Genomic DNA, 60948 nt, shown 5'->3' with positions numbered 1-60948 from the left:
TGATTGCATGGCCCCTGTATCTCGGAGAATGCAGATTTCTCTGCGATCCTCTTCCTTTCCAGATAACGAAACAAATCCTGACATAACGAAAGGTTTATAATTTGCGTCAAATACCTCGGTACAACACGATAGTTCAGATGGTGGTACAGTCTTTACTAATGCAACACTTTTCGGGTTCTTAGACTGCTGCTTACGTATAAGCACCGGGCAATCAGCAATCAAATGTCCGAGTTTATGGCAATAAAAACACTCCCTTAGCTCTTTTGACTTCGGCGTACCAGACTTTTCCCGAACTCCCTGAGTTTGAGACGAACTACCCGTCACGCTCTTTTCAGTGCGCGTCACAAAAAATACACCCTTATGAGTGAGCATAAACTCGTCTGCCAAAACAGCAGCTTGCGTCAACGAACTAACCTTCTGTTCATTCAAATAGACGACCACACGTTCGGATAAACATCCCTTGAACTCCTCAAGCAGAATTAATTCTCTTAAGGAATCAAAATCATCAGTCTTAGTTGCACTGCACCATCTATCAAAGAGAAGAGCCTTCTCTCTGGAAAACTCAACAAATGTTTGAGAATAATTCTTCTTATGCCCTCTAAATTTCTGTCTATATGCTTCTGGAACTAACTCGTAGGCACGTAGAATTGCTAGTTTTACAGCGTCATAATTCAAACTATCCTCTAAGGAAAGAGTAGAGAAAACCTCCAACGCTTTACCCATTAAACGACATTGCAATAACAAAGCCCAACACTCTTTTGGCCAACGAAAAGACATAGCAATGCGCTCAAAAGCACTAAAGTAGGAATCTACCTCGGTCTCACGAAAATGTGGCACTAGTGTAATGTTTTTTTACCAACATCGAATGACTCGGTTGCTACGGATGAAACAGACGCTGGGGCAACAGTAGGAGTAGGCACTACAATGGGAGAACGGTCAACAGTGGCAGCGGAAACAACTCGAGGGAGATCTGGTCGCGCAGCGGAACCCCCCACAATTCGCATTGCGTCAAGCTCCAGCTGTCGCATTTTTACCTGCCTCTCCGCCTCGATCTCAAGTTTACGAACTTGTAATTTCAAATCCATCTCCGCCTGCCGAGCCTGCACCTTCTCCTGCGATTCAAGTTGCAGACGGGCCAAACGGACCTTAAGTCCGCAACACGAGCACATTCAACTCCACTAGCCGATTATATACCACAGACTTAATGTCCTTTTTAAGAGACTGCTTGATTACTGAAAGCTCAAAATGACTTGCTATCATTACCAAATCATCCTTCCTACAACTATCTAATTGTTCTAGCGAGGGACTTTCCAGAAACCTTTCCAAAATAAACATTCTGACGCTGTACAAACGCGCATACGAATTCTCAACCCACCCAGTGATACAAGAGATGGTGTCATGAACTGTTTTTTTATTACTCAGGATCGTTAATTCATGTTTAGATATTAATTCACTTGAATCCCGGATGAGCCCCCATATGTTACGACCCTTCTCTGGCTCTTTACCGTCTAGGTACGTTAGAAGGGGAACATAAAACCAATTCAGTAACACCAATCATCATTGATCACTAAATGAAATGAGAACGAGAGAGACACAAAATGAAATAAAGATTGATTTAATTAAAGATAAAGTAATTAACATTTTACATTCAAAAGCAACAAAAACGGAAGGAGCAAAAAGGAAAAACAGGATTGTGCCAAACAAACAAAAATAATATAATCAAAAAGAAACTAGCTAAACCATTTACCTCTAATCCTAAACTAGAAAAAAAAGAAAGATCAAAGAAAAAGTCTTCGACGTCCGAGACGTCGTAACTAAACTGCTCTAACTAATAACAAAAATACAGCGGGTGGCACAAATCCCTAACCTAGTGTATCTATACAGAAATTTAGCTAAGTGTGTAAATGTATGTCACGTGACGGTCTTACCTATCCCCTCTCCTCCTTTCCGCTTAACCCAGCTTTGCAAAGCTGTTTAACTCTTTCATAGGTCACAAATAAAAAGTTTTTGGGGCAATCAAAAACAAGGCACAAGTTAGGCCTACATGACAATACATAAGCTACTTAACAAAACTAAATCAAGCAAACAGAAAACAAACACATCATAATACAAAACCAAACAAAAAGTCTCTCTCCTCGCTCGCAGTAGCATGTTCCTTAAGTAGGGCTTCTCCAGGTGTCAAGCATCAGAATGATGAGGATCCCGCCTCACATGGCACACCCACTCAACTCATTACAAATGACTGACAGGCAAAACAGCCAATCAGCGATGCCTAAGAAAGTGAAAGAGAGAGAGAGACAAGAGACCAAAAGGAGAAACACAAAAACACACCAAAAACACTATAAACGTCCCTAAGGACGTAACCATCCCTCGTCCCATCCCGTTCAAAGAGTAGCACTAGGGCTGGGCGATATATCGCATGAGATTGTTATGCGCATCTCGTCAATAAAGCCGGTTCCTTGATTAGTAGTAAATCGCCATTACCTGCTTTCAGATGGAGCGGCATTTACAACACAGTGCCGTAGTTAACTGACAAGCTGAGCCATATTGCATTAATTAGAGGACGTATCGCCTGCAATAATTAATGCGATATGGCTCAGCTTGTCAGTTAACTACGGCACTGTGTTGTAAATGCCGCTCCATCTGAAGGCAGGTGATGGCAATTTACTACTAATCAAGGAACCGGCTTTACTGACGAGATGCGCATAACAATCTCATGCGATATATCGCCCAGCCCTAAGTAGCACTGTGGTACTTTTTACTTAATTTCATGGACGCATACCAGATTGAATTTATCAAAGAGTAGTTAGTCACTTAATCAGCTTGTGTCAAATAAGGTCGCAGGTCCCCCCTGGAGAAACACACTTTAGACTAACTTTGTCATACTTCAAACTGGATTTAGCTACCTGTGATGCCAAAAGAATCTTTTTCCTTAAATCTAGTCAGCGGAGGGGTGTACAGTCATGTGAAAAAGAAAATACAACCTTTTAAATTCTGTGGTTTTACGTTTTATATTATATGGTTTTATCGGAACATAATAAAAAAATCATCTGGTCCTTGGGAGGTCTTATATTTAGGTAAATACAACCTTAGATGAACAACAACACGTGACTATTACACCATGTCATGGTTTATTTAACAAAAACTAGGCCAAAATGGAGAAGCCATGCGTGACAAACCAAGTACACCATTACTGCTTCCATAGGAGTTAAGAGGTTAGTAGCAGTCAGTCACTGCTAATCAACAGTCTGCTCTATAAAAAAAAGAACATGGCAGCATGCCTTAGGTTTGCAAAGTTGCATCTGAACAAACCACAAGACTTCTGGAACAATGTCCTTTTGACAGACGAGGCCAAAGTGGAGATGTTTGGCCATAATGCACAGTGCCACCTTTGGCGAAATTCAAACACAGCATATTAGCACAAACACCTAATTTCAGCTGTCAAGCACGGTGGTGGAGGGGTAAATTTGGGTCATGCAACAAGACAATGATTCCAAGCACCAGCAAATCTACAACAGAATGGCTAAAAAAGAAAATAATCAAGGTGTTGTACTGGCTCAGTCAAAGTCCAGACCATAACCCGATTGAAATGCTGTGGCAGGACTTTAAGAGAGCTGTGCATAAACAGATGCCCATTAATTAATTATCCATAAAGCATAATAATGCACCTTTAATTGCCTATATAAAATGCATAGCTTAATCAGCACTCAAATGCACACATAAAGCTTGCCACAGTGCACCGGCAAATATAATGATAATAATAACGTTAAAAAAAACAGGAGGAGACTGTCTAAACATTTAAATAATTTATGGGTAATGTTTTCTGTGATTTTGGCTGCAGATAGTAAGTCAACGATGCTGACTCGTCATCTCCGCAGTAGTGGACGTGCCTATATGCACATTTCATACGCATTACATAATCTGAAATTATTTACTTTCCAATTGAATCTGTTCATTCAAATGTAGACATTTCAAGCTCTCTATAGATATATTTCCCATATCTGTGAGGCAAGTTGCAGAATTTTGGTTCATTTATGTGATGCGCTCAAGTTCACTGAGACCGAATCGACAGATCTCCATTTTTTACAAAAGCACAACATTTATTGTTATTGTGAGTTAAAAAATAAATAAACGTAGATCATTTACAGTTTGCATTACTCTTATCGACTAACCAAAAATTACAGAGTATTTCATTTAAATGCAAGTGATTACTCCGACGCCTGTATGTCATGTCGGCCCAACACTTGAATATTCGCTAATAATAACGCACATTTGTCTAAGTTAACTTAAGAGCGAGCGGACTTGTAAAGTGCTGCTACCCATTGGTGTATACCCATTGGCAGTGACAACTGTCAAAACCAGCAAATTCAAATGAAATGCCAGAACCACTCACCCTCAGGTCACACTGGGCTGTCAGTGACAGCATTCCCTATGGTCAAAGCCCAAGCTATATGTTCCACAGGAAAACCTCCATAAAAATTGTTTAATGAAAGGCCTACCTGGGCCTGCTCAAGGGCCTTGGACAACAGCTTCAAATTTAGAAGGGGTCCCTTCCGGGGAATGTGGCTAGGGAACCCGAAGGAGCCCCAGCCAATCACTATTCAGGGGAACATACTCACCCGAAATGCCACCAGGAAGACCTCACCTGGCGTCACTTACATTGGACATTTCAGTCTGGCCAAATTCCTGTCTGTCCGAAGACAGAGCCTCTGGACACTTGCCTTTAGATAAGGCATCCAACCCGAGGGACTGCGAAGCTGACAGTGAACCACTCGGCCCGGATCTCAGGGACTGGGTATCCAGGAGAGCATGATTCAGCATAGCGCTTACAACCCTTGCCAGCGAGGGGAGTTTCTCTGCTCGATCCAAAGATCTACCCAGCGCTTGTGTTTCAAAGCACTGAGGAGGCCTGAAAAGGCCTAAGGACTGATCTAACTCACGAGAGGCCTACGACCGTCTGATCAGACTCATAGTGACCCTCAGTGAGGGGAGCACATGGCCTGCCTGGTAGGCAAACCAGGCTGTAGGCTAGATAAAAGAGGTTACGGGAGGGAACCAGTAGCAGAAAACAACCATTAGTCATGCTAGGGCTCAGGCTCACCTTCAGAAGCTGCCTGCAAAGGCCAGCCGAACTGATAGCAAGCAGCCACTAGCTGCCGGAACCCAGCGTCGCTGGGAGACCACTTACAAGGAGGCCTGGTGAGGCCTACTACCTGATAACCAGAGGGCTGGCTACCTTGTACCCGTATTTGGGAACTCGCCTTTAGGGAGGCCTAGCTGCACTACCTGGCAGCCAGTAAAGCTAGCTGTGCAGTTGCCCATCTTTGGGACTTCACCTTCAGAGAGGCCTGATGAGGCCTACTACCTGCCTTCAGGGAGGCCTGGAGAGGCCTACTACCTAATAGCTAGCTAAAAACTGGTTATTGCTATGAATCCTGATTCTGAGTGTCAGTCCCAGGGCGGCCTGTTAAGGCCTGCCAGTCTTTGGGCTTAGTCTCGGAGGGGCCTGTTAAAGCCGGTTGTCTGAAAGTTTTCTTTTGGTAAGAAACTGACTGCAATGGCCGTAAGGATGGGGACCGAGCTACATGGTGGCCTGATAAGGCCAACCACCTGACAGTGGTCAATCCTATTCGGCCAATCGGGGCTAGCTTCCAGAGAGGCCCACTGAAGCCAATTGTCTGATGGGGCTCAGGGTCAGGGAGGCCTTGCTAAGGTCAACGCCTGACCATCAACACCACTGTTTGTATACCCCGTCACTCAAGACTCACTTAGAAGATTGAGAGGCCTACTAGGCCTGAAGCAAGTTAGTGCTGTCAGCCAAATTCATACTGCCAGGGACTCGCCATCAGTGAGGCCTGGTTGGGCCTACTAGCTGATAGCCAGTCTATTCAGCTACACACATATACCGTTGGGAACCATACTACACCAACACAAATATTGAGGCCACCCACAGGAGGCCTAATAAGGCTAGCTACCTGGTCGCAGCTAAAATGTATGTCCCACAACATAAGGACTTCCGGGGAGGCCTGTTTAAGGCCTACTACCCATCAGCGAGTCTACTGCCCAAAATACTAAGGCCAACCACCTGAGGTAAGCTGGCCTACTGCGCCCTCTTGGGGGCTGCCCAGTGCCCAGTCAAGGAGGCCTGTAAAAATATTTTGCCATGAGTTATTGATCACATTTTTCCCGAGTGTAGTTCATTGTAATGACATTGTGTTTTCCTCTTTTGTGCACTTTTACATAATATACCAACACTTGAATCTGTTCCCAAGAAAGTGGTGGCTGAAATATGTGCAGTAAGTTGACATTTTCTAACTTTCCAAAGGAAAGAAAGTATAAGACTTTGTAATGTCCATTTGTTTCCATTGCACTGGACAGTGAATAAATCCTCTCAGATAACTGTCATATGGAGTAACTAGCCTACCAGCAAGTGCATAAATAACTTTACTTAATTTATACTTGTATGCTTTATGGCTGCAATATAAGTTGCAGGATTCCACATCTACAGAAAGGCCTACAGAAGAGTCTGCACAGACAGAGGAGACATAGGCCTACAGGTGGGCAGTGTATAGCCAACTTTTCCTTTTTATTTGTTGCATGAGGCATGTGTCTAATATCTCTTGTTGCAGGCACTTGACCACTGGCTTTTCTTTACAAAGAACAATTGAAATAAAACTCAAGGAACTAAGCATATTTGTCTTTTATTAAACATTTAATTAAAAGTGTTTTTTTTTTGGCAATGTTGTGTAATGGCACATGCAACGTCACAGGCCCTGTCAGGTGTGCAAACCTCAGACTTTTCAGACACTGAAATCTTCCCTTTAGTTAGCCAAAGTTCATTTCATTGTGTGCCCTTGGCAAGAGCTGCATTGTAACTGGTTTGGGTCAGGGAATAGGGTCATAAAACACCTGTCTGCAGGCAGGAACATGTCATAATCACCTATGAAAAAATGCAGTTCTGTTAGGATCAGCATAAGTGTATGTAATACAGTGAGCTTGATATTTAATTGTGGAACTTTCCTTACCACTTTCAAATAATGTGCATAAATGTGAATCTCTGAAAAGTCCGCGTGAACCGGAAGTTGCAAACAACTTTTCTCCAGTGTTGTGACGTATTTCCCAGTGAAAAGGAATATTGAACAGGGGGCAGGGTTTTACTCTAGCGCTCCTCCTCTCCATCTCTCACTCATAGCAGACTAACGGTTTGAGGGGATTGGTTAAGCGTTTCCCAACCCAAGCCGTCAAACCTACATCATCAGAGAAGGAACGCCATTCCAGACTGGAAGTAACTTTTCAGACTTTGATTAAAGTTTACGACGGCAAACAATTTTTTTCTGTGTATTAACTTGCACGGATTAATTTTTCACCACAAGACTAGTAATATGCGCTAACAAAGTAAATAGGGTCAATTTTGATTTCAGTTGGACTTTAAGTCATGCACAGATCCTGGCCATTTTGCTTTCACATTTGTGATATGGAAGATTTTAGTCAACTGCCTTTTTTTAAATTTCATATAATATTACTAATCTGGAATATTAAAGCTACACTGTGTAATATTTTTAGTTGATTCTTAGCAAAAAACACTTAGTTCTTTCAAAAATATATGTGCTCATTAATGTATATTTACTTTCAAGTAATAAAGTATTCTCGTAAGTTTATAATCTGCCATTGAAAGTACATACGGGTGAGGGGTTCGAACATAGATATCATATAAAGGCTAGATGTCTCGTCCGCGCTGCTGGCCAATGGAGCTCGACATCCGCACACGGCGGCCATCTTACGACAGGGTGCTCGCTCACTCATAACATGGTGCATGTACTTTTAAATAACCATAACTTGCTCAATTTTCTACCGATTTTCAAACGGTTTGGTTTGTTATAAACGTCAGAGATGTAGCTATTATACTGCATACATATGAATAATTATGTTCAAAATGTTTAAGCACTCAGAATTATAGCCACGTTAATAACGTTTGTAAGAAACCAAACCGTTTGTAAATCCGTCCAGATTTCAGCGAGATAAGAGGATTTGTGTGCGTGCTGCTCACTCACCTTAATTCACAGAGCCCTGTCCTAAGATGGCCGCCGGTGATGCCGGAAGTGACTCCGCCTTAAGACATCTAGCCTTTATATGATATCTATGGGTTCGAATGCCTGTCGCCATGTTGCCCCTCCATCTTGAAACTACATTAGCCAAAGAGGGACATACGTTACCTGTAAATTCAAGCTTCGCCTTTCGCGCTTTACACTCAGTGACACAGAGACGAATGCGAGGGGGAGATTACTCGCGACTGCCGGCAGATTTGAAAGATTGCTGATGGAGGATCACGCCTATTTTCGAGGACATGTAGCAGAGTCTCCAAGGAAGCGAAAGAGAGAATTAAAACGTCAACGCGACAGGCAAATCAGCAAGACCAAAGTCAATATTGGAGTAACTTTTCCCAGATGGAAAGAGCTCATGAGGAGCAAAGATTTTAAAACGGACGCCGAAGTTGCCTGCTTTCTTCTCGACAGGTAATTCAGCCTATTTGTGTAAATTCGAAGTTTTATAGTTGCTTGTCTAACCATAGCATGGTTGTGCATAACGCCAGAATGACCTCTAGTATAACTTGCGTTACTTTTCCTCACGTCAATGGTGAAATGTATTGTTTACCTTGTAACATAAATTTGTGCTGCGACGGATCACAGGTGATGAATAGTTTTAAAGGCGCAATTGGACGAAGTCGAACTGGAAGCCATGTTAATCTTGGAATAATACGGCCACCGTAGGAGTTAAAACACCCTCGAAATTGAAAGGAACAGAAACTAATATTCACTGGGTAGTCATATACAATTTCACCGCTAGATGGGGGAAATTATCACACAGTGTAGCTTTAAGAATCACAATAGTAACTGGGCTGCACATTTACATTGTGAACCCCCTTTCTGTTCACATAATCCCCTTCATTGAGGCCTTGATGGCAGTCTATGGTCTAGCCTATAGTCTATGGTACCAATCACGTTAGTGAAGCCTGAGTGACATATACTGTAATCGGCATGGTCATGATTGCATGATCTTCATAAAAAATTATGATAGCCTAAAAAAAAAAAAAAACTGCTTTAAAAAAAACCTAAAACTGTTTTTAAAACCTAAAAGTGCCAGGTAAACTCCGAATGACACGACAGACAGCACTTTCCATCAAGTTCTCCACATCTCCAATAGTGTAAAGGAAAGAGCCACTCGCAAATAATCTTAGGGCAATGCAAACAGTTTGTGCTGTAGTTAAAGCCCGACTCCGACAAGTCGAAAATAAATGTGCGTTTCCAACAAATTAATAATGTAAACGACAATCTCACGAGTCACAAGAAAAAATATATATCTCAGAAAGTGCACTATCGCTCTGCGCTGGACTTCCCGTATCAGCTCCGCTTATGAAGCAGGGATCTAATCCTGTTAACATGAAATAAGCCTGCTCCCGAGCAGGTTTAAGCTTGCGCACCTGTTGCTATGACAGCAAGTCCAGGATGAGCGTCGAAAAACCAAACAATCCAAGATCATGCCAAATTGCCAACAATCAAATCCAGCTAACTGAGTTAGCGACATACAAAGAACAGGCCCCTGATCTCACCATCATCGAGTCCGTCTGTGATTACATGAAGAAACAGAAAAAACTGAGACAAACTAAATCTAGAAGAACTGCGGTAACGTCTCCAAGATGCTTGAAGAAACCTTCCTGCAAAGCTACAGTACTGTGAAAAGTACTGGCACTTGTGTTAAAATGCTGTAAAGTGAAAATGCTTTCAAAAATAAAATCACAAATTGAATTTATTTATGATTGAACTTCTATTAACTAATTCAAATCAATATATGGTGTAACGACCCTTTGCGTTTAAAACGGCTTTTGTCCAGGTACACTTGGTACACGCCTCCACTAGGCAGAGGCAGCCTTTTAATACCATATTAGTAATAGCCTTACTATTGTTAGTGTTATTGTTACTATTATTATTATTATCATTATTCCTCTTCCTTGTCATCCGGCCTCCCCCTCATTCCTGATGAAAAGTCTAATTGCTGTTATTATTGCTACTACTATTATTGAATTATTATATAAGACTATATTATAATTTCTTCCTCATCGTCGTTATTATTTTTACTAATATTATCTTCATCAATATTACTGTCATAAATGTTTTTTATGACTTTATTAATTTTTATTACGTCTGTTGTACATCTGTAAAGTTACTTCCACTCCCACACCCAGTTACACTTCCACACATGCACACATGCACGCACACACACACTCACACACACCATGTTGGTTGTTATGTATACATATGTATTGTTTTTGTTGCATATTAATAAAAAAAAAACATTTTTTTTAGAAAAACAACGCCTCCACTATCCCTAGCTAGGCCAGCTACAGAGGCGGCCCTGGTGAGGGCCAGCCTGTAAGCATAGATCTACCTGAAGGCTCGGAGGAGCCACAGCCATGAGAAATTATATACATTTTATTTTCATACGAGGGGCTGCAGAATTGCTCAGCCCACTGAAAACCCAAACAGAGCTCAAGGGGGCGATGTACTCAGGACCAGAAGATGTCAGATGGTCCTGTGGGACGGACATAAGATATATCTGAAGCTCCAGCGTCAGTCTATACAGTCTCTTGAGAGAGAGAGACACGCTACTCTACCCTGAGGTGACTAATAGTAACAGTCTTCTTTCTAGAATAACGTTCTGCCACTTAACTCTCCGCTGATAACATATTTCATATGAGTGAGCAACGGCCTCAAATGCTCTCACCATGAGAGGAAGCCTAAGCTATAAACATAGTTTAACAACTAGAATGAGCAGTGGCACACCTCGCTTTACCTTACATATGACAACAAGGGACACAAAAGCAGCCCATACAACTGGTGCTTCTCTCTATCGTTCTAGCCACCTTTTCTTTTCTTTTTTTAAGCACAAGCGGGGCCAGACAAGAGCGGAGCGTTCTCAAAGAAAAATGCTCACAATTTGCACCTCTTCCTTTGTCACCCGGCGTCAAATATCTTGAGCACGGGTCTGCGCACTTATGAAAGCACTCAGCCTTCTCAGTGCATTTCATGATTACCTGATTTTCAAATGCTTACAGACAGAACAGTCCCTGAAGACGAAAAGATGATTATCATGCTTGCAAGGCGCCCTTATATACTTCCAGGTCGGACGTTAATGATTCATGGGCTGTCGCCGGTCATTAGGATTGCCGTGATTTTATTGTGATTTTAGACACCTGTCACGCCTGAGGCATTCCCCTTAGCATCAATCAATGCAGTGAGAGTTCCCTTTCGAAAGGGAACCATAGAATTCAAAAGAGTGTACTTTCTTTTTCACATGACTGTAAGACTATAAGGCTTGGAGGAAAATAGTAGATGTCTCGCTGGCAGGGGGAGAGGGTAAGCCTCAGTGTCTTGTCATTCGGGGACCCGAACAAAAACACAAATTTGTGAAAAAGATGACGGTCATGTGCATTACGTGTTCAGTCTAATGGCGCGTGATGTTTCTCTACAAAATACTGGCCTGGCACACATAACATGCATAACGTTTTTAGTCATTTTTACAGATCCTTGTGAACAGGGATCATTTTGACAACGTTATAGTCTGTATGCGAAAAAAAGCAAAGGAAAACGTTTCAGTTTTTAGCACATCATTGCTGTGTAAATGTGCCCTTACAGTCCTGTAGTGTGAGCTTGCCCTTGGGCCGGTGGATTGCGGGAAAGATTCCCTCGATTTTGTTTTCATATCCATATTAATTAGGCTAGATGCACATCCAGAGCAATAGAAAGAACTCACTGGAGTTAACTGTGAAACTCATTAAATTGTCAAAAGGATTGCATCTTACAACAAAATAGCATAACTGAAACTTATGATAAAGTAAAACAATTTCTCTTAGTTAAATCAAATTATTATTATTCTTTGGCAGTTGGCAGACCAGATATTGGTGCATTACCACCAACAACCAATGGGCTAAACAGACAGACAGACAGACAGATAGATTTCCATATCTAAACTCACAAAGTTTGCATCAATCAGTTAGGTAGAGCATTACACCACATCACAAACAACAAAAGATGCAAAATAATTCAAACTCTCTTCAAACAAACTGCTTGCAACCATTTAAAGTTTCAGTTGGATTAAAATCATGATTCACAAATTTGGTAACACTTTATTTAAATGGTCCCCTTTACACATTCTGTTGACTATGGGGCTGTTTACACCTGACCACTAACTGTGATCGGATAGCTATTCGATCGTGAAAAGACCAGGTGTAAATGCTCTTCGAAATGCATTCGAGATGGATTTAAATCTAATCGCTCAAACCCCATCAGGAGTTGGTCTGGGCCGCATTCCAGACAAAACTGGACAAGTGTAAATACATCTGGTTTTTGAAACCCCATATGTAAATTTTACTCCTCCCAACAATGCTAAAAATAAACATGTGAGAGCGTTTAATAGGCTATATGTCATGTTATAGCCAGACATGACTATCACCGCAGATGAGCAGCTGAGCGATCGATTCATCAAGCCAACGAGCTATGGCAAATTAAAGTGAAAGTCGCAGACGCTTAACACACAATCATCTTTATTAAAAGTAAAGAAACGAAATGATCTTACCAGTGATGTTGCCGCTGTCTCCTATTGCGGTCTTTGATTTTGAAATTAGCTGATGATCAATAAAATGCAGCTCATATCTTTTGCTTTCGGTGACGTGAACTCCGTTAAATCTGCATATAGCCCGGGGATTGAGATCGAAGATCGGCTATGCGTTTTGCAAAAACACATTTATGTGACCAGGTGTAAATGGAATAGTTTTGATAAAACAGATAGCTATCTGATCAGTAAAAATGCATTAAGTGACCAGGTGTAAACAGGCCCTAACGTTTCACCTACATTTCAAATATAACTCTTGAGAGTATAAGTATTAACTGACTGTCTGCTTAATATCTGTTAACACTTAATATGTTGTATATAAAAATGTATATAAATTGACAGTAATTTTGTTGTAGTATCAGATTGTCACCCTTTCCCCAAAAAATATACACAAAGGGTAATGGACTAACAAGACACAGCTGGTAGCAATCAGGGACTAATTAACAAAACTAAAAGGGACTGCAAACATGGCACAGGAAACAGGGACACTTCAGCATAAAAGTTCAGGGCCAGAACCAGGTAGCCTACATGTTTTAGAGAACAAGAGTCCAAGGGCTGGAGAGAGCATCCAGAGTGAGCTATCAGTGGTTCCCAAACCTGTCCTGGAGTACCCCCAACACTCCACGTTTTCTTTGTCTCCCTAATCAAACACACCTGATTCAACTCATTAGCTCATTAACCTATGTGATAATGAGCTGATGAGTTGAATCAGGTGTGTTTGATTAGCGAGACAAAGAAAATGTGCAGTGTTGGGGGTATTCCAGGACAGGTTTGGGAACCACTGAGCTAGATAGCACCATGTTGGAGCAGGGAACCAAGGCAGAGCCAGGGACCACTGCCAGAGATAGAACCCATGGTGTATAACAGTCAATAGATTATTGCTGTCTGTTAGATGTACCACTAGATGGCAGTGCTATGTAAAGTGTTTAAGAGGACATGGTGCAGATGAACAACGGTGTGGTGAGACAAGAGATGCAAGTAATCCACTTGTAAAATGCTTTTTATTTGGGTTGCAACAAGAGACAAACATAACCAGAAATGGATCTCTGTGAGTTGTTTTAAAAAGAAGGCAAGAAGGAATGTGAAGCTGATTAAAAGACTTTAAATGGATAGTTCACCCAAAAATGAAAATTAGCCCATGATTTACTCACCCTCAAGTCATCCTATGTGTATATGACATTCTTCTTTCAGACAAATTCAATCGGAGTTATATTAAAAAAATGTCATGGCTCCTCCAAGCTTTATAATGGAAGTGAATGGCTGGAGAAATGGCCATATGAATGGCCATATGTTTTTTGAAGTCCATCAAAGTGCATCCATCCATGATAAAAGCGATGTGAGAAGCGATGTGAGAAAAATATCCATCTTTGAAACTTTATCAACTAAAATAACTAGCTTCCGGCAGACGGCCTTCACAAGTTGACTTACGCCAAAAGAGTAACACTTGTCGATGTATGACGTAGGATGTAGGAGTAAGCATAAGCTTTGTCGTTTTAGACTTCTAATTCGTGACTGGTGTTTTGTTTTGCTCTATCCTCTGCGCTTCCACATTTTGTCGTCTGGTGGAAGCTAGTTATTTTAGATTGTAAAGTTATAAATATGGGTATTTTTCTTACAAAAACCCATGGCTGTGCTTCAGAAGGCCTTTATTAATCCCCTGGAGCCGTGTGGAGTATTTTTATCATGGATGGATTCACTTTTTTGGGCTTCAAATTTTCTCCAGCCATTCACTCCCATTATAAAGCTTGGATTAGCCAGGACATTTTTTAATATAACTCCGATTGTATTTGTCTGAAAGAAGAATGTCATGTACACTATAGGATGGCTTGAGGGTGAGTAAATCATGGGGTAATTTTCATTTTTGGGTGAACTATCCCTTTAAGAGGACATGGTACAGATAAAAAGGGAGCACAGAGAGTTCAGGGTCAGTGGACACTAGTGCATCAATCCTATACATTTCCACCAAGTGGTGTAGATTTGAAAATTAAACTTTTAATCATGGAAGCAACACCAGTTATTTCACCAAGAGATCTCTTATTTATTATTTTTATGTGTCAGACATACGAGAGAAACAGGCATGGAAGAGGAAGGTTACAGGCGAGATCTTCATTCCAGATTTCTCTGTTCCCCTCTCTGTCCTCTCTCCCCATCTCTTTCCTCTCATCCCCTCTCTGCCAGCTGTATGTTTCTCTGGGGTGCTACACTAAAAGGATTGAGCTTATATACACCATTGAGGAACTTACAAATTCCTTGTAAGTTATAAAAACATGTTGCTTATGTTTAAAATGGGACGTATAGCTCATGCTTACACATGGTACAATCCACTTTCTATGTACAGAAATCTTTATATTCCTTTATTTTCTTCATAACCTTTTAGGATTTTCAAAATGCTAAAATTAAGGGTAGATTGATTACAGTTTGAACAGAGGGACAGGTGAAACACGTTAAAATACTTGTGTGTGCACTCCTGACCAGTGCTGGTCTCTGTAGTAAAAAAAAAAAAAAAATATAGGCCTATTACTCATTACTCAGTTTCAAAAGTAATATTATTACTTTACTTATTACTCCCTGCCTACTCATTATATTACTTCTCCGTTACATCCCACAAAATTGGTAATTGTGTCCTTTCTCAAAATTTCTAGCTTCATGTGTACTCTTATATATTTATTTAGACATTAACCCTTTCATGCATGAATTATGACTACCCCAGTACCAACGTAATTTTGGTAACATGCATTACAAAATTAGATTACTTTTTTGATGTAATGAGTAAAGCATTACAAGGAGCCTGCATTATGTAATCAGATTACCTTTCTGATGTAACGAGTAATGCATTACAAGTAACATACATTACATAATCACATTACTTTTTTGATGTAACTGCAAATTACATTCTAATAACACAAATACATTTATTTACAGCCAAATAAGTTACTGCAGATGAAGTATTTTCAAGAACAGTCAAAGTAATAGTCTGAATTGTTGCTGAAAAGCTATTAATAATAAGAATAACTTGGACTTATATAGTGCCTTTCACCCAAGGTCGCTTAACAAATAGGGGGGTTAGGGGTTAAAGGACTTAGTGAAAATAAATGTTTTGAGGTGCATTTTGAACATGGGCAGGGATGGGGCAGAGTGGACGTGGAGGGGTAGACTGTTCCAGAGTGTGGGAGCATTGGCAGAGAAAGCCCTATCCCCAAAAGTCTGCAACCTGGTGCGGGGGGTATACAGCAGGTCCTTGTCAGAGGTATTAATACATGATGTCCAATTTAGTGGACAGGTGAGTCAGAATTTCAATGTGCAATCTAAATTTCCTCCCAATCTAAAATCAATACTTGGAAAATTTAACAATGAAATGATTCCTTAGATGTTATTTAATGCTACAACATTGTGTTTTTCAACTGCAAGAGTCACCTAGGATAGAAGGAATGGATTGATATGTTCCAGAGCATTCCTTGGCATTTCTGATTGGTTGTTGGCCACCTTAGTTTGGGTGAAACCCCCCCCCCCCCTCAACATTCAATGGCTTGCCGCTGAAGATTAAAATTTTACTGTTGAATGTCATTTTTTTAGTATTATTTTTATTTATTAATGTTCATAATAATTTGTAAAATGTATTTTGTGAAGTCAGAGTATGTTCTACGTGTGCTGAGGAGAGATATGGGATGAGCTATATTTTGCATAGAAGCATGTGTGCAATGCAACATGTTTCACTGAGCAAAGGTTTTCCAATGCTGATGTGTACTTCAACTGTGTGCCGTTGACATATTCTTTACAAGGAAAGGAATGTTTTTCACTGATGAAAATGTACTACGAATGTATACACTGCAGTACAGATTTGTTATTATTTGTAGGTCACTAATCATTTTTGATATTCACTATGCTTTGTACAAAGTCCTTTGTATAAAAGTTCAGATGTCCTTCTGTCATTAAATGTATTATTTTATAATAATAATTCGTTACATTTATAGAGTGCTTTTCTCAGCACTCAAAGCGCTTTACATGGAAGGGGGGAATCTCCTTAACCACCACCAATGTGCAGCATCCACCTGGATTATGCGACGGCAGCCATACTGCGCCAGAACGCCCACCACACAGCAACTTATTGGTGGAGAGGAGACAGAGTAATGAGGACAATTAGTATATATGGGGATGATTAGGAAGCCATGAGGATGGACAGAGGCCAATGGGCAAATTTTGCCAGGATGCCGGGGTTAAACCCCTACATTTTTTTAAAATCCCTACTGGAGAGTCAGGAACTTTTTTCTTTTTCGAGCGTTTTACCGTCTGATCTGAAGGACGGTGCTTTTTGATAGTATAGTGTCCCCATCACAGACCCACACAAACCACAGGATGAGCACCCCCTGCTGGCCTCGCTAACACCTCTTCCGGCAGCAAGCTAGTTTTCCCAAGAGGTCTCCCATCCAGGCACTAACCAGGCTCAGCCCTGCTTAGCTTCAGTGGGCAATCAGTCTTGGGCTACAGGGTGAAATGGCTATTATACACATGTGAGTTTGAATAGACAGTTAGTATGAAATCAAACATATAAGACTGCTGATCCAAACTTCACAAATCTATGGCCTGGGGCCTGTACCATGAAGCCGGATTAGGTGGCTAGCCAGCTATGTTTCAGCTTAGTTTCCGCCAACCCTGGGTTTTAGGTACTATGAAAGTAGCTTGGCTTTAATCGGTGTTCGTTGCCATGGTATCTTACGCTGCACGGCTAACCTGCTCCGGGGCAGGTTATGTTCTGGATTCAAGATCTCAGACTGAAGTTTGACCAATCAGCTGAGAGCAAAGAAACATATAGGTGACGTAACTTATTCCAAGTGTCTGTTGCAATGACTTCACATTTTCTTCCAAATCCGGTGGATATCTCAGCGCAAATTGTTTGACGAGCACTTCATAGAAAAAGAGTTTTTAGCCAGACAAAATCCTCTTGCCTTAACTGATAGTTACTTGTATGAAAGATACAGATTTTCCGCGGAAGGAATGTCTTATCTTTGCGAACTTCTTGAGCTGCACATAAACAATTTAACACGTCGAATTCATGCACTTACTGTACCGCAAATTGTATTGCGTTGCGTTTTTTTTTTTTTTTTTTGCAAGTGGTACATACTTGCACGGTGGGTGACGCACAGAAGCTAGGGGAAAACATATGTTTGTCAAACCATTCGCAAGGTGGTCCTCGCCCTGCAGGAGTACATGAAAAGTTTCATTAATAGTGTTCCCCGGACATTTATCGACCATGTCCATAAAAGAGGGCTTTTATAAAATTGCCAGTAAGATATATTGATAGGGTGACATCACATGAACACTTTTTTTTTTTCAAAAAGCAAATTTCACAAATGTACTAGGCTATACAATATAATTCATGTTAATACTTATTTTAAATCTTTTTTATTATTATTCTGTTAATCTTATGATGGGATTCCCAAGTCATTGCAACATGTATGCAGTCTATTGCTCCAATCTCCACTGCTCTAGGGAACATGAGGCAGATTATGTTAATAGGAAGTCCTATCACAGCCATAATGTTCAGGTAGAGATATGTTAGATGATTATTTTCTGTGAGATGAATCTTTAAATTAATAGTAACATTAACAGTTATAATAATGATCTACTAAACATTTCATCTGCAGACGACTTGTGGTCATGAACATATGATCAAGTTTGTATGCCAAATGGCCTGGCTCAGTGCTTGACTCAAATTTTCCGTTAGTCTGTGTTGTGTCAGCACTTTGAGGAAAGCAAGTTAAATTTGGTTCAGTACAAAACACTGTTAATTTGAACTGAGATAGAAAAACCTACACAATAACCCCCTATCATGACCCTCAGATAGGGCCACAACACCGCTTCAATGTGGCCCTCAAACAAGAGTGAAGATAAAGATGACCTTTGGCCTCCTAAAGGCACATTAACTGTGTTCGGCCCTTAAGAGTCACCAGAGCGGGCATCACAGATAGTGGCGCAATGTGCCATTCTGCACAATATAGCCACCAGTAAGGAGCGAGAAACACCACAAAACCAGCTTCTCCCCGATGAAACTGACCTGATCACACTTGACCACCCAGCTGGTGCAGATGTAGATGCAATCACCATACAATATTACACTTAATAAAAGCACATTGAAACTGCACATAGGTCTCAAACTGTTTTATTGGTTTTGTGGGATGAGAGGGAGAAAGAGAGCAAGAGAAAGTTGCATTAATAAATATTCATACTAAAGTGTTACTAGATAGATAGACTATATAACTATATACATACTGAGATCAGTTTTATCCAGCTGTTTGATTTTGTTTGGAGCCTCCTCAGCTCACAGTCAGCTCCTTTAGTGTGCAGTCTAGTTCAAGCCTCCTTTTGTACAGGGCCCTGACTGAGTCTGTTTCCACCTGAAACATAATTCCACCACAAACATGATCATTACAAGTTTTCTGGAGGCTCATCAAAATCACAAAAAGTTCCTTGACTTCCTACAAACACAGAACTGACTGTAATTTATGTCAAGGGTTTGAAATCCTTACCTTGTTCACATTTCTTCTGAAGCCCATTGAGGTGGAGGCCTCAGTTTCTGGGGCAGGTTGTGAAAAATCATACAATAAAAGAGATGTGTAATGGCCAGTCGCTTTTTTATGCCACACATTGAAATGTTTTCCATAATAAAAAGCCCAGTGCATTCACATCAGCAACTGTCTGAGAACACACAGACAGAGTGTCTTCATTTCCTCCACCCTAATAAATAAAAATAGGCCAATGTAAAGCATAACTGTTGTAAAGCAGGTTATGTTTGGTGTTCTGTCTGCTGCATACTGACCTCTGTGTGGGAGACTGTGTGTGTGCTGGCTTCAACAGGGACACTGTATTTCCCTCTACTGCAGAACATACAGTCAGCCATATTTAAAACTTAAAAAAGTATTCATGTATTGCACACGTACCCAGTGTTACTTACTTAGAGGAGCCAGCGCCAGGGTCAGATTGTAGAGCACCTGTAATCCCATCCATAATCGGCCGTCCCTTATTGCCTACTCAGAGCCAACTCCTCCGCCAGTGTATTCTGGTTTTCTGAATTTAACTCTTTATTTCTGTTTGCTGCAAACAAGTGTTGTGATAAAATGTTCACAAAAATAATAAAAGGTTGTGGTAAATACTCACCACTTTGAATTATATTTTTATATTTTGTCTTTATCTGCTGCCAAGAACATTTGGAGTTTGGGTTGCATCTAAAAATCAATGAATATTAATCTTTCTTAGTAGCCTACATACATGCTCATTTTTTATATATTACAAAAATAGGCTATAGGCTATATTACACATAGGCTACACATACATATAGGCTATACATACATACTTTTACATAAATATAGAACGTATTTGTTTAACTTACGCATTAACAATCAGTAATCTTTCTCCAACAGTCTTCTCTTGCTTTTGCAGCAGAGAACGTATTGTTTCGAGCTTGAAATACATATTTAAATTCATCGTAATTATGAATGATTATCTCTTGCTCCTCCGCGGAAAAATCGCGACCCGCGATTGGTTGTTCAGTGTCGACGGCACTCTTTTATGTGCACGCGCGCGTGGAGTAATCATAGCTTGAGGATCAAAGCCTGAGTTGACAGAGAAAGTTGATGAGCTGCATCATGGTACCAATAAAGCCTGATTGCATCGGTTTGGTTTTGTCAACTCAAAACTAATCCTGTAACCCCGAGTTTGTTCAGCTACCTTCATGGTACAGGCCCCTGGTTTCAAAGACAGGGCTTAGATTAAGCCAGGATTAGACCTTAGTTCAATTAGGACATTTAAGAAGCTTTTATAAACATGCCTTAAAAAAAACATTACTGTTGTGCATTTAGAGACAATGGTGTAAACTGCACCCACTGGCCCAAAAACGGTATCCGGTGTCGTGGTCGAAGGAATTCAGCGTGTATGTCTTTTCGGGCGCTTCTGGAAAAATCACTTTTAATTTATTTTAATTCTGACTCCATGAATAATTTAATCTGACTCCAAATTTAAGTGACTCTTTGTTTTTACAAATTTTCTATCTTAACAGCTGATCCTCAGATTAGTTGTGATTTAATTTAGACCAAGGATTATTCTGGGCATCTCATAATTTCAAATATTCGTTCATTAAGGACCCGGTGTTGCTTTGAGACGTCACATTGCGAATGTGCGCTCACGGACACAATCCAGCCAGTTTTGAAATAGTCAGAGGGTGCAGTGCAACTATTTTACCCTAAGCGGCCACTCACTGCTGACTCATAACAAAGCTGTAATTTGTTTTAATAGTTGCGAGCTTGCAACGTGCTAAGTCAGTGATAGTCAGAAATGGGAAGGTCTCCTTAATGAGGTGCCCCATGCTCCATTCATTAGTGCCTTCGGTTTGATCTATCCTGGACAGAGATTTGCGGAAACACCAGACTCCACATTAATCTACTGGAAATAATGATTTCAGAATAATGCAGAATAAATCAAGGTTAACATTTATTTTTGCCAGGCAGGATTAAACATCAAATAAAAAGAATAAAAAAGAATACGTAGTACACAACTGATCAGCATATAATAGAGACATCATTCAAAATGCAATATCAAAATAGTTTCAAAGAGTCAGCATACCAGGCAATAGAGAGACACAGCAACAGTGTGGGAAGTTCAGAGATTGAGATTGGGCCAGTTGTGTTGTGCTCTCTGTCCCTTAGATCTCTTCTGCAGATTAGTGAGTTTTATTGTTTCATTGCAAGTTCGAATTCTTGAATTCAGTCTTAGGAGAAATCCATCCTTACAATGGCGTTGACATATTTTAAGAAATGTCAGTGCAAGTTGCTTTCAATTAAAACAGCTCAAACATGCATTTTAGTCAGGGAGGCATGTGCCCCCTCAGATTTTTGAGCCAAATAGATTTGAATCTTGCTTCCAGAAGACTTTGGCTGGTGCTGAGCCAGAGATGGACGAGCTCGGCGTCTCATATAGCCTATCACAACTATTCTGCGTTTTTTACCATATAATGCTCATTTTCTGATTCTGATATTTCAATAAAGATAAGGGCAAGCAAGTGCGGGTGGAGGGGGGATTCCGTTCCGTCCAAAATTGTACAAAATATAGCAACATTTTTAGCCTTCTGTTAAATTGACTTTTACCAATCGACTGAACTTCAAATAACAACTTCTGATTCACAAAATGCCCTGTCGAAAGCCGAGATAAGGTGCAGTTTGCCTTGTGGTGTCAGTGCTAAAATGCTTTAAAATCTTTTGTTTCTACAAGCTACAGAACCCGTGGAAGTGAGCCTACGTTCTGACGTACAACCCAGAAGCGCTGCGCTGCTACACTACGTTCACATCCTATCCACCTTATTTTGCAACTCGAAAGTAAGCTAATCTCTGAATGTGTGAGACTTCTGATTCATTAGCCTCTATAACAAGAAGAATAACAAAGTGTAGTAAACAGTAAAACTATTTGTGCTACAAATCTGTGTGTTTATGATTATGATAATCGATTCAGATATGATAACAAATTCCAGTACAAAGGAATGTTTTTGCACAGCTAAAATAACTGGAAGCGGACGAAACCGGAAGCTTCGCACATTCGCACAACTTATAAATAGCAGCATCTGCTCTTATGTTAAAAAATAAGGTAGATACACTAAGAATAATGTCTAAGTCCTACTAATGGTTTGGGTGTAATTCTGAATAGAGGTTTGAAAGTATGCTGGAGTGTTCTTTTGTGGTTGGAATATTATGATGTAAGATTTTGGTATGAAATAGCTAAAGAGAATTCCATTTATACTGGATATCTGGGCCAATGCATTCAAAAGGATGATATACTTGCTTTTGACAGAGAGGTATGCTGTGAAGTACACAATCCAGCTAAGATAGTACAAAATGAGACTGAAGGTTATTGGTTTGGCCTCATTGTAATTTTTTGGCAGATCTCTTCCCATGTAAGAAAACAGGAGACACAGGAAACCAAGAAACCAACCTATAAACACAACTATGGTTAATGTTATAGAGTTCCCCCTTTCACAGATGAGCATAATTTGGTCCTTATAAGTCCATGAGTCAGCGATGGGTTTGTCAGGAGAGACAGTCATCCATATCACACAAGAAATTAAATGAATGGCAGAAGAAAATGCAACGAAGAGCCACTGTCCATTGTGCTTTACCCAAAGACTGTGCACCTTTGGGAACTGAGCAGCCATTTTAAAAACACAAATAATTTGAAAGGAACGGACAGTCAAACAGGAAATACAGACAGTGAAGAAAAATGCAAATATGGCATTTCTCAGGAGGCAATGTGCAAATGTGGGTTTTCCAAAGAAAAAGAATGCACTTATGCTAGACAAAATCAAAGACGTCAACATCAGGAAACACATGCTACCACCAGCAGACCTCACCACTGGTGTGTTGTAATTGTAGGAGAAAAGGCAAAATATGGCAATGAGTAAAATAATTATGCATATTGCAGAAACCATGACAGCAATGGAGAAGATTTCTGTGAACTGAAGATAGACAACAGAACGTGTCTTACATGTTGTGCTGCCTTCATCAGACCATTCACTCTCTGCACATGGAAAACAGGTAAAGGGGTCCCCTGAAAAACAGTAAAATAATATGTAGGCTAGCTAAGTTTAGCAATAGTATTTTCCAAAAGCTTTGTGAAAAAAAAGAAAGTACAGTACACTTCAGCATACTTTTAAAAATGGTAATTATTAAACTAATAATATAATTTAAAAGAATATACTTCGCTTTAGCACTATTTTCCTACGGAAGCCCTGAACCGCAACGCAACGAAAAAAAAAAAAAAAAATCCGTAAAAAATTCTGTAGAAGTTGCGTGTGTGCTTGCCGTTATTTCACATTGCCGCACAGGCATTCATGCGTGTGCGTGCGTGTGTGTGTGTGTGTGTGTGTGTAAACTGGATCTACACAAAATAATAGCTTTTATCTTGGCTTTCAACAAAAGGAAAATCTACAGGTCTACCAACATGGCGTACTATACGGAGCCCGGGAAGTCACCTGTGGGGAAAAAAAACAATCCGTGGCGACGGTTTTGCAATCCGTCCGCTCAGTTTATAAACCGTACTCACGAATTCTCAAACTGTTCCCTCGGTTCAACAAATCGTGCTCACGGGTTAATAAACCGTACCCACGAGTTTCTAATCCGCGCTCAGATTTGTAACGCTTTCACGCTTTCGCAATCCGTTCCCACGGGTTTGTAATACACTCACGGATTTGTGGCTCGCCCTCATTTTAAAAGAACACCAGGAGACCGTTGTTAACTAATCATATTTTATATTGTTTTATTAAATATGAAGTGGAACACATCAAATTGTCTTGCGTCTGCATGTTTAAAGTGATTCGCAATTGTAGCGGGTATGGGGTGGAATATAGGCTACTATTTAATATGAATGACGTGCATCAAAATCTTTTGTTTATTTGTGATAATCTTAGCACTTCATTATTATTGTCTAACCAGTATTATGACTGATATTTGACGAATTGCTTTGTTCCTATTGTAAGTTTTGGACAAAAGCGTCTTCTAAATATGTAGCCTAAAATGTAGGCATAATTAAAAATAATAATATAATATTTATAACTATAAATGAGTTAACTTAGTAATACAGTAATATGTTTTTCATAAAATAATTTACCAATGCTTTATTTGTAGGCCTATAGGCTATAAACTAACCTTTTACAGTTTTGGATAAAATAGGCCTACATTTTTTGCATAATTTTTGCTTAAAAATAAAGCATTCATAAATTATTTCATGATAAATGTCTGTCTTATTACTGTCTTAAGTGAACTTATTTATAGTTATAAACTCAAATAATAATAGGCTACTACTACTACTACTACTAATAATAATTATTATTATTATTAGGCCTATTATTATTATTACATTTTAGGCTACATATTTAGAAGACGCTTCCGAAACTTACAAATAAAGGAACAAAGCAATTTGACAAATTTCAGTCATAATACAGGTTAGACAATAATAATAAAGTGCTAATATTATCACAAATAAACAAAATATTTTAATGCACGTCATTCATATACCCGCTACAATTGCGAATCACTTTAAACATGCAGACGCAAGACAATTTGATGTGTTCCACTTAATATTCAATAAAACATTATAAAATATGATTAGTTAACAACGGTCTCCTGGTGTTCTTCTAAAATGAGGGCGAGCCACAAATCCGTGAGTACAGTTTACAAACCCGTGGGAACGGATTGCTAAAGCGTGGGCACGGTTTATGAATTTGTGGGTACAGATTGCAAAAACTGAAGGCACGGTTTACAAATCTGAGAGTGCGGATTAGAAACTCGTGGGTACGGTTTATTAATCCGTGAGCACGATTTGTTAAACCGAGGGAACAGTTTGAGAATTCGTGAGTAAGGTTTATAAACTGAGCGGACGGATTGCAAAACCGTCGCCACGGATTTTTTTTTTTTTTCCCACAGGTGACTTCCCGGGCTCCGTACTAACATATGCAGTAAACGGTAGACAAATCACCACAGACTGGGATATCTGGCCAATCAGAGCAGAGTAGGCTCGCAGAGGGGTTTAGAGACACTGTGTCTTTGGATGAGTCTTTTGAGAATCATTGGAAAATGTGGTGATGTGCAATGTATATTATGAGAAAATGAAAGGGATTTTTGGCCGTTGATGCATGTAAACCTATTGTAGGAGACCTCCAAAAAAACAGACCTCCATAATTTTTATGATAGTATCCAGTGTGGGATTAAAAGATGTGAAGAAGATATGACATTTCCATGATGTTTTGTGCATTCAATGGACATAATGATTTTTATACTGTACAAACTGTATATTCTACCCCCTAAACCTAACCATCAGAGAAAATTTTCTATATTTTAACATTTTCCAAAAACATCACTTAGTATGATTTATAAGCTGTTTTCCTCATGGGGACCAAAAATGGCCTCACAAGGAGGAGGATTTTTGATATTGCCATCTGTCCTCATAATGTAGGGTTTACCGGGATCACACACACTCACACATCCTTTTTAAACATTGTGGTTTTGATCATTGTTTTGTGAGATTTAACTAAGAGTTTAAAAAATGTAGCTTTTGTAACACAAAAAAAATAAAAAAAACTGTAAAATCGAACTGAATGTAATGTTTATAAACATTTAATTTTTGGAAACTTAATTTGTACTTACGAGAATAATCCACATAGCTGTTAGGTGGGCATTTTTTACACGTAAAACAGCAACTATAAAAACTGCTAGGTTGCCTTGAAAATCCCTCCTTGCACTCAACAGAGCAGTTTGAGAAAGGAACCTTTAAAGAATAAGAAAATGTGTTATTAATGTTAAAGTTTTTCTCAACTGATTTTACACATTTTTCTAAACTGTGTCAGTATTCTTAAACAATTAACTCATCTGAACACAAATTACATAATTCCCTTAAACACCCCCAAAAATTCTAAAATCTTGCTTCCGAAAAAAGAGATCTTTGGTTACAGTTTAGTTTAATTTTTGCCTGTTACAGTGTAATTATACATTTACTGAGTAATATTAATTAACTACATCAGGGATGGGCAACTTCGGTCCTGGAGGGCCACTGTCCTACAGAGTTTAGCTTCAACCCTAATCAAACACACCTGAACAAGCTAATCAAGGTCCTCAGGATTACTAGAAAATTATCTCATCTGTCTGTAGCTTTCTAGTAATCCTGAAGAGCTTAATTAGCTGGTTCAGGTGTGTTTGATTAGGGTTGGAGCTGAACTCTGCAGGACAGTGGCTATTTGAGGACCAGGGTTGAGAGTGCCTGTGTCCAGCCAGTGCTATCGGGTTAGAGTAGGATTAGGGTTTGGTTTATGGTTGGTTGCATGTAATTATGCATAATTTATAGTTATTAATATAGTAATTACATGTAACGTGTAACAAGGACACATTAAAATAAAGTGTTACCAGCTTTATGAAAAATGAATTAACAGAGAACAATCTAATAGTCTTGATGTCAATATTTTAAATTTGATTGAGAAAAACTGGAATCTATAAAGCTAAATGTTTAGATAAAGGCTCATCAAATGAAGACTTACAGAACCGTTGTTATTCCAGGGCAGGAGAGAGTTGTTGATTGTAAAAGTCAGTTCTGGATATGTATCATATGTGCCCACTATCTCAAACTGTGGAGGATTTACATCAGTGTGCCAGAGCACAACTGCATAATTGATGGGTGGATCATAATAATCATCATATTTCACCTGACGACCATTGAGTGGAAAATCCAACTTCTTAAATTCTCCCAATAGCTGTTGTGAGTTGTGGTGATTATTTAACAAAAAAGACAAAATATAATATTACTATAACTTTAATAAATTAATATAAATATTGTTTTATTTAGTCATTAAATTATTGTAAATAATATCATATGCAATTTCATAAAAATATGAACAATATTTAATTAAATAAAACATTATTACTTCTATAATGTAATTAATATATTGATCAACTTGTCATAAATTCAAATGAATTCTCTTACCATGTATGGCTTTACCACTGTGTTTTTGCAGCATCCATTCATGTCGCACTGCAGAACCTTATGTAATGCATGAGCTATGGTGTATATGGCAGCATAGATGGCAAAAGAGGAAGTGTGATTCTCATTTATAATCTCCTCTGCGGTCCACAATGTGCAGTAATCACAAACTTGATTACATGTCTTACTCTTACTCTGGATGTCACTCTCTTCATTATGGGTGACATCAGTTGATCTCTTGTCTTTATAGACAAATTCATTAAATCCAGGCAATGTCAACAATCTCTCCGTAATACCAATGATTGTGCCAATTTCCCCAATTCCTGGCTCTCTGGGAAGCTGTTGATTCATAGCCCATGCTTGACTTGCAATCCATACTTTGTCTTGGATGTTGTTTGCTATGGCTGCTTTGATAATGTTGCTTGCATATTGTGGCATAGCAAAAACAACAATGACATTGATATTGAGCATATTAATCTTTTGAAGTGTTAGACTGTAGTTTGCATTTAGGCTTAGACCCTCTTCATAGGCTAAACAAATGCCAGTATTCCTTATATACTTGTTAAACAGCTTTAGTCCATCTGAACTGTAATTATCTTGGCTACCAAGAAAGGCAACCCAGTTCCATCCAAACCATTGAATGATGTGAATAATCATTTCTATCAGGTTTTTGTTGCTAGGCATTGTTCTTACAAAAGCAGGATACTTAAGTTTGTTGCTTAATGCATAGCTAGAAGCTCCATAATTCACCTTTGAAACAGAAGAAAAAACAAATTATAAACAATTCATTAGAATTTTACTGAATATAATAAATGTGTAGTCCTGAACAAAGGGCAGTAAGTATTTTGCTATATAAACTGTATAAAAAGAAGCTTAACTTACCATAGGTATAAGGTCCATTGTGAATAGTGGAGCAATAGTAATAGTTTGTGTGCTTCCCAATGGCCCTGTTAAAGCAATCACTTTAGGCTGATAGTTCAGTTTTTCTTTAGGTTTTATTGACCCATTCTTTGAAATAAAACTTAAAACTGAAGGGATATTCTTTGTATTAGAACAATGGTCAAAAATGGCATAGCCCAAAGAAACATTGGGCAGAAGAGTGGTGGAGTTATTAATCTCTTCAACAGCAAACCTCATTACTTGCAACATCTGATAGCCAGATTTTGAGGGACTGTGCCTTGAAAACATCAGTGAGGAAGTTAATAGCATGCAACTGAATTTTCACTTCATAAATTTGACTTTGAGCAAATGCTGCTGTGATTTACAATATTGCATATTGACAACCTGACTGATAAAAAAAATCCTTGCTTACCTGAAACATTCAGTTGTCTCTGGGGAGAACAGGGGTGTCTCATGGTCAATTTCATGTAAAGTGAAAAGGCCACCCAATAAGTAATCTCCTTCTAAGCTGAACTGTTTTGAGCAAGAAACTTTGAAAAAGAAACAATTAGTAAAGCCAACAAGGAAAATGTAAATGCTACTGAGAGACATTGTTTAAAATTGCCTGTTGGATGAAGCAGATGTGCAGTGGCTAGTCGTTTGAGAATCAGGCTCATATTCTTGAGTTAGTTTTCTTAAAACACATTTCAATTTGCTTAAACCACTATATTCAGCGATTACAAATGTAAATTTCCATATCTAAACTCACAAAGCATATGTCAGTCAGTTATTAAATAGAGCATTACACCACATTCATGACATATTTTTCAAACTGTGACCTTCTAAACTCTCAGCAGGGATTTATGGTTGGATCACTCTTCCCCTATCATGTGTTCTGGCATTTTATTTAAGCATTTCAAAAAGGGGAGAGCAATTTTGTTTTCTTCTGAAGTATAGCGTTTAAAGTTATATTTTTGAGATTATTACATTACTGTTGGCCCTAATTTATTTTTCTTATAAGCTCTCAACATAATGTTGTGGGTAGAGAGCTAATTAAATAGGGAGCTAGCTTAGTTTACTATAGCAGTAGATCAACGTTATCTGTGAAAACATGTACGTGTATGTATGTATGTATGGGTTTTGTGTGTATATGTTATTTTTATTTTTATTTTTATTTTTATATGATCTTTGGCCAACCAATTTAAATACGATACTATCTTTTCACATGGCCTTTGATGAATTGAATTATGATGGAGAGGATGTAAAACATTGTATTGATATAGATAATAATTTAAATTGCAGATATTACACTCCTGAACAATTAAAAAGTTTAAATAATACAAACAGTTACTCATTTCTGCACCTTAACATTAGAAGCTTGGGTAAACACCATGAAGAATTAGCTACTTTACTTTCTAACTCTGACTGTAACTTTGATGTTATTGGTTGCAGTGAAACCTGGCTTAATGATAGGACCTTTACTGATATTCTAGATGGATATAAGCTCATTATTAAAAATAGGCTTGGGCGTACTGGTGGTGGTGTTTGTTTATATGTTCACTCCAGATATCATATTAATGTTTGTGATGATATTGTCTTAGATGACAATCATTCTGATTCACTTTTTGTTGAGATAATTCTCACTAATGCAAAAAAAATTATAGTAGGAGTGATTTATCGCCCCCCTGACTCTGACCTTGACGCTTTCGAGGGTAAGCTGGAGGACATTTTATTCTCCATAAACAAGAAAAACAAAGATTGTGTCATACTTGGGGACTTCAATATTGATGTCTCCAAAGATGACGTTGTAAAAAGAGACTTTGTTAATACCTTGCATTCATTATCTTTTTTTTGTACCATAAATCAATTTACCAGAGTAACGTCCTCCACTAGGACAGTTATTGACAATATCAGCACAAATATTCGAAATACTAAACTGGAGTTGTGTTATCTGACATTACTGACCATTTTCCGATTGTATTGTTTTTAGATTTTGCAAACAAGAATGAATTACCACGGCGAAAAACAAAAATTAAAGTACTAAATGAGAGAACTCTGAAACTACTGAATGAAAACTTACAGGCTAAAACATGGAAAGCAGTCTATGACTGCAACGATCCTGATATTGCTTATGATAACTTGATAAATGAAATTACAAATTCTATTTGTTGTACTATCCCTGAAAAGAACGCCAGACATCGTGCAACTGGTCTCAACCCCTGGCTCACAAAGGGTATCTTAAAATCTAACACCCATAAAAATAAGCTTTATAAACGTTTCTTAAAATGCCCAAGTGCTTTGAACAAGGATATATATACTAGTTACAGGAATAAACTTACTAATATAATAAGGATAAGTAAAAGTAACCACTATACATGCCTCATAAAAGCATCACAGGGTGACTCTAAGAGGTCTTGGAAAGTGCTGAATGAAGTCCTTAACAAGAGCAAAAACAACGCTGTGCTTCCAAATGCTGTGGGCATACACTCAAACTTGGGTAATAAATATATGCATGACATTGATTTAGCAAATAATTTTAATAATTACTTTAACTCTATTGGGGAAAAACTCTCTAACAAAATAGTTCAACCTCAGGGTATCACTTTTGACCATTACTTGCGGGGCTCTTATGCAAATTCTTTTTTTATGAAACCAACTAATTGCGATGAAGTCTATAAAATAATTACAAGTTTACGAAGCTCGTACACTGCTGGTGAGGATGAAATTTGTAGTAAAATTCTGAAAGCCATAGCACTTAATATCATGGAGCCATTGACTTATTGTATTAATCTCTCTCTGCTCTCTGGAATTGTACCAAAAAGGACGAAAATTGCCAGAATTATACCAGTGTTTAAATCTGGGGATAAAAATGATATGTGCAATTATCGTCCAATATCAATCTTGCCCACAATCTCCAAGGTTTTAGAGAGAGTAGTGTACAATAGGCCAGTGGTTCCCAAACTTTTTGAAAGCATGGCACCCTTTTGTAGTGTTTTTTTTTCCCACGGCACCCTAACCAAATTAAACTAACCGAATATATGTACATGTAATTGTATATATACAATTATATCCAGATGAGCAAACAACAAATGAAGCATAAACAGCAGCAGGAATTTATTATGAATGCATCACAACACAGACATAATATGAGGCGAAACAACCCCTTCAGATGAATCATCTGTCCATTTATAACTGGACACACGTCAACAGACTGATTTTAACCAATTAGGCTACTGTATGAGAATCATTGGAACAAAACAGATTTAAAGATACTTAACTCTTTAAATAATAATAAACAACTCCAAATATTTTTTTATTTAGTTCCTCGTTTGCTTTGTTCAAACCTGACCTTATAACTCCCGAGAACAGTCCAATTAGCGGTAAATAAACATTTCAACTTTAAATGTATGAAATATATCAGTGTTTTTTCGCTTATTCATTTTTGTTTGGACATGCATATGTTGGTGCTTTGATATGATTTTAAAATATGCTGTAAACAGGGTTAGCCTATTATAGTTTTGCATTTTTTATTAGTTTTTATTTTTATTTCGTTTTGACTTTTTGTTTTCAAATTCAGTTTAGTTTTAATTCGTTTTTAAAGTGGGTTTGCTAGTTTAGTTTAGTTTTTATTAGTTTTAGTGTTAGTTTTAGTCTTTTTTTGTAATTTGGGTTATTTGTCAGGGGCAAGATTCAAAAAGACATAATGACATAACATTATTTAATATTTGAATCACAGCTTAGGCCTATATAGTGTTTTGACATCGACAACCACAACCAAAAAGTGCATTTTACCTCAAACTTGCGACTAGTTAACTTTCTAAAGAAGGCGCAATCGCTTCTCGGGTCGACAATAACACACTGACAAAATTATATTCAGAATTTAAAATATTTTTATACCACTTTTTAATGTGTGATTGTGTAAAGGTGTTCACGAGATAGAGATAACGTACCAACCTTTTGCGAACTTGCTTTCAACGTCGAACGAACACTCGTTCTCATGGAGACGCAGTGTGCACGGAGGGGAGGGGCTGTGTGTGTGTGTGTGTGTGTGTGTGTGTGTGCGCGCGCGCGCGCATGTGAGACGCATGAGTGACAGAGACTGAGGAAGAGCAGGGAAAGGAAATGCAGCTGAACGAATAGCCTACGCTGCGTGTTTTAAATAGCGTTAAAAAAATGAAAGACCTTGACAAAGACGAAAACTAAGGACTAAGTTTTTGCTTTTTCGTTCGTTTTCGTTAACGATTATAACCTTGGCTGTAAAAGGTTATTATATGGTACGATAGTTATTTTAGGCTGTTTAAATTGGAAAATAAAGCTGAGATTCTGCGGCACCCCTAGCCAGTTGTCTATGGAATGCCAAAGCTGCCAATATTAAAAATAAATAAATACATAAATAAATATACAAATAAAAGTAAAAAAGAAAAAGAAAAAAAATAAATATATAAATAAATATACATAGAAAAGCAAAAAAACGAAAATAAATAATTATTTATACATTTATTTCCTTATTTATGTATATATTTATTTTTTTCCATATTTATTTATTTATTCTTTTATTTATTTATACATTTATTCATTTCTACATTTATTTATTTTTACATTTATTTATTTCTACATTCATGTATTTCTACATTTATTTATTTATTCATTTATTTCTTCCTACATTTCTTCCTGCGTAGGGTAATGAGGAGGGCGTGGTTTACCTCAGACATAGCAATCGAGCTCAGAGTAAGCGAAGGCAAAGGGTTGAGGCCACAGTGACACCCTGTGGCGAAATACAATAAGTATAGCTCACTGATTCCATCATGTCATATTTATGTCTTCAAAATGTAAAACACTTCATAATATTTTTATGCACTTGTAGGCTAATTGCTGTGTAAATGCATTAAGATCTCTTCTGTATTGATGGCTCTGATGAAGCTCTGGTTGGATTTTAGTGGTAGGCTAACTGCCCTACAGTCTTATCCTCTAACTGAATTTATCGATGTGGATTAACTGAATTTATCGATGTGGATTAACGTGACGTTCATACATTTAATAAGGTTGCCCCTGGACATGAGTTTATGGAGGTAGGCTAAAGACTACCACCGCTTAATAGAATAAAAAAAAAAATTCTGTTGCTGTCAGTATTGTTTTTGGAAATTAGGCTACATTAAAATGCAATGGTCTCATTTCAAAAGCATTGGTCAATATGCTTGCGTCGACATCACTGTAGCCTATATGTGCCCTGCTTCCTTCCTTTCCGTGAGTTCTGACCAAAAAATGGAAAATATCAAGCGCTTCCGTTTCAGAGTCCCTGTTTCATGTTTGTTAGCCCAGGACATTTTACAAATCCAGACCAAACGATGTTCTACGGCCATGTCCGGAATAAAGAGTAGCCTATCCATGTCACACAGTAAGATTTAGGATTTTGACCATATACCTCGCAGTCACAGACCGTATCAACGTCAGTGAGCTATACTTATTGTATTTCGCCACAGGGTGTCACTGTGGCCTCAACCCTTCGCTTACTCTGAGCTCGATATGTCTGAGGTAAACCACGCCCTCCTCATTACCCTACGCAGGAACAAAATGTAGGAAGAAATAAATGAATAAATAAATAAATGTAGAAATACATAAATGTAGAAATAAATAAATGTAAAAATAAATAAATGTATAAATAAATAAATGTAGAAATGAATAAATGTATAAATAAATAAAATAATAAAATAAATATGGAAAAAATAAATATATACATAAATAAGGAAATAAATGTATAAATAATTGTTTATTTTCGTTTTTTTTTTTCTATGTATATTTATTTATATATTTATTATTATTTTTATTTTTTTTACATTTATTTGTATATTTATTTATGTCTTTATTTATTTTTAATATTGGCAGCTTTGGCATTCCATAGTTGTCACGGCACCCACTTTGGGAACCACTGCAATAGGCTATATGGCTACCTTGAAAAATGTAATATTATTGCTTCTTCTAAATATGGTTTTAGGAAAGAAAGAACCACATGCATGGCGGTACTCGATCTGATTGAAAAGATTAATTATGCCATTGATAAAGGTGACAGCGGTATTGGTATTTTTTTAGATTTATCTAAGGCGTTTGATACTATTGATTTTGACATCCTATTGAATAAATTACACCATTATGGAGTTAGAGGATTAGGCCTTAGTTGGTTCACAAGTTATTTATGTGGTAGACAGCAGTATGTAAGTATTAAAGGGTTAGTTCACCCAAAAATGAAAATTCTGTCAGTAATTACTCACCCTCATGTTGTTCCAACCGCGTAAGACCTTCGTTCATCTTCGGAACACAAATTAAGATATTTTTGATGAAATCAGAGCTATGTCTCACTCCTCCATAGGCTGCTATGTGACCGAAACTTGCTGGCCCAGAAAAGTCATCAAAGAGATCGTTAATATAGTCCAAGTGACTCCAGTGGCTCAATCTTAAGTATATCAAGCGACGAGAATACTTTTTGTGCGCAAAAACAAACAAAAATAACGACTTTATTCCACTTTTCATTTCCTTCTCTCTGGGCCTCTAGTTGGTTCGCGTAGTCTTTTTGCGCAGCGCGTCTGTGTTACACGTCACCACGTAGGCTCACTATTGGCCGACGCCGGTCATGTGTGTGATGCGTGATGACGTGCAACACAGACGCGCAGCGCAAAAACACTACGAGGCCCAGAGAGAAGGAAATGAAAAGTGGAATAAAGTCGTTATTTTTGTTTGTTTTTGCGCACAAAAAGTATTCTCGTCGCTTGATATACTTAAGATTGAGCCACTGGAGTCACTTGGACTATATTAACGATCTCTTTAATAACTTTTCTGGGCCAGCAAGTTTCGGTCACATAGCAGCCTATGGAGGAGTGAGACATAGCTCTGATTTCATCAAAAATATCTTAATTTGTGTTCCGAAGATGAACGAAGGTCTTACGCGGTTGGAACAACATGAGGGTGAGTAATTACTGACAGAATTTTCATTTTTGGGTGAACTAACCCTTTAACGAACAATTTTCAATAAGTAAACTCATTAAATGTGGAGTCCCTCAGGGATCCATTTTGGGCCCTCTGCTATTTTTAATTTATATAAATGATTTTGAAAATTCCACAATGGCATTACACAAAGTTTTATTTGCTGACGACACAAACTTATTTATGTCACATAAGAATCCAGATGAAATGGAAGAAACAATAAATAGAGAGCTAAGAAATGTTGCTATCTGGTTTCGGTGTAATAAATTATCTCTTAACATAAATAAGACAAACTACATTTTCATTCCAAAATAAATCAATTGGCAAATAAGCATGTCTGTCTTAAAATAAATGAACAAATTATTGAAAGAGTAAACACCACTAAATTTCTTGGAGTCTTTATTGATGAATGTCTACAATTTAAATATCATATTGATCAGTTAATAAAAAAATTATCAAAATACGTTGGATTATTTTTCAAAGTAAGAAATTTTCTTCCACAGTCAGCACTTGTCATCTTATATAAAACCTTGTTTGAGTCTCATTTAAATTATTGTAATGTCATATGGTTGTTGTGTTCACATAATTAACTAAAAGCATTTATTTACACACTGCTAGGAATAAGCAAGGGGGGTACTATTATGAAGTAAACTAGCTGTGTTGGTTGTCATGGAATCAGCTGCGTGATGTTTATGTTGTGCGCAGGCGTGGAGGTACAGGAAAAAAAGTAAAAAAAGATATGATACAGATCCTGTGTGTCTCGCCTCTTCCGTAAACATAATATTGGCGACGAGGATGGCTGAATTTGGTCTACCCCCACCTGCACACTTTCTTGCCGTCCCCGGAGATCCTCCAGTCCCATGGGCAAACTGGCTGGAGAGTTTCACAGTCTACCTGGACGCTTTAGGCTTTGATGACATTACCGACAAGAGGAAAATGGCGCTCCTCCGCCATTGTCTGGGAGTGGAGGGGCAACGCATTTTTCGCAATCTGGGGACGCCCAACGACTACGATGCTGCAGTTACCCTCTTGACGACCCATTTCACTGGCCACCAAAGGACTTTACTTCGTCGGTATAAACTTCGGAAGCGCCTGCAACGACCCGGTGAGTCAGTTCGAAACTACGTGACAGACTTAAAAGACTTGGCGCGCTTGTGTGACTATGGGGTTCTGCAAGATCAAATAATTCGGGACCAGTTCATTGAAGGGACATCGTGTGAGAAAACAAGAGAAAAGCTGTTACTAGAAGCGGACGATTTGACTTTAAACAGAGCTGTGGAGATAGCGCTGCAAGTCGAGACAGCCATGGAATGCACGTCTCAGCTGGCGGGCGCGCGCCCCCTCGCGGACAGAGCGGCAGAGCAGTTGCAGCCTGCCTATCACACCAGCATGCACTCCGCCAACGACAGTCGGTGTTCAGAGCAAGGTTTCCCGGTACAATTCACGCAGAGACAGAACAATAGGCGAACTGCAGAGGTATGTGGTAACTGTGGTTCTAAATCACACAATTCTAAGGCACAGCATTGCCCTGCCAGAGGGCAACAATGTAGAAACTGTCTGAAGCAAAACCATTTTGCCAAGATGTGCCGTTCAGCCCCGGCCACTCTCCCACAACACACTGGACCTCCACCAGCTCAGCACAACTATACAGAGATCAGAAATGTGACTGCTGGTCAGGTGGCTTTCAAAACATGTGGTGGTGGTGGTGGTGGTGGTGACTGCTGGTCAGGTGGCTTTCAAAACAACAGGTGGTGGTGGTGGCGCAATGGATAAGACACATGCCTTTGGTGTGAGAGACCCGGGTTCGAATCCACTGTGCGACACCAATGTGTCCCTGAGCAAGACACTTAACCCCTAGTTGCTCCAGAGGCGTGCGACCTCTGACATATATAGCAATTGTAAGTCGCTTTGGATAAAAGCGTCAGCTAAATGAATAAATGTAAAATGTAAATGTAAACATGTACCGTCCAGTTAGCTGAAGTAACCCTACCCTTATTAATGGACACTGGTGCGGCTGCATCGCTCCTAAATTCAAGCACTTACTATAAGTTTTTCTCTCACCTGCCATTAGAACATCCTGCCACCGCTCTATGTGGCTATGACAGCTCCAGGATTGACATCCTAGGTGTGCTCCACGTGCCGGTTCCCTATGGCTCCAAGCACCTACCATCTTTCCCCTTTCACATTGCGAGGAGGGGAGCCAACCTTCTAGGCCTGGACCTGTTCACAGGCCTGGGGTTCACGCTCAGGGATGATGCTGGCTCCGACATTCACCACATCACCTCCACTTGGCAGCAAAAGTGGCCGGCTCTGTTCGAAGGCCTAGGCTGTCTCTCAGCCTTCACACACAGGCCTCTGGTGAACCCGGACGTGTCACCTGTCATCCAGCCCCTGCGCAGGATCCCCTTTGCCTTGAGAGACGAGGTCACCCGCGAACTTGGGACACTCCTGGACATGGGAATTATTGAACCAGTCAACGCTGCTCCCTGGATTTCAAACCTAGTCATTGCAAAAAAAAAATCTGGGGGAATAAGAATATGTGTGGACCTACGCTTGGTGAATAAGGCAGTTATCCCAGACAGATATCCTTTGCCTACCTCAGAGGAGCTCACTGCACACTTTCACGGCTCAACAGTCTTCACAAAGCTTGACTTACGTCAGGGCTACCTGCAGGTACCACTCCACCCAGCCAGCAGGGACCTCACTGCTTTCGTGACGCATGCTGGGGTGTTCCGGTACACTCGAATGGCCTTTGGGTTAAGCTCCGCCCCTAGCTGCTTTCAGAAGGTGATGAACACAATACTGGCGGGCATCCCTGGGGTAGCGGTTTTTCTGGATGACATTGTTATTCATGCCCAAGACATCGAGACACACAACGAGCACCTCCAGAGGGTGGCTCAGGCCCTTCTTCAGAACAACCTGACTCTGAACCCAGAAAAATGCTGCTTTGCTGCTCCAGCCATCGACTTTGTGGGGTTCCGCTTGTCAGCCAAAGGGATTTCCCCTCTACAGTCCAATGTCGATGCCATACACCGGATTCCAGAGCCGACCTCAGCCTCTCAAGTGGCCTCATTTTTAGGCATGACGGCCTATTATCTCCGTTTCCTGCCCCATTACTCACACACCACTGCACCTCTCCGCCAGCTGCTTAAAAAAGAAGAGCCATGGCACTGGACTACAGCATGTTCTGAGGCCGTACAAACACTGAAAGCCCAGCTCACAACACCCCCGGTACTAGCCCACTTCAACCCTGAATGTCTGACTCTAGTCACTTGTGATGCTTCAGATCGGGCTATTGGTGCAGTCCTTTCACAGGTGCAGGACGGGGTGGAGAGACCTGTAGCCTTCGCCTCCAGGGCATTAACACCAACAGAACAGCGCTACTCCGTGGGTGAACATGAGGCGCTTGCCTGTGTTTGGGCTTCAGAGAGGTGGCACCTTTACCTCTACGGACGGCGTTTCACCCTCAGGACCGACCATCAGGCCTTGACCGCATTGCTGACAGCATCTGGATCCGGTCATAAACCCCTGCGCCTACACAGATGGGGGGAAAGGCTGAGGCAATATGACTATGTACTGAAATTTACCCCTGGAAGGGACAATGTAGTCGCCGACGTACTCTCTCGTTCCATCGATGGCCCCACACCCATGGTCTCCCCTGATGAAGACTCAGAGACCGAATTAATTCACATGCTTCACACGCCCTTGCAGTCGGCCGTGTCGTTGGAGGAGTTGCAGCACGAGTCAGAGCGTGACCCCACACTGTCCTCGCTACGCACGTACATTCGCTCTGGATGGCCAGCAAAGGTTTGTGATGAGCTCATGCCATTCGCAAGGGTGCGTGATGAACTTTCATGTTGGGGTGGTGTTTGTATCTCCAGGGGCCTGTGCACCGTGGTGCCCTGTAGCCTGCGGGCCCGCGTACTATCCATGGCACACGAGGGGCACCTAGGCATTGTTAAACTCAAACAGCGATGCCGAGATCTCATCTGGTGGCCAGGCATTGATCGCGATATTGAAGCCCTTGTTAAGGATTGTGTGCCATGCCTCCTTAGTGGGAAAACTGGACCTCCAGTGCCAACCCCGCTGCAGCCGGTTCCATGGCCGTCCCGCCCATGGGAACATCTCCAGCTTGACATCTGTGGAGAGATCCATGGCCGTGGAATTCCCCATCATTGGCGTTTCCTTGTGGTGCTGTACGACCTCCATTCGAAATGGCCTGAAGTGGTTCCGACTGGAACTGTCACAGCACAGGTAATCACTGACATTCTAGAAGTCTTGTTTGCGCGTTGGGGCATGCCTCGCGCCATCACAACAGATAACGGACCCCAGTTCATCTCTGCAGACTTTTCTCAGTTCCTCAGTGATAGGGGAATCAAACACATCCGCACAGCATACTACAACCCACAAGCAAATGGCGGTGTGGAGCGGTTCAACCAGAGCCTAAAGAATGGCGTCCGGGCTCACCTGGCTCAGGGGTGTACATTCCAGACAGCACTCAACCAAACCTTAATGCACTACAGGGCCAGCCAACACGCTACAACTGGGGCCTCTCCAGCACTTCTCATGCTGGGCCGGGAGATGGAACTGCCACTGGACAGACTCAAGGCACAGGGCATGGCAATGCCTACAGCCGGCAGCTCTCAGGCTCAGACCAAAGCCGCTGTAAACAGGCACCAGCAACGGATGCGGCAGTATTTTGACCGGAAACACAGGGTCAAGGCCACTGCTATTACTGCAGGCGACTGGGTTCGAGCACGTAGGCCACATCGGGGCAACAAGATGGCTTCATACTGGAGCCAGCCCTTTCAGGTGCACCGCCAGCTGGGCCCAGCCACATTCATGCTTCGTGACGGATCACGATGGCATGCTAAAAGACTGAGGAAAGTGCGGAGGCCAGGTGAGGAAATGGTGGCTCCACTGCCATCAGTCCCTCCTCCACTGGTGCCGACATGTACAGGGCCACAGCAGGCTTCCCATACTCTTCAGGCCGCACCGTCACCAGTGCCCCAGAAACCTGCCCCTGACCTGCAATCTCATCTGCTTTCCCCTGGCCTCCAGTCAGATCCAGGGCCGGCCCGTGCCACAAGTCCAGCTATGGGGAACTCCCCAGCGGTTTTGGAATGGCCGCAGCCTGAGGTCGAGGAGGGCCGACCCGTAAGGGCCAGGGTTCGCCCTGCCTACTTAAAGGACTTTGTCACAGGGTGACAGTGTAGGCCTTGCACTAGGTATTGTACTGTTCAATTGTTCTGGCAAGGACTTAGTTATGTATAAGTCTAGTTTCTTGGGAGGGGGGGGGGAAATGTTGTGTTCACATAATTAACTAAAAGCATTTTTTTACACACTGCTAGGAATAAGCAAGGGGGGTACTATTATGAAGTAAACTAGCTGTGTTGGTTGTCATGGAATCAGCTGCGTGATGTTTATGTTGTGCGCAGGCGTGGAGGTACAGGAAAAAAAGTAAAAAAAGATATGATACAGATCCTGTGTGTCTCGCCTCTTCCGTAAACATAATAATGGTGTAATACTTTTACTAGCTACCTGAATAAAATACAGTCTTTACAGAAAATAATTATACGGATATTAACCATAGACTGTAAAAATTGGTCTGAGCCAAATACCCCCTCGCGTCCATTGTTTCATCGTCTTGGTTTATTAAAGGTCCCGTTCTTCGTGATCCCATGTTTCAAACTTTAGTTAGTGTGTAATGTTGTTGTTAGCGTATAAATAATATCTGTAAAATGATATGCTCAAAGTTCAATGCCAAGCGAGATATTTTAGAAGTCGCCTACATCGAACGGCCCGTTTGGACTACATCCCTCTACTTCCTTCTTTAATGACGTCATTAAAACCGTTTTTTGACTAACCTCCGCCCACAGGAATGCTCCCTCAACTCTACCGAAATTCGTTTATGTACTTGCGCACTTCTAATAACTTACTAGTAAAACTGACGCTTCATCTTTTGTGTGATGTACAATAAACTTTATTAAACTCATCAGTATATGTTTGATCATCATTCAGACAGCAGACTTGTAGGCTATTAATAAATAATGGATACATACAAGCAGATGACAAATACGTTATAATAACCGTAATTAAACTACTAAACTATACCTGTTTCATCTCCATACAGCACTCTGACTCTGTAGGCATTATTGTCCGACTCGAAATGAACACAGTTACTGAGAGTTTCTGATATTATCATCATTCCGAGAGATGAAATTGTCCTGAGAGACTGAGTGCCAGCTCATGAAGCTCCGCCCCCTGTGTTGTCCAGCAGCAGCTCATTTGCATTTAAAGGGCACACACTAAAACAGAGCGTTTTTCTGAGCCCCAAAAAATGACAATTTAAACATGCTGTAAAAAATGATCTGTTGGGTATTTTGAGCTGAAACTTCACATACACACTCTGGGGACATCAGAGACTTATTTTACATCTTGTGAAAAGGGGCATATTACGGGACCTTTAAGACTTACCGAATATAATGTTTTTCATAATGCCTGTATGATATTTCAGGTTGTTCATAAGTTAAATTGCCGATTGTGTGAACTTGTCCCAATCAGTCGACCCCAGCATATATATCACACAAGGGAAAAACATTTAATTACTGGTAAATTAAGACGATTTAAATGTACGAGCCTGAGTGTAGTCTGTAGAGGTCCACAGATTTGGAATGAGCTTGAGGTAAATCTTAAATTGTTGCATTCTGTCTCCGTTTTCAAGAAAAATCTTAAGGGAAAATTGCTTTTAACATACACTTTTTGATCACTTTGTAAGTGTCTTGTGCTGGGATTGTCTGTTTGTTTGTAGTGTTTGTGTCTTGTTGTATTTATATATCTGTTTTATTTGTGTCTATGGATTGAGTTTTTTGTTCGTATATTATGTTGTATGTTGTTATTGGGCCCCCTCCTAAAAGCTTTAATAGCTTCTTCGGGGTTTCCCCTTTTTCACACAAAATATATTATTGTATTTTGTATTTGTCTTTAAAATTATGCCGTGTGAAATAAAGAATAAAGAAGAAGAAGAAGAATTAGAATCACTAAGGTTTCAAAAAGTTTAAAGGTGGTGAGCAAATATAAAAATTGCTGAGTACTGTGGTGTTGCACATCACATTTGAGTATGAAATATTGTTAATGCTCTCCCTGGAGGCTGAAAACCAATGCTGAATTCATAGATGTTGAATGGCCAGCAACACTGTTGCTGTTCACATATACTTTACATTTTTAAATTTGCTTAACCCAGTTCCGGCATAAATTTGAATGTTTTTGCATATCTGACATTATTCTAGATTTGTCACCCCACAAGTGTCACATTAATCCACCAGTGTCACTTCATAACACATTCTAATTCTGTGGTTTTACGTTTTATATTATATGGTTTTATCGGAACATAATAAAAAAATCATCTGGTCCTTGGGAGGTCTTATATTTAGGTAAATACAACCTTAGATGAACAACAACACGTGACTATTACACCATGTCATGGTTTATTTAACAAAAACTAGGCCAAAATGGAGAAGCCATGCGTGACAAACCAAGTACACCATTACTGCTTCCATAGGAGTTAAGAGGTTAGTAGCAGTCAGTCACTGCTAATCAACAGTCTGCTCTCTAAAAAAAAGAACATGGCAGCATGCCTTAGGTTTGCAAAGTTGCATCTGAACAAACCACAAGACTTCTGGAACAATGTCCTTTTGACAGACGAGGCCAAAGTGGAGACGTTTGGCCATAATGCACAGTGCCACCTTTGGCGAAATTCAAACACAGCATATTAGCACAAACACCTAATTTCCGCTGTCAAGCACGGTGGTGGAGGGGTAAATTTGGGTCATGCAACAAGACAATGATTCCAAGCACCAGCAAATCTACAACAGAATGGCTAAAAAAGAAAAGAATCAAGGTGTTGTACTAGCCCAGTCAAAGTCCAGACCATAACCCGATTGAAATGCTGTGGCAGGACCTTAAGAGAGCTGTGCATAAACAGATGCCCATTAATTAATTATCCATAAAGCATAATAATGCACCTTTAATTGCCTATATAAAATGCATAGCCTAATCAGCACTCAAATGCACACATAAAGCTTGCCACAGTGCACCGGCAAATATAATGATAATAATAACTTTAAAAAAAACAGGAGGAAACTGTCTAAACATTTAAATAATTTATGGGTAATGTTTTCTGTGATTTTGGCTGCAGATAGTAAGTCAACGATGCTGACTCATCATCTCCGCAGTAGTGGACGTGCCTATATGCACATTTCATATGCATTACATAATCTGAAATTATTTACTTTCCAATTGAATCTGTTCATTCAAATGTAGACATTTCAAGCTCTCTATAGATATATTTCCCATATCTGTGAGGCAAGTTGCAGAATTTTGGTTCATTTATGTGATGCGCTCAAGTTCACTGAGACCGAATCGACAGATCTCCATTTTTTACAAAAGCACAACATTTATTGTTATTGTGAGTTAAAAAATAAATAAACGTAGACCATTTACAATTTGCATTACTCTTATCGACTAACCAAAAATTACAGAGTATTTAATTTAAATGCAAGCGATTACTCCGAAGCCTGTATGTCATGTCGGCCCAACACTTGAATATTCGCTAATAATAACGCACATTTGTCTAAGTTAACTTAAGAGCGAGCGGACTTGTAAAGTGCTGCTACTTACATGTTTCAAGCGATAAGCCATATTTGAGGTCGATGAATGATAGGCAAATGTTTCGATTTCCTGCCATCAACGATCTGTCCGTTACAGCCTGTGTGATTTTGCCAGTTCCTCTGGAGTTTTTTTCTAATAAAGTCTTTGTCGACCAAACCTCTTCTAGGTTAATCAACTATTAGGGGACAGCCCTAAATGACATGGTGTGATATGTCAGGTGTTGTAGTTCATCTGAGGCTGTATTTCCCTAAATGTCTTAATACTTAAAACGTCTAGGGTTACGACTGTAACCTCTGTTCACATGAATCATTAACGTGTGACCTGGAAGTATTTAAGGGCGCCTTGCAAACATGATAATCACCTTTTCGTCTGAAGGGACTGTTTGGTAGGCAGGCCCTGAGGCATGGCGAAAAGACGCAGTGTCTCGTTCCCTGTTCTCAGGGAACAGAGGTTACAGTCGTAACCTAGGCTTTCCCTTTCAAAAGGGAACTCACACTGCGTCGATTGACGCTAAGGGGAAGGATATACCAATGTCACCTTGCTAAGGGGAGTGTATACCCATTGGCAGTGACAACTGTCAAAACCAGTAAATTCAAATGAAATGCCAGAACCACTCACCCTCAGGTCACACTGGGCTGTCAGTGACAGCATTCCCTATGGTCAAAGCCCAAGCTATATGTTCCACAGGAAAACCTCCATAAAAATTGTTTAATGAAAGGCCTACCTGGGCCTGCTCAAGGGCCTTGGACAACAGCTTCAAATTTAGAAGGGGTCCCTTCCGGGGAATGTGGCTAGGGAACCCGAAGGAGCCTCAGCCAATCACTATTCAGGGGAACATACTCACCCGAAATGCCACCAGGAAGACCTCACCTGGCGTCACTTACATTGGACATTTCAGTCTGGCCAAATTCCTGTTTGTCCGAAGACAAAGCCTCTGGACACTTGCCTTTAGATAAGGCATCCAACCCGAGGGACTGCGAAGCTGACAGTGAACCACTCGGCCCGGATCTCAGGGACTGGGTATCCAGGAGAGCATGATTCAGCATAGCGCTTACAACCCTTGCCAGCGAGGGGAGTTTCTCTGCTCGATCCAAATATCTACCCAGCGCTTGTGTTTCAAAGCACTGAGGAGGCCTGAAAAGGCCTAAGGACTGATCTAACTCACGAGAGGCCTACGACCGTCTGATCAGACTCATAGTGACCCTCAGTGAGGGGAGCACATGGCCTGCCTGGTAGGCAAACCAGGCTGTAGGCTAGATAAAAGAGGTTACGGGAGGGAACCAGTAGCAGAAAACAACCATTAGTCATGCTAGGGCTCAGGCTCACCTTCAGAAGCTGCCTGCAAAGGCCAGCCGAACTGATAGCAAGCAGCCACTAGCTGCCGGAACCCAGCGTCGCTGGGAGACCACTTACAAGGAGGCCTGGTGAGGCCTACTACCTGATAACCAGAGGGCTGGCTACCTTGTACCCGTATTTGGGAACTCGCCTTTAGGGAGGCCTAGCTGCACTACCTGGCAGCCAGTAAAGCTAGCTGTGCAGTTGCCCATCTTTGGGACTTCACCTTCAGAGAGGCCTGATGAGGCCTACTACCTGCCTTCAGGGAGGCCTGGAGAGGCCTACTACCTAATAGCTAGCTAAAAACTGGTTATTGCTATGAATCCTGATTCTGAGTGTCAGTCCCAGGGCGGCCTGTTAAGGCCTGCCAGTCTTGGGGCTTAGTCTCGGAGGGGCCTGTTGAAGCCGGTTGTCTGAAAGTTTTCTTTTGGTAAGAAACTGACTGCAATGGCCGTAAGGATGGGGACCGAGCTACATGGTGGCCTGATAAGGCCAACCACCTGACAGTGGTCAATCCTATTCGGCCAATCGGGGCTAGCTTCCAGAGAGGCCCACTGAAGCCAATTGTCTGATGGGGCTTAGGGTCAGGGAGGCCTTGCTAAGGTCAACGCCTGACCATCAACACCACTGTTTGTATACCCCGTCACTCAAGATTCACTTAGAAGATTGAGAGGCCTACTAGGCCTGAAGCAAGTTAGTGCTGTCAGCCAAATTCATACTGCCAGGGACTCGCCATCAGTGAGGCCTGGTTGGGCCTACTAGCTGATAGCCAGTCTATTCTGCTACACACATATACCGTTGGGAACCATACTACACCAACACAAATATTGAGGCCACCCACAGGAGGCCTAATAAGGCTAGCTACCTGGTCGCAGCTAAAATGTATGTCCCACAACATAAGGACTTCCGGGGAGGCCTGTTTAAGGCCTACTACCCATCAGTGAGTCTACTGCCCAAAATACTAAGGCCAACCACCTGAGGTAAGCTGGCCTACTGCGCCCTCTTGGGGGCTGCCCAGTGCCCAGTCAAGGAGGCCTGTAAAAATATTTTGCCATGAGTTATTGATCACATTTTTCCCGAGTTTAGTTCATTGTAATGACATTGTGTTTTCCTCTTTTGTGCACTTTTACATAATACACCAACACTTGAATCTGTTCCCAAGAAAGTGGTGGCTGAAATATGTGCAGTAAGTTGACATTTTCTAACTTTCCAAAGGAAAGAAAGTATAAGACTTTGTAATGTCCATTTGTTTCCATTGCACTGGGTACATACGGGTGAGGGGTTCGAATGCCTGTCGCCATGTTGCCCCTCCATCTTGAAACTACATTAGCCAAAGAGGGACATACGTTACCTGTAAATTCAAGCTTCGCCTTTCGCGCTTTACACTCAGTGACACAGAGACGAATGCGAGGGGGAGATTACTCGCGACTGCCGGCAGATTTGAAAGATTGCTGATGGAGGATCACGCCTATTTTCGAGGACATGTAGCAGAGTCTCCAAGGAAGCGAAAGAGAGAATTAAAACGTCAACGCGACAGGCAAATCAGCAAGACCAAAGTCAATATTGGAGTAACTTTTCCCAGATGGAAAGAGCTCATGAGAAGCAAAGATTTTAAAACGGACGCCGGAGTTGCCTGCTTTCTTCTTGACAGGTAATTCAGCCTATTTGTGTAAATTCGAAGTTTTATAGTTGCTTGTCTAACCGTAGCATGGTTGTGCATAACGCCAGAATGACCTCTAGTATAACTTGCGTTACTTTTCCTCACGTCAATGGTGAAAAAGTATTGTTTACCTTGTAACATAAATCTGTGCTGCGACGGATCACAGGTGATGAATAGTTTTAAAGGCGCAATTGGACGAAGTCGAACTGGAAGCCATGTTAATCTTGGAATAATACGGCCACCGTAGGAGTTAAAACACCCTTGAAATTGAAAGGAACAGAAACTAATATTCACTGGGTAGTCATATACAATTTCACCGCTAGATGGGGGAAATTATCACACAGTGTAGCTTTAAGAATCACAATAGTAACTGGGCTGCACATTTACATTGTGAACCCCCTTTCTGTTCACATAATCCCCTTCATTGAGGCCTTGATGGCAGTCTATGGTCTAGCCTATAGTCTATGGTACCAATCACGTTAGTGAAGCCTGAGTGACATATACTGTAATCGGCATGGTCATGATTGCATTATCTTCATAAAAATTATGATAGCCTAAAAAAAAAAAACTGCTTAAAATAAAACCTAAAACTGTTTTTTAAACCTAAAAGTGCCAGGTAAACTCCGAATGACACGACAGACAGCACTTTCCATCAAGTTCTCCACATCTCCAATAGTGTAAAGGAAAGAGCCACTCGCAAATAATCTTAGGGCAATGCAAACAGTTTGTGCTGTAGTTAAAGCCCGACTCCGACAAGTCGAAAATAAATGTGCGTTTCCAACAAATTAATAATGTAAACGACAATCTCACGAGTCACAAGAAAAAATATATATCTCAGAAAGTGCACTATCGCTCTGCGCTGGACTTCCCGTATCAGCTCCGCTTATGAAGCAGGGATCTAATCCTGTTAACATGAAATAAGCCTGCTCCCGAGCCTTCTCCACACACATATACCGTTAGCCTGCTCCAGGTTTAAGCTTGCGCACCTGTTGCTATGACAGCAAGTCCAGGATGAGCGTCGAAAAACCAAACAATCCAAGATCATGCCAAATTGCCAACAATCAAATCCAGCTGAGTTAGCGACGTACAAAGAACGGGCCCCTGATCTCACACTGCATGAAAAGAGGTGTATCCGGACCAGTATACTCCTGTATACACTGCTGAAATTCGGAAGAATACAGGAGTATACTGGCCGGATAGCTCAAATTCCATGGGTCTGTATATATCCGTATACATCCGAAATGATACCAAATCGGATGTATGTTGTGGACGTATACTTGCTACAGCCATTTGTTGCCATGGCAAGTAATCCCATCAAAGTTTTTTTCAAGAGAACATTTTCACACCTTTGTGCACCTTTTGGCCTTCCCCCCTATTGGTCCTTTTCTTTTAAAACCACTCCCATTACCCAGACCACTATTGGAGGACAGGACACATTGAAAACCCAGGAAAGTGATTTGATTGGTTACTTTTAGAACATAGCCCACCCTAGGCCTTATCGCACAGTGATTTGATTGGTTATAGGCCAGCTATGCAGATATTGCTCAGTATACACTAAACCCCCCCTTCCCCCAATTTTAATACATTCAAATATAATTTTAAAAACACACACAAAGAACAATGAGAAAGTCTGACATTTTTATTAAGGTAAATAAAACATTCCAAAGAGCATTATAAACAAGCAATAAAAAGGAATGGGGGAACAAAAATATTTGAGGGGATGAAAATGTAAAGGAACAAAAACAAATATAACATGAACATTCCAAAGAACATTATAAACATACATTAAAATGAATGGGGAAAAAGAAATGTGAACAAAGGTGTAAAGGAATAAAATACAAAACGTGGAGATATGCAACATACACATCAAAAAGGAACAAATATACAAAGTATACAATATAAAACGAGATCAATAAATAAGAAATATAGAAATTAAAGTGTATATAAAATATATGTAAATATTCATTTTTCAAACTGCCATGATGCACTGGTGGTGTGACGTAGCGTGGGTCAGCCTCTAGTCTGGTTTGTAGTACCTGGCAGAGAGCAGATAACTCTTTGGTTCTGTTTGGTGGAGACCTCACCATCCACACTGGCCTTCCATCAACAACAGCATCATCTTCATCAGACCTCAGTTCTATTGTTGCAGTCTTCCACAGCTCCCTTTCTTTGTTGGTTTGTACAACACTGGACCTGGAGCCCGTTCTTCGTACGTTGCTTATTACATCCGAGATCAAATGACACATCCAAGATGATATCATCGTGCGAATCATGATCTGGCTAACTCGGTTCTTCAAACACACTTGCCGGATATGATTAGTATCGCTGGATTGAGTTATCTGAGATAATTGCGCGTTCATGCGCTGGTTAAAAGGGGATATGTATCGATAGTAGAAACATTGATCAGCAACGCTGCTATTGGCTGTTCAGCGTGGCTAAAGAGCGGGCACAGTTTTTCTCCTCAGCAGAGCAAGAACTAATAGTCGAAGTTTATTCGGAATTTTAATGTTTAATCAAAACGCCAGGGAACACCTCAAAGTCTGCAAAAGCCAGGAGAGAGGGCTGGCAAAAAGTAGCAGACAATTTAAATCCGTTAGAAGTGGCCATGTTAGATGTTTTTATCACTTAATAGCCTATATTTTTGTATTTTAATAATTGCATAATTACTTTGTGCATTGTAATGTCAGTCACCATACTAGAACATGGGAACAAAAGTGAAGTGCAAAAATATTCTACATAATGGTAATTTTTAGTTATATTATAGTCTCTTTTATAAAAGGCACTGTTAAATAAATGGTGTTCTGTTTATAAAAGCAACCAAGAAAAAGGCTGAGAAAAAAATAGAAAAGATCTTAGTAGCCTACAGTGTAAAATAATTTTTGCTGCATTAAATTAAGGCCGTATAGTCATTTCAACAGTTAAATCTTGAGTAATGATGAATTGCTTTGACTTGTGAAAGTGAAAACTGATAAACTTATGTTAATGTAAAAATATTTTGCCATGAGTTATTGATCACATTTTCCCCCAGTGTAGTTCATTGTAATGACATTGTGTTTTCCACTTTTGTGCACTTTTACATAATACACCAACACTTGTATCTGTTCCCAAGAAAGTGGTGGCTGAAATATGTGCAGTAAGTGGACATTTTCTAACTTTCCAAAGGAAAGAAAGTATAAGACTTTGTAATGTCCATTTGTTTCCATTGCACTGGACAGTGAATAAACCCTCTCAGATAACTGTCATATGGAGGAACTAGCCTACCTGCAAGTGCATAAATAACTTTACTTAATTTACACTTGTATGCTTTATGGCTGCAATATAAGTTGCAGGATTCCACATCTACAGAAAGGCCTACAGAAGAGTCTGCACAGACAGAGGAGACATAGGCCTACAGGTGGGCAGTGTATAGCCAACTTTTCCTTTTTATTTGTTGCATGAGGCATGTGTCTAATATCTCTTGTTGCAGGCACTTGACCACTGGCTTTTCTTTACAAAGAACAATTGAAATAAAACTCAAGGAACTAAGCATATTTGTCTTTTATTAAACATTTAATGAAAAGTGGTTTTGTTTTTTTTGGCAATGTTGTGTAATATGGCACATGCAACAATGTCACAGGCCCTGTCAGGTGTGCAAACCTCAGACTTTTCAGACTCTGAAATCTTCCCTTTAGTTAGCCAAAGTTCATTTCATTGTGTGCCTTTGTCCTGGTGCTGCATTGTAACTGGTTTGGGTCAGGGAATGGGGTCATAAAACACCTGTCTGCAGGCAGGAACATGTCATAATCACCTATGAAAAAATGCAGTTCTGTTAGGATCAGCATAAGTGTATGTAATACAGTGAGCTTGATATTTAATTGTGGAACTTTCCTTACCACTTTCAAATAATGTGCATAAATGTGAATCTCTGAAAATTCTTAAGTCATGCACAGATCCTGGCCATTTTGCTTTCACATTTGTGATATGGAAGATTTTAGTCAACTGCCTTTTTTTATTTGATATAATATTACTAATCTGGAATATTAAGAATCACAATAGTAACTGGGCTGCACATTTACATTGTGAATCCCCTTTCTGTTCACATAATCCCCTTTATTGAGGCCTTGATGGCAGTCTATGGTAGCCTATAGTCTATGGTACCAATCACGTTAGTGAAGCCTGAGTGACATATCTGTAATCGGCATGGTCATGATTGTATGATCTTCATAAAAAATTATGATGGCCTAAAAAAAAAAAAAAAAAAAATCTGCTTTACAACATTGGGTCATTGGGTCTTAAGTGGCTTGGAAACGCCACAAAAAAACCCTAAAACTTTTTTTTAAACATAAAAGCGACAAAAAACGACAATCTCACGAATCACGAGAAAATATATAAATCTCAGAAAGAAAGTGCACTATCGCGCTGCGCTGGACTTCCCGTATCAGCTCCGCTTATGAAGCCGGGATCTAATCCTGTTAACATGAAATAAGCCTGCTCCCGAGCAGGTTTAAGCTTGCGCACCTGTTGCTATGGCAGCAAGTCCAGGATGAGCGTCGAAGAACCAAACAATCCAAGATCATGCCAAATCGCCAACAATCAAATCCAGCTAAGTGAGTTAGCGACGTACGAAGAACGGACCCCTGGTCTCCAGCAACTGCAAAACATGACAGTAATGTAACCACTAAAACACAGAGAGGAGGACAGTTACATTCTGGAAAAAAAAACAAACAAAAAAAACTGCTTAACCAGTTTCTTCACTTACCCGTCTCTTTCTTTGACGGTTCTTTGCAATGTTCCTCATAGTGTTTCTTTCCTGGGCCTTTTCAGGCTGAGCCAAAGAATACTTCCTCCGCAAAGTCTCAAAATACGTCTTGCAACCTGTTAAATAAATCATAAGTAAATGTAATGCCAATAAAACTAAGTAAAACAGAGGACATTAAAATGATTACAACATCTTTAAGATTACCTTTTACACATTCAGGGTCAACGTCTGTAAAAGTTGTCCTTAATTCTTCGAAGAGATAAGTGGTCACAGCCAGGTTATGTGATGAATTTATTCTGGGGGAAAAAGTTGCAGGCATCATTAATGAAATTCAGTTTTAGTATTTCAAATCCATATAGTGGTAGATTAAACTAACATTTACAGTATACAATACGCAGTCTTACCCGGTTTGTGGATCGTATTTGTGTGGGTTGTTCTCTGAATTATGGAGGCGCTTTACAGATTCTTGTAAAGTTTGAAATTAAAAAGCGTTTAAATGGATTCACAATCTGAAAGAACCACAAAACTGAATTTTCAGTTTGAATAAGTTGGCCATCACAGTAAACATAGAGACAAAACATATCCGTTCATAAATCTTTAAGACGTCACGCAGCGCCTCTGGTATCTTCCCGGTTCGTGCCGCCTTCTGCCTATACAAGGCCACCAGTGCACGTGTATGTTGGTCAAGCACAGCATAGAACTGGTTCCGTATGTTGACGTTTGTGATGCGTTGGAACTCAGCACAAAGCTACAAAAACAAAAACAAACAAAAATAATTATATAAAAAGTATAATTCTTTTATAAAATACTCGATTTGCAACAGAAAACACATTTGTGATGCAACAGTTAAAATACATTGTTGAGCAACATGGTCACATGCAAAGTGATAGTTCTTACACACAGTGAATAGTGGCATTTGCTGTTCCATTTGAATGCGATACATATTAAAAATTTGGCAGTGAAATATGCATGAAGAGTGGCAGAAAAGAGAAGTGAGTCTGTTTTACCTGTGATTCAATCCGAAGAGCCGGCCATTTCCCAAGAAGTCCTTCAGCTGCACAGATAAAACAATCAATATGAAACCAGTCAAATTATGCAATCAACCTCTTTACAAATTAATGATACAAAATTTCAAGTTAATGTAACTTACCGAAAAAGTTGCTCTCTGGTGACAATGTAGGTCTGCACATGCACACAAAAACAGACAGCAAGATATTTAATTTTTAAGAGACTTTTGATTGATGCTAATGAATTAGGCTCCAAATAAAAGAAGTGGTGAAAAATAGTTACAGCCTAACTTAAATTAACATTTGAGTCACCTTGATTTTGGGGATGCTCACTGCACTCCTTCCACTTAAACCTATAATGAAAAGACGTTTGTAAAGGTTTAATAAAAAGTTCATTCGGTAACTATTATGTCCATAACCTTAACTTTGTTTGAGTAAAAGTTAACATAACTGCTAACGTTAGCCACTAGCTCATTTGGGTGCATGTAGATAACATCACATTGAACTTGCCAGAGCAGGGCGCTTAACACAAACAGCAGCAACACAATCAAAAACAGAAGGACTATCGCTTGCTGAAAAGAGTTATTGACTAACGTTAGCATTATTGCCCTGCCACGACATTAACAGTAGCTAAGGTTACACAGGATATTCTGTCACTAGCAGGCGGACTGACGGCAATCGCGCCCGCGGCACCGCGCTTGCAACTTAAAAATAGCCTCGTCTAACAGTCAAATATCACGTGTAATATGATATTCTTACAATATTACAACAAGCAAAGTAGTTTTGAAGTGTTTTGGTTTACTTACATGTTGTTTCATTCTTGACACCACGTCGCTCGAGAGGGTAGCCATCTTCGATAGATTTTTCAGGTAACGTCAGCTGCACGTCATGACGTCATATCACGTGATCGACAGTACACTTTAAAATAGTGAGTGAACCAGCAGTGTTCACTCAGAAATGCTGAGGCACACAAACATAAAAATACATATTTGTTCATAGACATTAATAGTTTAAAGGTGGATTAACTCAGCAAGAGATTTTAACTGTAGTGACCTCGGTCTTCAATTCAGTGGAGTAGAAAAGCTCAGGTTCCTTCTACCTTTTTAATCACCTTTATTTATACAGCGCTTTTTACAATAAAGATTGTTTCAAAGTAGCTTTACAGAGATAACAGGAAACCAATGCAAGAAAGTTTGTTTCCAGAAGAAAATAGCTTCACAGTCCAGCTTAAGTCAGTTCAGTGGTGATTCATTTTGTTGTATAAATAAATAAATACATTTAAATGTATATAGCCACTTTGGAGAAAACCGTGATATCATCGTCCAGCTCAGTTCAGATCTCATATAATAGTGTCAACGCAGGCAGATCAATAATATTGTTGAATATTAAATTAAATGTCCCCAACTAAGCAAGCTAAAAGCCAATTGTGAAAAAGGTGACAAACGTTGTTGTCTGCAATTTGTAAAACTTCACAATAAAATTTGAGATATTCTGAAATGTTTGGTTCATTCTTCTTTATTTGTTCCATTAAATTTATTGCTGGGAAAAAATTAATCGCGATTAATCGCATCCAAAATAAAAGTTTGTGTTTGCATACAAAATAGAGACTATAAACATTACATACAAAATAATTATACACAGTACACACACATATATTATGCAAACACAAACTTTTATTTTGGATGCGATTAATATTTTCCCAGCACTAATTCAATTCCTTTGTTTATTTCATTAAATATTCAGATGTTTTTGTGAACGTATATGTTCAGACTGGGTGTTTATTTTGTCCTGTTTTTATAAAAAATATTTGATTAAGAGACTTTTTTTCATGCAGTGGTTTTAAGGCCCTGACACAGGCGACGTGAGTCAACCCTAGAGTCGGCTTTAGTCATTGCTAGTTCTTTGACGTCGGTTTTGTGTTTCAGGGCCTTAAGAATTTATTTATTTTTTGTACAAAAAGCTTGTTTGCTGTAGCCTAACCTAGTAGTCCAGAGATAATTCAATCCTGAAGTCCTCCCTGGCCACCCCTCCCTCTGAGAACAGCCAGCACTGTGTCAGTCATTAACATATGAAAGGTCTTCACACCTAACAGTTGTCAGTCCTCTCACACCCAGCAGTGTTTCAGCTGTATATGTCCGTGAAATTTCACGGATTCCTGTATATGTCCGCATATGTGAGGTTTCCGGGTTTATCTGGAAATATACTGTTCCATGTTACTCTGATCCGCTTTTTCCCACATACATCCGGCAAACATCAAATTACACAGGAGTTTACCATGCCCGTATTTTGCCGGATTTGAGTCTTTTCATGCAGTGTCACCATCATCGAGTCCGTCTGTGATTACATGAAGAAACAGAAAAAACTGAGACAAACTAAATCTAGAAGAACTGCGGTAACGTCTCCAAGATGCTTGAAGAAACCTTCCTGCAAAGCTACAGTACTGTGAAAAGTACTGGCACTTGTGTTAAAATGCTGTAAAGTGAAAATGCTTTCAAAAATAAAATCACAAATTGAATTTATTTATGATTGAACTTCTATTAACTAATTCAAATCAATATATGGTGTAACGACCCTTTGCGTTTAAAACGGCTTTTGTCCAGGTACACTTGGTACACGCCTCCACTAGGCAGAGGCAGCCTTTTAATAACATATTAGTAATAGCCTTACTATTGTTAGTGTTATTGTTACTATTATTATTATTATTATTATTATTATTATTATCATTATTCCTCTTCCTTGTCATCCGGCCTCCCCCTCATTCCTGATGAAAAGTCTAATTGCTGTTATTATTGCTACTACCATTATTGAATTATTATATAAGACTATATTATAATTTCTTCCTCATCGTCGTTATTATTTTTACTAATATTATCTTCTTCAATATTATTGTCATAAATATTTTTTATTACGTCTGTTGTACATCTGTAAAGTTACTTCCAATCACACACCCAGTTACACTTCCACACATGCACACATGCATGCACACACACACTCACCATGTTGGTTGTTATGTATGTTTTGTTTTTGTTGCATATTAATAAAAAAAAAAAATTTTTTTGAAAAACAACGCCTCCACTATCCCTAGCTAGGCCAGCTACAGAGGCGGCCCTGGTGAGGGCCAGCCTGTAAGCATAGATCTACCTGAAGGCTCGGAGGAGCCACAGCCATGAGAAATTATATACATTTTATTTTCATACGAGGGGCTGCAGAATTGCTCAGCCCACTGAAAACCCAAACAGAGCTCAAGGGGGCGATGTACTCAGGACCAGAAGATGTCAGATGGTCCTGTGGGACGGACATAAGATATATCTGAAGCTCCAGCGTCAGTCTATACAGTCTCTTGAGAGAGAGAGACACGCTACTCTACCCTGAGGTGACTAATAGTAACAGTCTTCTTTCTAGAATAACGTTCTGCCACTTAACTCTCCGCTGATAACATATTTCATATGAGTGAGCAACGGCCTCAAATGCTCTCACCATGAGAGGAAGCCTAAGCTATAAACATAGTTTAACAACTAGAATGAGCAGTGGCACACCTCGCTTTATCTTACATATGACAACAAGGGACACAAAAGCAGCCCATACAACTAGTGCTTCTCTCTATCGTTCTAGCCACCTTTTCTTTTCTTTTTTTAAGCACGAGCGGGGCCAGACAAGAGCGGAGCGTTCTCAAAGAAAAATGCTCACAATTTGCACCTCTTCCTTTGCAGATAGAAAACGCACGGTTTGTGTGTGTCACCCGGCGTCAAATATCTTGAGCACGGGTCTGCGCACTTCTGAAAGCACTCAGCCTTCTCAGTGCATTTCATGATTACCTGATTTTCAAATGCTTACAGACAGAACAGTCCCTGAAGACGAAAAGATGATTATCATGCTTGCAAGGCGCCCTTATATACTACCAGGTCGGACGTTAATGATTCATGGGCTGTCGCCGGTCATTAGGATTGCCGTGATTTTATTGTGATTTTAGATACCTGTCACGCCTGAGGCATTCCCCTTAGCATCAATCAATGCAGTGAGAGTTCCCTTTCGAAAGGGAACCATAGAATTCAAAAGGGTGTACTTTCTTTTTCACATGACTGTAAGACTATAAGGCTTGGAAGAAAATGGTAGATGTCTCGCTGGCAGGGGGAGAGGGTAAGCCTCAGCGTCTTGTCATTCGGGGACCCGAACAAAAACACAAATTTGTGAAAAAGATGACGGTCATGTGCATTACGTGTTCAGTCTAATGGCGCGTGATGTTTCTCTACAAAATGGCATCGCCAACTACTGGCCTGGCACACATAACATGCATAACGTTTTTAGTCATTTTTACAGATCCTTGTGAACAGGGATCATTTTGACAACGTTATAGTCTGTATACGAAAAAAGCAAAGGAAAACGTTTCAGTTTTTAGTACATCATTGCTGTGTAAATGTGCCCTTACAGTCCTGTAGTGTGAGCTTGCCCTTGGGCCGGTGGATTGCGGGAAAGATTCCCTCGATTTTGTTTTCATATCCATATTAATTAGGCTAGATGCACATCCAGAGCAATAGAAAGAACTCACTGGAGTTAACTGTGAAACTCATTAAATTGTCAATAGGATTGCATCTTACAACAAAATAGCATAACTGAAACATATGATAAAGTAAAACAATTTCTCTTAGTTAAATCAAATTATTATTATTCTTTGGCAGTTGGCAGACCAGATATTGGTGCATTACCACCAACAACCAATGGGCTAAACAGACAGACAGACAGACAGACAGATAGATTTCCATATCTAAACTCACAAAGTTTGCATCAATCAGTTAGGTAGAGCATTACACCACATCACAAACAACAAAAGATGCAAAATAATTCAAACTCTCTTCAAACAAACTGCTTGCAACCATTTAAAGTTTCAGTTGGATTAAAATCATAATTCACAAATTTGGTAACACTTTATTTAAATGGTCCCCTTTACACATTCTGTTGACTATGGGGCTGTTTACACCTGACCACTAACTGTGATCGGATAGCTATTCGATCGTGAAAAGACCAGGGGCCTGATGTATAAACGTTGCGTACGCACAAAATGGGCATAGAAATATGCGTACGCATTTTTCCACGCATATCGGGATTTATAAAAAATAAACTTGGCGTAAATAAGTGCGCACCGCAAGGATGCTCTTGACCGTGCGTACGCACTCTTTTAGAAGAGTATGTGTTTTGGCGACACCAACTGGCCCAAATAGCAATAACTATTTAAAATTAAAAACTTCTAAATTATCCTATTACATCACCCAATAAATCAAATTGCATCAACCTGAATTATCATTATGATATGATTATGATGGAGTTTGATGGATTCATTGATTTTAATAAAATTTGGACTCTATTTCATTATAGCTCTGCACTGGTGTCTTGCAGAAGATCACTTTTAGACAGAAAATCTAAAGAAATACAAGATAATACAAATATAATTTCGCTCACCAACCTGTCACTTGAAGCAAATATTCATCCCTTCTTAAATGTCCGCGCCAGCGAGTGCGTTGGGCCGTTTAGTGAAACTGACGCAAATAACAGTTTAAATAAATAAAATACTTCTGATATAAACTATGTTTTACTTATGATATAAACATTTAGATTAAATATGCCATTCAAATTAATGGAGAACACTTAAACATGAAATCATTACTGAGAAGTTACAACATTTTTTATATTCAAATTCAATCAATAGAAATATTTGTTGTGGATGCGATGTTTTTGAACACGTTTCCTGTAGCGTGCTGTGTTTAAATGTTTTAACCACATAGATAATTGCTTATCATGATAATACCAGATTGTCTGAGAAAATAGTTTCGTGCAAATAATGCCCAAGGCCTATCTGCTTCCATTAAAAATATAAATCAATTAAAAATACTATTCGGCCAGTGGAAAAGATTAAATGTATTTTACACTATTTGATTTATGTATTCAAAAACAAGACAAGGATAGGCAAATACATGATTTTTATTAATGTAATGTGTCTTGTACCGTTAAACGTTATCACGTGGATGAATAATCATATGCAAATGATATGCAGATGAGGATATGCATAGTAAAACTAGGCGTTGTAAGCTCCATATATGGTTATTTCGGGGAGGAGACGCATGTACGCACAATCTTCCGCTGACTGGGATTTATAAAGTAAATTCTGCGCAGGTTCTGGCGTACGGACGGTTTTATAAATCTGAAAACTTTTGTGCGTACGCAAATTCTGCCTTATGTGCGTACGCACACTTTAAGGATGAAATCTACGCAAAGTTTTATACATGAGGCCCCAGGGGTCTCATTTATAAAGCGTACGCACAAAACGGGGCTGGAAACGTACGTACGCCAGTTCCCACGCAAAGGTTGTGATCTATAAAAAACGTACTCGGTTACTAATGTAACCTCGGTTCTCTCTAGAAGAGGGAACGAGTATTGCGTAAGGTTAGCTTACGCATCGGGAAAGTCTTCTTTCTTCGAGATCTGAAGCCAAAAAATTATCCTTAATTTTGTATACATTGTCAACGCAGTACAGCAGCCGACAGACCTAGGCAGGCTGTATAAGCATGCTCATTGGCTGCTCGGCGGCAACTGCTTAAGCCTATCGGTGAGCGCTCTGAACGCGGCAACCAATGAGGGCGCTTCGCGCCCTCCACACCCTTCTAACCGTCAGAATGGGTGTGGCCAGCGTGTATATATTCAGCGCTCATAGGCTAAAATTCTGGTTTTCGCAGTCTGAAGCGCAAAAGCTCGTGGCGCGACACGGCAGGTTACGCAATACTCGTTCCCTCTTCTAGAGAGAACCGAGGTTACATTAGTAACCGAGTACGTTCTCTTACGAGAGGTCTCTCGTATTGCGTAAGGTTAGCTTACGCATCGGGAACCCTTTGTCAACGCCGTGTGCGCCGAGCATCCAGCCCATGAATCCCAGGGAAACCGGGGAAAACACTCTGCTGGGAAATGTGGCCGGTCGGAGAGACGGGCCAGCGCAGTACAGGCACTTCATGCAGCATATGAAATAGAGCGGCGCGGCCGGTCTATAAACATATAACAGTACAAACAGTAGGGCCGGCAGAGCGAGCCCATACAGTACATAAGCACTCATAAGGGTAGGAGAAAAACGACATAGTCGGTCTCACATGAAGGGAAAAATTCCTGCGCGACAGAGAATAATACGGGCGGCCAGCAGCGCGGGCCAGCACCGACAACAGCGCGTAACGGGAAATAGGAAACAGAGCGGATCAGCCGGTCTGAGTCAAACACTTCACCCTGAGTATAGTACCAGAATAGCGCCAGCATATGAACGTAGTCTGCACACGAGAAATGGGCAGAGCATACATGTCACTTATGCTGACAGTATTTTTGCCTGTAGGGCAGGAACTTCCAGGTTATAAAACCTCACGAATGTTGATGGGGAGGCCCAGCCCGCCGCCATACAAATACCGTGATTAGAAATTCCGCTGGACCAGGCCCACGACGAGGCCATGCCTCTAGTGGAGTGGGCTCTGATGCCCAGAGGGCACTGCAGGTGTCTGGAGGCATAAGCTGCTGCTATCGCGTCCACTATCCACCTGGACAAGCTCTATTTCGAGGCGGCAAGACCCTTGGTGCGTCCGCCGAAGGAAACAAAGAGCTGCTCTGAACGCCTGAAAGCGTCGGAGCGCGTGATGTAAACTCTCAGCGCCCGGACAGGGCATAGGAGGTTATCACTGTCCCCACTGTCGGATGCTGGCAGAGCCGAGAGGGACATAACTTGTGCCCTAAACGGGGTTCCAATCGCTTTGGGGATGTAACCGTGTCTCGGTCTGAGAATGACTTTCGAGTCATTCGGCCCGAACTCAAGACATGCAGGGCTAACAGATAGCGCGTGCAAATCACCCACTCGTTTGACTGAAGACAGAGCTATCAGAAAAACGGTTTTAAGCGACAGATACTTTAGATCCGCGGATTCAAGCGGTTCAAAGGGAAAAGCCTCTAGGGCCGCTAGGACCAAGGACAGATCCCACGAGGGAACCGAGGGGGGCCGCGGGGGATTCATCCGTCTAGCTCCTCTGAGGAAGCGGATAATGAGCTCATTCCTTCCCATTGCCCGGCCGCGCGTCGTCTCAGCGAACGCTGCAATAGCGGCCACATATACTTTGAGCGTGGAAGGGGATCTGCCCTTTTCCAACAGCTCTTGTAAGAAGGAGAGCACCCGCGGGACCCCGCATGCGCGCGGATCCAAGTTTTTAGTAGCGCACCATTTAGAAAACACCGACCATTTAGACGCGTAGAGCCGTCTCGTGGAGGGGGCTCTCGACTGTGTGATCGTGTTCACGACTCCTTCTGACAGGTCAACGGGTATCCGTTGATCACCCATGCATGCAGCGACCAGCGCTCTGGATGGGGATGCCAGATCGATCCACCGGCTTGGGAGAGGAGATCCTTTCTCACCGGGATCGGCCATGGGGGTGAGTGCGACAGCCTCACTAGCTCTGGGTACCAAGTTTGGTTTTCCCATCGCGGGGCTATAAGCAGCACTGAGT

At 40.3% G+C, this 60948-nt stretch overlaps 1 protein-coding gene across 1 annotated transcript; it reads right to left on the bottom strand.

The window, feature by feature from the left end:
* Nucleotides 1–22315: 22315 nt before the first annotated feature.
* On the bottom strand, nucleotides 22316–28659 carry LOC307174253 (taste receptor type 1 member 1-like; the record flags this gene model as incomplete). The annotated part of the gene is made up of 6 exons (XM_079897983.1): nucleotides 22316–23250; nucleotides 25845–25965; nucleotides 26729–26941; nucleotides 27172–27918; nucleotides 28051–28345; nucleotides 28481–28659. The coding sequence occupies 6 exons, from the start codon at nucleotides 28657–28659 to the stop codon at nucleotides 22316–22318; spliced, it is 2490 nt and encodes an 829-aa protein (XP_079754109.1).
* Nucleotides 28660–60948: the final 32289 nt, after the last annotated feature.

The sequence above is a fragment of the Squalius cephalus genome (assembly GCF_949319135.1).
Source record: "Squalius cephalus genome assembly, chromosome: 16".
NCBI classification, from domain to species: Eukaryota; Metazoa; Chordata; class Actinopteri; order Cypriniformes; family Leuciscidae; genus Squalius; species Squalius cephalus.
The sequence above is the reverse complement of the archived record's forward strand: the minus strand, read 5'-3'. Positions and strand labels throughout refer to the sequence as shown.